This window comes from Rhinolophus sinicus, linkage group LG06 (genome assembly GCF_036562045.2).
Source record: "Rhinolophus sinicus isolate RSC01 linkage group LG06, ASM3656204v1, whole genome shotgun sequence".
NCBI lineage: Eukaryota > Metazoa > Chordata > Mammalia > Chiroptera > Rhinolophidae > Rhinolophus > Rhinolophus sinicus.
Genome location: NC_133756.1, coordinates 25,439,599 through 25,503,371, shown reverse-complemented (window position 1 = coordinate 25,503,371; position 63,773 = coordinate 25,439,599). Strand labels below are relative to the sequence as shown.

At 42.8% G+C, this 63,773-nt stretch overlaps 1 protein-coding gene across 1 annotated transcript; it reads right to left on the bottom strand.

Moving 5' to 3' along the window:
- Positions 1-6,735: 6,735 nt before the first annotated feature.
- On the bottom strand, positions 6,736-62,944 carry C8A (complement C8 alpha chain). The gene is made up of 11 exons (XM_019742534.2): positions 62,764-62,944; positions 53,115-53,217; positions 48,027-48,171; positions 46,884-47,031; positions 41,398-41,587; positions 38,886-39,086; positions 36,945-37,185; positions 16,662-16,793; positions 15,370-15,527; positions 11,073-11,295; positions 6,736-7,367 (listed from the first exon to the last, which is right to left on the bottom strand). Exons 1-11 carry the CDS (start codon positions 62,838-62,840, stop codon positions 7,216-7,218), a joined length of 1,770 nt encoding a protein of 589 aa, XP_019598093.2. The 5' UTR covers positions 62,841-62,944; the 3' UTR covers positions 6,736-7,215.
- Positions 62,945-63,773: the final 829 nt, after the last annotated feature.

The window sequence follows — 63,773 nt, the reverse complement described above, 5'->3', positions numbered from 1 at the left end:
GCAGCAAAATAGCTGATACCAGGTAAGGACTGATCGTCCTTGTTTAGAGGTGTTGGTGTTGGTGACTTCCCGGGGTTGGAGACTTCCTGGGGTTGGTGACTTATGCATCTGGGAAGCAGAGAAGTCTGCAATCATGGGTGGGGTAACCCTGAGAAGCACATTTACAGGTTAATGAAGAAACCAAGGCTCAACAGGGCTCACAGCCCTTCCCAATATGTAGCAGAGGCAGGAAATGAATAAGGAGTAACTTAAAAACAATCGCCGTCTAACATTCTGCCTCCTCGTTTTCTCCTTATAGATTTGTCGTAACCCTAGAATGCCCACATAAACCGTAACAGCGACCCGCTGCAATGGTATGCTTTAGGTCTTTGAGATTCCCTGTTTGTCGACAGCTGTTGTGAAATCGGAGTTTTCTATCTGGTATGTTCTTCTTTGAGTTGTCTTTCTTAAATGTTGGGCCAGATTCCAATACTAAAGGACTCAGGAATTCAAAGATGGGTTTATTGAGATGCCCCGTCGGGACAGCACGACCTCTTAGGCAGAACTGGAAACGCAGATGAAGAGGCCGAGCGGCAAAGTGCTTAGAAGTGTGTGCTCTGGTGCCAGATTGCCTGCATTTGTGACGTGGCCTGGCTCTGTGACTTACGAGCTTTGTGGTCTTATGCTAGTTACGTAGCCATCTGTGCCTCTGTTTCTTCATCTGTAATTTGGGAGTGGTGACAGGAGCCAACTCCTGGGGTTCCGAGAGCGCCTGGGACAAAGTCAGCCCTCCATAGTTAGTTATATCATGGACACCACTGTTTCTGGAGATTCTCAAAACAGCAACAAGAACTACGGTTTGTTTGTTTGTCTTTTTAAAAGTCATTTAAAACTGCTTTACAGACATTTCGGTGTGAAACCCACTACAACGCGTGAGAACAAGAAAGATGTAAAATAGCTTGGCACCTAGGAGATGTCTTAATAAAGGACCCGCAGAGCTTTTATATCCCAAGCTCTGGCTTATTAAGGGAAAATGGAACAGCATAATAACTAATATTTGCAGAGGGCATTACTAGTTACAAAGAACTTCCACATACTTAATCCAGCTTAATCCTCTCAATGCCTGCAAGAGGACGGATTTATTATCTGCCTCTGACAGGTGATGAGACAGAGCCTCGGAGAGACCGAGCAGTTTGCCCAAGACCACACAGCTTGAGAGTGGCAGGATGGCCTCAGTCTGTGGGCTGCTGCCACGGTGCTCCCTGTCTTCCCCCCGCAGATCCAGCTTCAGTGCCTGCCCACCTGCTTAGAAAACACAGAGAAAGGCCCCTGGTCTGGCATTTGGTAGCAGAGAAGCAGAGCCATTTGGAGGGCTTTGGGGCAGACAGGGGTGTGAGACCCGATGCCACCATTTCCTAGCTGAGTGACCTTGACAAGTCACTTATCCGCTCTGTGCCTCAGTTTCCTCATCAGATGGCGCAGAGACTCCAAATCACACAAGTGTAAGGATTGAATGACGTGACATATGCAGAGGGATTGCTGTCACCACGAAGTGCCTGGCACACAGTGGCTGCTCACCTGTCTTCCCATTCTCGGGTGCTCAACAAACCAATCCTGCCGAGTAGGTGCTTTTTTTTAAGCCTCTGTCTCTTTGAGCAGGTAGACTGCATGTTACAGAAAAGAAAAGGAGCAGGAACTGGGATTGTGTTTGCAGTGGGAATTCGTTGAGGGTTGTCAAAGGGAGTCAAGTGGCTGGTCTGACAGCACCTCTGTGCAGAAGGCTGCTCCGGAGCTGGGGCTCTGCCATTATCCGTGGCTGTGTCCACCAGTTATCTCGCGTCTACACCTTGCAACCCCAGGTGTTCCTTCATCCATCATTGACCGTGGTCTGGTATCCACTACTCTGTCCCCCACCATCTCCTGCCAGACGGGCCTCCTGGTTAATAAGCCAGTTTGTTCCTATCCTGAAAACTATCTGATTCTGGCCCCTTTTATCCCAAATGCCATCCATCCATCAACTGCTTGCTCCACATGCGTGGTTAGGAAAATGGGAATGGGGGAGGGAGGCAAATAATAGATAAAACTTCTTAGCTGCTATCTCTAAAGAAATAGAATGGATAAATAGATCCGTCAGACATGTATCATGCCACTGGAAAGCAAAGTCCATTTGTTAAAAATAGGTTAGGACGGGAGGATTTATCTCACATTTTAAGCTGTTAATATAGAAGGGAAACATATTTTCCTTTCTCTCTCCCAGGGGAGGGGGAACCCCAAGGCCCTGAATACAGAATTTGTAACTCAAGTTGATGGACTGTCCTTCACTAAGGTGGAAAAGGCGGGCTCTCTCCTAAATGGGTGCAGCCTATAGGAATGGTATATACAGGCTCTCCCCTCTGCACCAGGAAGGTTGCATGATTAGGAGTCCTGGGAAAACGTCTTCCATAGGGTTCTCTCTCACAAATTCCTACATGCTACATGCAAAGCCTATTTCAGAGCCCCTCCCTCTAGCCCAGAGGGATCAGAGAGAGAACAACATCTAACAGACTTTTGCTAGGAAGCTCCTATGTGCCAAGCACTATGCTACGTAGGTACTGGGGCTCCACAGGTAAATATCAGTGCCCATCTACCTTGCAAGAAGTCACTGGTTGTGGGTATAGACAAGTAGGTTACAGTGATGGAGTATGTAAAATGCTGGAACACAAAGGCCTATGAGGGAGTAGCGCCTGATGAACTGTGGGAGAATGGAAGGGGTCGGGGTTGGCTTTCTGGGTGAACAGAGACCTAATCTATACCCTGAAAAGCACTGGTGAAGAGATAGAAGATGGGAGCTAGCAGGTGGGGGTCCTTTGGGGTAGTATGTGCAAAGACCTGGAGGGGACAAGAAACACAACCTATTTAGGAAACTAAATTGAAAGTAGTTCATTCTTTTAACAAATATTTTTTCAACCTCTATTCAGGCCAAATACCATTCTAGGTACTGGGATCTAGCCATGAAAAGTTGCATATTAATGAGGGAGGTGTATAAAGGTGGGAAACAGAATAAACAAATCTATAATGTCAGGAAGTGATGAGTGCCATACAAGAAAAATAAATGAGGGTAAAGTCTTTGGAGGGGTAATTTTTGAGCAGAGACTTGACTGAAACTAGGGCGTGAATCTTGGATGAGCTCATTTAGGGGACGAGCATTCCAGGCAGACGGGACAGCCAGTGCAAAGGTCCTGGGGCATGAGAGAATTTGGCACGTGTGAGGAATAGCACAAGGCTTGAATGGTTGGAGCAGCATGACTGACGGAAGAGCGAATGGAAGGAAACAAGACAGAGAAAGAGCCCAGGGCTCGTCATTATAGGCCGTGGTATATCATCTTCAGGACAATAGATTTTTTAGTACAGTTGGTTCATAGTGAAAGGGGAGGTAAAGATTGGTACTTGGTGTCAGATCAGAAAGAATCTTGTGAATCCAGTTGAAAATGCTCGGGCTTTATAGCAGTGGTTGTGGGATGTTGAACCACCAGGAGCACGTGAGGTAAGAAAGGGAATGACTGGAAAGTGGCCATCTGTGCAAATCTCCCCAGAACCAAGGGTCTGCTGCCTCAAGAAAGGCCCAGTGACCAAACCCGAGGTCCAAACTGAGCTGTCCCCAGCTTGAGAATGGCCAGGGCTCATCGTACCCCTCGCCCACCCCACCTCATGCTTTCCACCTCTGTGACTTTGCACATGCTATTTCCTCTTGATTATTTTGCCCCTCCTCCACCTTTCTTTCTTGTCTGACTCCCACTCATTTTCTCATTTCCTTCTCTCCGCTGGCCACCCTCTCCTCCTACAGCCCCTACGCTTCCTGCTGGTCGAGGACCTGCTGCCATTGTCCCCAGGCTTCTCCGAGACCAAGCGTTCTTCCAGGGCCAAGATCCTTCCTGGTTCATTTCTGTACCGCCAGCACCCAGCACACAGCCTGGCACAAGAGCTCACCAGAGTGCTTTACCCATTTCCCGACTGAAGGCGTAGCAACCTCCATTGTCCCCTTTGCTCATCCGTTTCCCAGCCCCTTCCTCTCACGACTCCTGATGGCTTCACTCTGCCATCTCTCATTTCTGCAGTGTGGTTTTGGAAGCCTTCCCTTCCTCTCGGTCCATTTTCTTAACCCTAAAGGCATATCGTTCAGCAAAGATTCATTGAGTGCTGAACTCTTTAGATCTTCCTCTATCTCAAAGAAAAAAGGGGAAAATCATCTCCTTACTGCTTTTCATTCTGTCATTAATTTACTTTTCAAAAGACGCCTTGTCAAGCCGAAGATTATATCTTTAAACCATGTTTTTCCATCCTCTATCTATAAAACCTTAGATTATAGATCTCCTGAAAGGACCTGAGGGAGAATACATTTGACAAGCTTTATGCCTTTTGCTTGGTGAGAGCTGGGCGTTCTTTAACAGGGAAAGGTGCAGACCCAGTGAAGGGTGTCTGCTTCTGAAACTGCCACTGCTGCTGCGTTTTCATTTCTAAAGCTGCTGTGAATGCAGCGTCCACAGAGGAGGGGGACAGACACTGGCCTTGGTTCTGTGACTCAGATGACAGGAAGATGGCTTTGCTCAGCGGGTGGTTTGGGCTCACAGGGGATTGAGGCAATTGGTTAATCGCAACGTTCTTGTCTCCACCTAGATTACTACACTTACTTCCTAAGCGGTTTCCTTGCCTTTGGTTTCTTCGCTCTCCCCTGCATCCCCACACCACCCTACAAGTCCCTCCACTGGTAGACAGGAGCAGGCAAAGGTGGGAAAGTGTGTGCCTGATGTATGGCATTCAAACCCTGGCTGGCCTGCCAGTTCTGTGACCCATGAGGCTCAGCCTCGCCAAGACGTGGTTTCCTTAGCTGTGCAAGGGGTCTCATGAAACAAATCTCAAGAGGTCCTTGATAAGACTAGATAAAATAACACAGATAAACCTTACTGTGGCTGCCCTTTCCTTTTGTTGCTCACCCCTTTCCCCTGAACATATAATGACTCCTCAGTTCTCAAAGGTTCTCAACCTTGGCTGCACTGGAATTGCTTGGGGAACTTTTAAAACTACAGATGTCTGGCTCCCACTTCCAAAGATTCAGATTTAATTGGTCTGGGGTGCAGCCTCTGGGCAGCAGGGTTTTTAAAACTCCCCAGGTAATTCTGATGTGCAGCCAAGATTGAGCACCACCACTTTTAGATCAAGTGTGAATGTCCTCCATAAAATGTGCACTTGGCCTGGCCACTCCGGTGTCCCATCACTTTGTAGCATGTAACTACCACTCCCCAGTAAGTAATGAATTGAAATTAATCATTAATGTAAATTAACATAAACGGTAAATTAATGACAGGATGAGAAGCAAGAAGGGAGTTTTTTTTTTGTTCTTTCAGGTAGATCTAAAGAATTCAGAAATAAATTTTTAAACTATGTTTTAATTAATAATAGTAACAATAATTGGAAGGGTGATGCTAATAATTTTGTACGTGGCATACATGGTGCTAAGTGTTTTATGTAACTTATATTGTTAACACGCACCAACTCGTCTCTCCCCATTCTCAACACAAACACCTACACACACACCTAACCTGGTCACATGCTGAATTTCTATCTTAAAGGTGTCCTCCCTCTTTGCCTACTTCAAAAATCCCTCAAAGTCTAGGTCAAGCTCCATTCTATATATAAAACACAGACAAGGAAAGATCACGTTCTCTCCCACCTGACCTCCCTTGGCACTTATTTTGTGTGTCACATATTTTGGCATTAACTTAGCAATTCATTTCCTATGTCTTCAAAACCCCTTCTAATTGTGTCATGTCTGCATAAATCTTATTACCCTAAAAAGATTGAGGTTTCTGGGATGATAGGAAGCATCTATAGACAGTGATACCTCGGTTTTTGAACATCTCCGTTGACAAACATTTCGGTTTACGAACGCCATAAATTTTATGGATCTATGGTATCATTAGATAATAAAATGCACGCTAAATTTTCAGTTTTAGGGGTTGATTTTAAAGGTCTGGAATGGATTAATCTATTTTGCATTACCTTCTATGGGGAAACCATGCCTCAGTTTTCGAATGTTACTGAACTCGAACGGTCTTCTGGAACAGATTACGTTCGAAAACCAAGGTACCACTATATGTATATATGTGTCAGTCAACAGAGGTTTCTTATAGCAACTAGGAATGCAAATTCTACCTTTAAGGAGCTCGCGGTCTATAGGAGAAACATATAGGCAAACAGAAAAGTCAGTGCGATACGACACGTTCTCTCTTCGAGGCATCGCTGGAATGCTCTGGAGATAACCGAGGCAGGCGGTGCGATGGGCTCTCCCTCAGGTACCTGGGTCAGGGAGGGTGCACTGATCGTCACCGGTTGGCCCCTCCAATCCACGCTCCACTCTGGGAGGCTGGCCACTGTGGACCCCGTCTTTGAACTGTCTCTTGAGTTCAGTCCCTCACTTCATCCACAAAGGCTTGGTAGGTCCCTCCCAACTCAAGGCACAGCCCTGGCTTCTGGGGACACAGTGCTGAACCAAACAAAACTGATCCCTGCCTTCAAGATGGGGGAACAGGTCACAAATAGTCACAGGAGATATGGGAGCCAATATACAATTACTAAGTGTGAAAAACGCAACGAAGGAAAAGCACAGTGTGCTGTGAGAAAATAATTGGGAGAAATGTGATACGTGTGGTAAGAACTTAAGCAAACGAGAGATTAACGGAAGGAATACAAGGAAATATTGAACCCACATGAAGAAACATGGAAGGAACTCAAGTTAATCTTTAATTTTTTTTCTCATTATTCCAGTGTGTCTGCTTATCCTATCAACTAATAATCATTCTATAAATGAACAAATATAATTATCAAAGAAGTGAGATAATTTCCGTCGTACTTTGTTGTATTGCCCATTGATTGTTTCAGGAGTCTAACTGTTAATATCCTATAAGTTCCTCTAAGACATGGATTGAGATTTCTCCTTTTTTGTTGTTGTTGTTGTTGGGTGATCCAAAGTGCTGTGAGCAGGACCAAGATTCTAGTTAACACTCAACACCCAGTTGTTCAATGACAGAGTTTTGCGGGTACGAGAACAGTTGGTTGTAGATGACACAGCCTGGTCTTAGGACTGGGAGAGGTCAGGACAAAGAAAAAGTCCATGGCGATTGGCACTTTTTCTCAGCTGCAAGAAGTCTTCATCCAGTGGTCCATGCAGGGAGAGATGTCGCTGCGTGTGCCCAGAGGCCCTCAGCAAGACTGGGTCTGCACTGTCCGCCCTGAACACGAGGCGCCTCCGTTCTCGGGAGGAGGGTTATTGCACTCTCTCCTCCTTTCCTGAGTGCCCCCTGTGCAAGCAGACCAGGGGGTCCAGCAGCTCCAGCTACCATCTGCCTTGGTTCCTGCACAGACAGTTTCCCAGGGAAGGAGGAGGTTAGCATACAAGGAGCAGCTGGACAGTGTGGAGGGAGGAACACCCGTTGCCCGAGAATGGCGTGCAATCCCCTCTTTGGGGAAATGCCTTGGAGTAGCCAACCAAGACCTCTGTGTTTGCCACCTCACACTTAACTTGAAACTCTGGATGGAGTGAGAAGAGGCCCCTGGAAGCCCATCTCCTGAAACTGAAGTCTGCAGTCCCATGGAAGATGGATAGCAGAGTCAGGCAGGGCGGCTTACTTCTATAGAAGAAGGACACAGAGCCACTGGAGAGTGTGAGGAGCAGTGAGCACAGACAAAGGCCAGCCAGACACCCCTATGGAGAGCTGGGCTTTTGAATGAGGGCTTACAAATCAAACCCCTTCAGACTCTGACAATGGGGTGGGTGGGGGGTGGGACAGATTCTCTGCACAGAGCATCAGAATGCACACCCTGACCAGGTGGCTCTGGAAATCCAGCTCATACAATCCGCCCAGCCCTGGGCTGCTGCATCCTGACGGCTCTGTGCCTTTGGGCAAGCTCGTCTTCCCTCAGTCTGAGATTGCACCTCTGTAAGATGAGAAGGATGGACTACTCTGCTGGGGTTACGCCATGGCTACTTTTTTCATTACTGGTTGTTTTTGGGGTTTTTTTGTCAATGAAATCTGACATGGGCCCCGACATGGAAGTCAGATGAAAGTAGAGCTGTTCTGTTTGAAGCTGGGGTGTCTATTAGGTTCACCATGCTCCCCTGGGGCAGCCCCTAAGACCCCAAGTTTCCTCAGATCCCAGTGTGAATATCATTGGATTAGATTATCTTCAAGTCCCTTCCAGCTCTGTAATTATACTCCCCGGTGGGGCAGCCATAGCAGGGTTCTCTGTCTCTATTTCTCCCACCTCTGCGACTCAGTCCCCACAGGCGAAGGTGTGCTGGGAAAATCCCTAGGGACCTGCATCAGGGGGTTTCCATGGTGGCTGACTCCCTAGTCTTAGATTCTTCTTGCCAGATGGATCTGGCAAGTTCCATCTGAGATCGGAAAGTTCAGTCTGAGCCCCAAGGCCACCTGATGTCCACACCCTGCTTAGAACAAGGTTGATGGAACACCATGAGCTGCTTGCAATTGACTGAATATAATCATGCAGGAGGAATGGGCCTGTGAGGAAGAGGACACAGTGCCCTGCCACCCCCCCCCCCAGATCATTGGCATCTTGTCCCCCTTCAATGACCATCATGTGTATATATAACTCAGCGTGCGCCAGCACTGAGCCCTGCATTGGACCATTGGAAAGACATGTCTACGTAGTTCACACTCCCTGATCTTCTGTCTTATGCTGTGTGGACAGGGATCTGAGTAAGTCACTGGTTCTCAGGACCCTTGACATGCTGTAACGATAATTACCCAGGCAGGTTCCCATGTTTGTCCCTTTAACCCAGGTCAGGCCGGTAACTAAACTGGGAAAGACCCTCAGATTCTCTGCCCTCATTCCCCAAATTTCCTGACTCTTAAGATGTAAATCAGTAGAATGTAACAGTTGAGAGCTTGGGTCTTAACATCTGACTTCTTGGGTCCAAATCCTGGCTCTGACACTGCCCAGCTAGAGCAAGTTATCTCACCTTCCTTCTGCCCCAGTTTCCTCATCTGTAAAACAGGGCCAATCATACTATTTATCTCATAACATTCTTGGGGAAATAAAAAAGTTCACGCACATGAAGTGTTGTGATAGTGTCTGGCCCAGAATAAGGGTTAGTTATTCTTTCTATTCATTGACCTTTGTTCCCTCTGGGAAAGCTGCCTGGTCTGTGGGGCCAATGGGGGCTGACACCCAATCCGCACTCTGCTTGAAAATTCAAAATATCCCTGGGCCCTGGAGTTCGGCAGTATAAGTCCCATGTGGTTTTCTTTGTTTCTTCCAATTTCTCTACCTATCAGGTAGTACCTTTTTCCAATTCACATGAGGAAACTGTAACAAGTTTGGCCCTGGTAATTGGTGTGCTTGTTTTTTTTCTCCCTCTTCATCCTCCTTCGTAAGGACTCTGGAACTCACTCGCCATCTTGGCTTACCCCTCTCAGGATCCCTCCTATAGGATAGCAGGCAGCGTGTTGGGCCCCGATTTGTGCTCTTCTAGCCAGCACAGGAGGAGTTTAGACAAGGCCCTGAGCCAGGACAGATTGTCTAGCAATGGACTTATGTCTTCCTCTTAGTCATCATAGAGCCTGCCACGTGTGGTAGCTACTTTCATCCTCAACACAACCTGTGACAAAGGTGCTGATGCCATCCCCACTATTCAAGGGATGCCCAGATGAAAACTGACAGCACTGGGTTGCTAAGATCTATGTGACACCAGAGCTACGCTGCCCTGCTTCCCATTTAGAACTACTCTCCCAGTGAGGAAGTTATAACCCACCATCCTCTCATTTAAAACCAGGCTCTGTCCCATCTACCTTGTGCTTCAACAGTTGGTTTTATGGACCCAAGAGGCATACCTTAGATATACCCATCCAGACCTTTTCTTTTTCCTTTTTTTTTTTCACCTTTTTATCATTGCAGTTGCCAATCGAGATTGATTTATACACCGATGTGGTAGGCCACGTTTTGCCATTATTCCATGTACCATATAAGCAGTTTTGTGTGCATGGAAAAACAGGCGGTTCAGGGATCGGGGTACGCAGAGGGATTCTTGGAACTCAGAAAAAATTTAAATGAGAAAAATGAGCCCCAGAAAAAAAAGAAGTAATTAACCAGTGTCTCACAGTAAGTGAGTGAAATAGTTGGGAGTCACATCAGGTCTCCAGACATCTTCATCAGTTAAGGGGTGCGAATTTCTAACCCTTTTCTAAGAACCTTCTTCCATGGTATCAGCCAGTTCATGCTGCAGATATATATGTTTCAACCTTACTTGCCTCACCTTGGTTTTAGTTATAACTCCGTGCACTGTATTTGCAACTACTTAAACCTTATAGTGGGTTGAATTGTGTCCACACCACCACCACCCCTCCCCGCAAAGATATGTTCAAGTCCAAACTCCCATTACCTGCAAATGCAACTTCCTTTGGAAGTAAGGTCTTTGCAGATTAAATCAAGTTAAAATGAGGTACTGCTAGATTAGTGTAGGTCCTAAGCTAATGACTAGTGTTCCTATAAGAAGGGAAAACTGAGACAAGGAATGGAGAAGCCATATGATGATAGGCAGATATTGGAATGATGTCTCTACAAGCCAAGAAATGCTTGGGCTGCGGAAAAGCAGCAGAAGCTAGGAGAGAGGCATGGAATAGACTCTCCCTCGTAGCCTCCAGAAACCAACCTGGACGATAGACCTGAATTTTGGGCTTCCAGTCCCAGAAGTGTAAGACAGTAATTTTCTGTTGCTCTAAGCCACCTAGCTTGTGGTAATTTGTTATGACAGCCCTAGGAAACTAATGTATCCCTCCAAAATTGAATGGTGTTGTCCATATACACCTAGGTAAAAAAAAAACAGTCCTCATCTGAGAGAGGGTCTTAATGGCAGGGGAAAGCATAGGAACCATGAAGTGTGGGGGTCAGCCATAAAGTTCAGAGTGTGGGGTCCTAGGATAGTGGGCGAGAGGGCACAGAAAGGAGAGACTGGGACCCCACAGGCCATTTCTGCGCTTGCCTCTCTGAGCTGGGCCAGGCTTGAACATGAGTGAAGAAGATTCATGGGCCTTACTTACCCTTTTTCTCTGTTTTCTCACAGGCAAAACCCTGGCGACCCAGGGGACACTGACACTTGCAGCTGGTGCCCTCAAGAATGGGCACCCCGTTGTTGAAGCAGGGTCCGCAGCGGCAGGCGCTGAATTCCATCAGGTACTGGTCCAAGGCCCGGCGCAGGTTCAGGCGTTTGGCCTCCAGGGGCCCTAGGTTTGTGTGCCGCAGCATCTCGTGGATGGGCTGCATCTGCGGGCACACAAAGAACAGAGGACCCCTCCCCGGGCTCTGTCCAGTTTCCCGGAGCCCAAGAATACGCCAGGCACAGAGCCAGACACTCAGCTTTATCCCACTGCCTGGAATCCTCGCAGCCACTCTGTGAAGCTAAACTCCCCAGCAGATAGATAACGACGTGGATGCTCAGGAGTGTTTGCGTGACCAGCTTAAGAGCATGCAATGAAGTGCAAGAGTCACTCCAAATAGGGACCTACTTAACTCTGAAACCTGTGGTCCCCCAATCTCAGAGGAAGAGGGGAGCTCAGACGCCATTTGTGCCAACTCATCTGCCCTCTCCCGTACTTTTAGGAATCAGGAAGAGTGTAAAGTGTGTGTGTGGTATGTGTGTGTGTGTGTGTGTGTGTGTGTGTGTGTGTGTGTGTGTGTGTGTTGACTGTCATCCTTCAGTGTAGGAATTAACAAAGTCCTTGATAGCTAGTTATGCTGTCATTGCTGAGCACCTCTCCTGATGCTACAAGGGTGATGGTTATGTGTATGGGGACGGGTGGGCGACGTTTACATTTGCGGCCACCCATTCCAGGCCTGACTGTAGTCCAGGGTTTCTCAATTTTGGCACTGTTGAATTTCTAGCCGGATAATTCTTTGTTGAAATTCCTGTGCATTGTAGGATGTTTATTTTAGCAGCATCTCTAGCCTTCACCCACTAGATGCCAGTAGTACCTTCTAGTTGTGAAAACCAAAACTGTCTCCTGACATTGCCAAATGTCCCCTGGGGGACAAAAATCAACCCCTGGGTGAAAATATTGTGGTAGATGTAGTGGAGAGCATGGAAGCTGGAGACAGGAAATCGCTTCAAATCCCAGCCCTACTGCTTCCAGCTGTTTGACCTCGGCCACGTGACACATGGAGCTTCCCGTCCTCGTCTGTAAAGTGAGAACAGTAGTCCTACCTTCCAGGTGTATTGTGAGGATGAAAGTTGATGGATGGGGAAGACCTATCACATAGTAAAAGCTAAATAAATGCTGCTCACCTCCTAGCTTTGTGGCCTAGAACTCTTAACCGCCACTCTCTAAACCTGAGCCTCATTATCTATAAAATGGGAATAAGTACCTATTTTTTAGGTACCTCATAATTCTTATGAGGATCTAAAGGAGCAATGAACGTGAGATACTAGTGCAAAAGGGAAGAACAATATAAAATAAAGCACCATTTTTATAAACGTGATGATAGTTAAAAAGAAAGCCTATATTTTTCAGATTTCATGTGCATATGGTTACCTTCAGCACGCTTATAATGCTACATATTTTAACAGACAATCATAAAACGAAAGCTCTTTTCCAGCTCTTTCATTTTACAGGACAGTAATCTGAGGCCCTGAGAGGGGAGTCATTTGCCAAGGGCAGTGGGCAATTCAGAGAGAAAAGTCAGCCACACTGGAACAATCTGACTTCTCTAGAATCAGAGTCCACAGAGGGCATCGCAGTAGCCTCGAATGGATTCCTGGAAATGTGTACAGAAAGACCTGCGGCAAACAGACCTTGGCCTGTGCTCCGGGGCTGTGGCTGAGGTCACCAGGTTGGGCATGTCGGGACTGGCTGGGCCTCCACCCAAGGGAAGAAGACCACTTACTGGAAGTTCAGGGAATTTGGCCCCATGGTTAGGAAGTCAGGGCAGAATGGGTTACCCTGTGGCCTTTGTTAAAGGTGACCTTTAGTTCCACAGAAAGCCCAGGACCATTGGGCAACTTCCCTTTGACCTTCCAGCGAAATTCAGCACTCAGTCCCACATCTGTCACTTCCGCCTCCCAGAATCCTCAGTGAGAGGGAAGGGAGCACTCCTTAGGGAAGACTGGTGGGGACTTAAAGGAGGAAAGGGTGGTGGCAAAACAGAATTTTAGAATGTCAGAGCTTGAGAAGATATTGGCAATGATCTTGTTCCCATTTTACAGATGAGAAAATAGATACAGAGAAGGCAAGAGGTGTGATATAGCAGCACAACATAATAATATACAACATAACACAGCATCATAACATTACATTATATAACGTGATTCCTAAGTACCTGCCATAACTAAGTACCACTAAGCTCTGGGGTTATGCAAATGAATCCGATACTGTTTCCACTCTGGTCATCAGGTTCCAAATAACCCCCTAACCCGCCCCCCTGTCCATAGTCTCTCTCTTTCTCTCTCCTTTGATTCATCCTTCATACCTCTGTGAGCATTCTCCTTTTAAAAGCACAGCTTTAGCTTCCCTGCTCGATAACCTGCCAGCAGCGTAATGCATCGAATCCAAACTATTCAGGGGGTAACATGGGTTCTGAGTGTGGTGTTCGAGTTAGTCAAACATAGCTCAAGTTGCACTCTGCCATTTACCAGGCATGAGACTTGGCCAGCTCACTTAACCTCCATAAACATGTCTCCTCAGCTGGCATCTACTAAGCACCCACTTCCCTCTCCCTAACATTTTATCATCCTCACGTTATAGAGCAGGAAAATGGGGCTCAGAAAATGAAGTAGCTTGTCCAAGGTCACACAACACAAAGGTTGCTGAGCCATACACCAAACTCTATCTTTCTCACCCCAAACCCGGGTTCTCTTTCCCTAAAGATAGCATTCGGGCTTCTCCAAATCATGAAAACTTTCCCTCAGAAGTTTTGCTCAAGGCAAACACAAAATTCACCTCTTGCCCATGAAAGTTTATATATTACTCCTGAAATCAATTTTACAGTTTTTGACCAAATCTAATAGCTTGATGATAGCATTTTTTCCAGACCCTATGTGAATTACAGGTGTGTGAAAATGCTCCCTTACTTATTGAAGATGAAATGAAATCAGGGTTAATTCATCTGACCTCTTTCTTCAAAGAGAGCAGGGTGTTATAATAGACTTTTATGTTTAACTGTTGGTATACATTTTAAAAAGAGGAATGTATCCATACCTGGAATTTGAATTATATGTAGACAATGGGCAAGGGTCAGAAGAAAATAGGCAAGAAAACAATAATATTTTATTTAAAACCCCAAAATATAACTCTTTTTTTTAATGGATTGCCCTTATATATAAATAGAAGTAGTTTGACAACTGGTAGAACCATTACTTATTTGCAGTTAAAATACAATTTTACTCTCTTTGTGAGGTTAGGGATTTAAGGCAAGGTTTCTCAACTTTGGTACTATTGCTGTCTCAGGCTAGATAGTTCCTTGTTGTGGAGGCTGGCCTTTGCATTATGGGATGTTTAGCACTATTCCTGGCCTCTGTCCTCTGGATGTCAATAGTACCTTCCCAGTTGTGACAATCAAAAATGTCTCCAGACAGTACCAAATTTCAATGTGGAGGCAAAATTGCCCCCCAGTGGTTGATGACCATGGCTTTAAGGAAGGTACTAGAATAGAGGGAAATGAGAACTGGATAAGACTTCCAAAGGTCTGAGATCCAGGTCCTGCCACCTATGAGCTCTGCGACCTTAGATCATTTGAGTGCTTGGAGCCTCAGTTTCCTCATCTTTTCAATGGGGAGAATCATGTCCCTGTTCATTGTGGTGAGGAGATGCAACTATTTAAAGCAAGGGGAGCAAACTACAGTTACAGCTTGGAACCACACTCAATCCACAGATTGTTTTTATATGGCCTTTAAGCTGTGAATGGTTTTTATATGTTCAAAAGATTGTTCACAAAGAAGAAGAACTTTTATAGCAGAAACTGTGTGTGGGACACAAAGTATCCAATATTTACTATCCACTCCTTTAGAGAAAAAGTTTGCCAACCCCCAATTTAACAGATGTGATTTTTAAAACTCTTTTATGTATAAATGCAAATTATTATTATTATTTCTAATGTTGCCCAATCCTGAAGATATTCTGGGACCACTAGTGTAAAACTAGGCACTGATGAGGTATTCATGCTCCTGATCCCAGCTGTCCTGCAGCCTGGACAGAATCAGGTATGGGGAGGGCCACCAGTTCAGCGTGCTGTTAACATTCAATCTTGTTCTTTGATGGGCTCATAATAAGAAATATGAAATGATCTGGTCTGTTTCACTTTCATTCTTTGTGGATGAAGAGCTTCTTCAACTGCAAAAAGACTTACCTCCAAATCAATAACAGCAGGATTATACTTTAATGATCTCCCCCAGAAACGATATGTGATGATGCTCTTGTTGTGTGCCAAGCCACCACCCCAGCCAGAACTGCCACCTCGCACCCGAGAAATGATGTCTTCCACAGCCATGGCCTTATGGTCAAAATCTATCAAGAGGATAACTGCATTAGCTCATTTCCCCAAAAGCCAAAGGACAGGTTAGCAAATGCCAGTAAGAAGATGGGGGACAAAGTGTACGTGCTGTCTTTAGAGCTGTCTCCCACTCTTTTACCTTGCTGACAAGACAAAGCAGAAGAGAAGGACCAACTATCAGAAATAGACCCATCCTCTAGATTAGAGCAGAAAATGGGGAGACAGCCAGCCCAACATGGAGGAGTGAGAGGATGGAAAAATGGATGACAATTCATTCATTTATTCATTCATATGTCAGATGCTTACTTGGTGTCTTCTATATGCTAAATAGTTTCAATTAAACAGTGAATTGTCCCTGTGGGGCTCAGTAGGGGGTGTAGAGAAAAACATGGTCAGACCTACAGTAGGGTGGGGGACTGGTCAGGAGGAAAAGTGAATTTTCTAGAAAAGGGAATGAATCTTTGCAGGTAAATGGAGAGAGGAGGGAAGGTCAGTGGAGAAAAGAAGCACTTTGACTTACAGCCCTGAGGCAGGAGTAGCCTAAAGCAATGGGAGTAACTTGAACCTGTCTTGTATCTACCTCATCCACTACTCTAAACTGTTTTATCATTCCTGCATCCTCTGTCTCCTACCAAAACACAAACAAAACAACTCAATACATGTTTGATGAATGAATGAATGAATGAATGAATGCTCATATTGACTTGTTCAGGAAATGCCATAAAATATTCCTGCACAATCTTTCTCTAATAATTATTCTTTGAGTTTGAACTTGACAACCATATTCTCCTCTCTCAGGAACTTCTTTCCTCCCTTTGGAATGCATGTTGATGGGCCTTTATCTCAACAGTCTATTTTCCAGGTTCTGTCTACACATTCCTTTCATCCCAGGACTTAGATCTTTGTCTAGTGCTTAAAACCTAGGAGCATGCACCATACAAAGTCAGATATTTCTAAGGTGATCTCAGCCCATGAGAATTCAAAATACAGCCACCGCAGGTCATGGGTTTGGCGTATTTAGCAGCTCTGCAGTTTGACCATTGACTGACATGAAATCCATTAGGAGGAACAATAGTTTTGTGCCTTGATTCTGTGCCCAAGGGAAAGTCTGGCTTTTCTTCCTGGGAGACCTGTTACTAAATACTTACCTCTTTTGCCACCTCCATGTTTTGTACAGCGTTCTCCTGATAAACTTCCTCCAATAGTTACAGTAGCCGAATAGTCATAATTAAGGCCCACAGACCCTCCAAAGCATGTCCCGATATCTTCACTGGTGATACCTGCCACAGAGACACAGAGAAACGCAACACACTGAGATGCTAAAAGACTGTTCTTATGGTACAACCAGCTGACAGTAGTAAAGGCTAGCTTTGGTTTTGGAGTCTATGAGATCTGGGTTGAAATCCCAGTTCTTTAACCCAATTTCAGTATTCTCTCCTGTGTGGTTCCAGCCCAAATAATTCTTGAAATGAGAAGGAATATGTGTTGCGTGGATTAGTGTTATTCCTCTTTCCTTTGCCCCTTCCCCACTGAGCCTCCTACAGGCAGTGATTCTCATCCATCTCCACGTACCCCTGTGCCTGGCCCAGGTCCTGGCCCATTTTCACTCTGCAGTTTTGCACATGTTGCCCCTTCTTCTGTCCCTTTTCACATCTTTCCAAAGTCTACTCAAGCCCCAATTCAAATGTCATTTACTCCACGAAGCATTTTTGGATCAGAATACTTCTTTTTTTCTCCAGAGCTGCCAGTGTGCTTTGTTTGCACCTGAATGATCATAGTTGTCACAATTCTTTTTGCCCAGGTTCTCTTTGCACCTCAGAGAGGCTGGAGTGCTGTTAGAAGATGCCGCGATCTCCATAGGGAGTCTGCCTGCCTCCTTATCTTAGGAGAACTGTGAGTCCCACACTAGCTGTCTCTGTATTTGTCCCATTGAGAAGCCTGCATTTTGCAGATGAGGAACATAATTCTCAAAGCAGTAAGGCCATTTTGCCTTGACCCCACAGCCTGTAAATGAACAGAGCTGGGTTTCCATCCCTTGGTTGGCCTGGTAAGCGAAGGCTAGAAAAGCAGACTGCAGCAAGAAGATACTGACCATTGCTGCAGAGCCCAACTTTATCTGCAGCTAAAGTCTTCTGAAGGTTGTGGACGGGAGTTTGTATTTTTGAAATATCCTTACTTTTAACTGAAACTATATAATAATTATTACCAGTCATTATATTACTCTAGCAACCACAAAGGAAAATAATAGGACTGTAATTCAACTGAGCTAAGGATTAGATTGAATATCCTCAAGGGAATGTTCAGCAACAGAGTTTACTTGCCGGCCTCCCCATGAAACTGCAAACTCCATGCAGTCAAGGACTTGTATCTTATTGACTCTTTTGTCAACATAGCAGCACTAGATCTGCCATGGAGGAATCATGATTGATGAATGAATACATTGAGCGAATAAATGAACACACGCCATGAATGCTTTGGTAAGGGCTTGTGATGGAAAGAATCTTAGAAGTCAGGAATCCTGAATTTACATCCTAGTCACTCAGATGAATGGATAAAGAAATTGTGATTAGATAGGTAGGTAGATAGATAGATAGATAGATAGATAGATAGATAGATAGATAGATAGAATTAAATACACACACACGTATATATTTGAATATCATTCAGCTTTAAATAATATACAGACCCTGCCATTTACAGCACCATGGGTGAACCTGGAAGACATTATGCTAAGTGAAATAAGCCAGACACAAAAAGGAAAAGACCACATGATCTAACTTATATGTGGAATCTAAGAAAGTCAATATATAGAAGCGGAGAGTAGAACAGTGGTTCCCAGGGACCAGGAGTGGGGGAGATGGGGACATGCTGGTCCAAGGGAACAAAGCCACAGTTCTGCAGGATGAGGAAGTACAGACTGATGACGATAGTTAATAATAATTGTACTGAGTAGTGGAAATTTGCAGAGAGTAGACGTCAGGGGCTCTCGTCATGCACACACAGAAAAGGTCACTGTGTGAGAAGATATATACATCAGTCTGTAGTAATCATTTCCCTTTGTTATCTGTATATCAAATCATCATGTTGTATACCTTAAATATATACAAGTTTTCTTTTTATAGAAAACTGAAAAACAAAACCCCAGTGACTGACAGCCTGTGTGAACTTAGAAAGTGCCTGTGATCTCACTGGGCCTCAGTTTCCCATTTATGGAGGGAGGTGATTGAACTGGCTCATCTCCAAGGCCGTTTCCAGCCACAGCCCTACGGGACTCCATGCACATCAGTTTCTGAATAACGAACTCCCGAGCTGAAAGTGCCTGGGAGAAGTGCTGTTCTCAGCACCGTCACTCAGCACCGGGCAGAGGGCTTCTCCTACCATTTCCGTTCAAGCACTTTTCATTTTTAATGCATTACTAATTGGGGAAGATTTAGCGTATTTAATTGTTTTGATTAAAAAATGCTTCAACAGTGATAAACAAAAGTGGATGAAAGGAGTTCATGGGCAGAAGCCAGAGTAATTACCTAGGTGCGTGGTGGAGTGCTGCCGAATTAAAGTGACAGGACTGGCTGATTAATGGGGGCTGGAGGATGCCTGTGGAGTGATTTTGCTCATGAGGGGCTGCCGACAGTCTGCCACGTGCTGCTGGGAGAAGAGAATTCCAGCTTGTTTGATTTGAAAAGCACAACTCAAATTACTGCAAAAGAATTACCTTCCGAGGACCCCAAAGTAGGGTACCAGCCAGCAAGGGCAGGTCTGTGACTGAATCGTACAGTGTGAGAGCTAAAAGGGTCCTTAGGCACCTAGCCCACGCTTCTCATTTTTAGTTGTGATGCCCTACGTTCATAAAGGTTAATTAACTTGCCTAAGGCCATACAGCTAAAAAAAATGGTGGAACTGAGATTCAGACTCAAGTCTGTCTTAGAAGCCTGTGGTTTTTTTCACTAATTCCAATTATTGCATCAGACTAAAGAATTCAGAAAATTTAGTGAGCACCTACTATGTTCCAACCCCAGCAATTGCGTATTGGGGAATGTAGACACAATGAGAATAAAACTAATAAGAATATGATGCAGATGTGAATACGTGAGATTCTAGCCTTGGGAAGCCAGCAGGTTTGGACAATATATTAAATGAGGAGTAATTCGTATCTGAGAGTTGCTTGTTTCAGTACACCGGGGATAGAAGAGGCGTCTCTCCAAAAGCCGTGAGGGAGACCAAACCAAAGGTGTCTACAGAGTACCCACGGGAAACCGAGATCAGAGAGCTGGGGTGGGGGCAGAGGGTCAAACATGGTTCCAAAATCCAAGACTTGAATTTGATATTGGAGGCCAAGACACGGAACCAGAAAGAGGGAAGCTAAGAGCAGAGGAGACAGAGGGGAGATGGAGCAGAAAAAGGTCTGGAGCAATTGTGTAGCCCTTGCCCAGATGGGTGCGTAGCACAGGTGGGGAGGTGAGGACGGACTATATTTATAGAACCAGGTAATGCTCTGTCTCAGCTCTGCCCTCGTCTCATCAGGTTGGACACCTTAGATGTCAGCTTTGGACCAGATCACACTGGCATTTGTTTTGGCTTCTAAACTCAGTGAACTCTGGAGTTCACTAAACCTCGCTACATATGGAGATCACCTGATTGCTATTAAAAATGCAGGTTCTTGGGCCCCACCTGGATTGATTCTGATTCTGTATTTCTGCATAATCAGCGCTCTGTATTTTAAACAAGGTCATTTATTCCAGGTGACTCCTCTGAAGTGCGTCTAGACCCAGATTTTGAGGACCACGGTCCTCCGAAGAACCTCGGGTGGCCCGCTGCAGAGCACTGGCTTCTGTCCTGTCTCAGGCCTTTGTCAGTGCCCTGGATAAGGACTCAGCAGCCAGCCTTAGCGGATCTTACCCAAAAGAAGAACTAGGAAAAGCCAAGGATACTTCAGATTAAGAATCAGTATCCACAAAGCCCTCAGACACCTGGATGGAGAGTCAGACCAAGCATAGCAAAATGCGGCTCAGTTGGGAATGCTGTAATGTCCTACCCTGGGGACAAAATACCAAATGCACGAGCTCAGTAAGGAATGCACACTGTTTAGCAGAAGAACAGGAGAAAAGGCCATAGAGAGATAACTCTGCCGCAGTGGGGGGTAATGAAGCCAGGTGAAAATGATAATCAGTAAAGTAAAGGAAGGGATACTCTCATTCTCTGCACAGGTTAGAACAACTCAGAGCCTGCTGCAAAGTTCTGGGAGCCACACTTTAAAAAGGAAATAAGAAAAAGGACATTTGTTGGACATTATTCAGCGTTAAAAAGGAAAGAAATCCTGCCATATGCAACAACCTGGATGAACCTTGAGGACATCAAGCTCAGCGAGATAAGCCAGTCACAGAAGGACAAATACTCCATGATTCCACTTATATGAGGTGTGTAAAAGAATCACTCATAGAATCAGAGAGTAGAAATGGGGTTGCCAGGGGTTGAGGGGAGAGGGAAATGAGGGGTTGCTAATCAACCAGCATAAAGTTTAAATTCTGCAAGATGAGTAAGTTCTAGAGATCTGTGCAGCATTGTCCCTGTAATTAACAATAATGTAGTTAGTGCACATTTAAAATTTTGCTAGAAGAGTAGATTTCATGGTAAGTGGTCTTACCCACAATAAAATAAAACTTAAAACAAAAGTAGAGAATGACTGGAGAAGAATAGGCGTGAGGATAATGAGGGTAAAGAAATTCAAAGCCATTTCCTTTGGGGAATGTTTGAGGGGAAGAGGGATGTTTGCCTGAAAAGGGAGGAAAGATCCCTGTTTAAGAGAGATTAATAGACCTGGATTCACCTCTCCAGAGGGTTGTTTTAAAGAAGAGGAGTTAGAGTTGTTTGTGTGGCCACAAGGGAAAGAACAAGGACCAACAGGGCAGAAGCTACAAGGAGATGGGTTTAGGCTCAATATGAGGTAAACTGTCATGAGGGTCAGAGGCCAGGAAGATGAGTTATTTCCTAAGGCAGTGAGCTCCCCACCCCTGGAGGGTACCAAGCAGAGGCTGGCTCCTTGCCTTTGAGAGGCACAGTAGAAGGGCTTAAAGAATTGAGCAGTGGTCTTTTAAGGTTTGCTCCAAAGCCAAGACTCTGAAACTTGAACACTTGCAGAACCTTTGAGACAACTTTGATAAGTACATTACTTAATGGTTTCTTACTGTGTGCCAAGCACCTGGGAAATAGAGGATTAAGGAGAGCGTTCGTTCTCAGTGAGCTTACAGTCCACGGTGGAGAAGTGGACAAGTAAACAGACAATGATTGTACTATGTGACAAGAACTTTGAAAGAAGGCAGCCGGGTCAGGAAAGGATTCCTTGTGGGTCAGAAGAAAGAGACCAGAGGCAAGTCTGAAATGATGACTAGGGATTAGCCAAAGTAAGGAGGACACTGAGAGCAGAGGGAGACCATGTGTAGGCCTTGTGTCCCCAGTAGCAAGGTTCTGCTCAGCCAACATGACCTAAACTCAAGAGTGAAAAGAAGGAGTAGTAAATCAGTCAAGGACGGATTGGGAGACCCCTGGGTCATTTCCCACTCTCGTATGGCCCCAAGAGGAGCTGTTATACCCGCCTGGCAGGCTAGGAGCCCAGAACCCATGTCTCTGGTCACCATATTTACTGCTTGTTTCCCACCCGGTCTTGGCTATGGTGCAGGTATGAGGGCTGTGCTCACGCCTCTGTGGAGATGCTGCACCAGCATGGCTGGCTCAGAGGCAGAACCAGGCAATTGACTTCTGAGGTGGCAGAACACAGCAAGTCTCTGTCATTCTTCAGATTAAAAGCATCAGGTGGAAAACAGCAGGTGTAATGCATTATTTATCTCTGTGCAACAAACAAATGCCGTTCAGGATACTGTGATTTATCAGCTATGTTGCTTTGCTACATTGGTTGAGCCCAAAGACAGCCTCAGAAGGGAAAGAAAGAATCGTATGGTCTATTTCACGTTATAACCTTGGGGAAAATGATTGTTTAGTCTGTGGCTGGATGACCTGGAAAGTGTTGGCTAGTTTACCTGCCCCCCTGTGCTTCTGTGCATCCATTAAAACTCATGCTGCTTCTCGACCACCTGGGAATAATAGTACAAGTACCTCTGTGTCTTTGCATGCGTTGCTCCCTCTGACTGCAGTGTCTCCTACCTCTTTCAGTGAGTTTCTCCACTCAGCCCTAGAAAACCTTCCCTCACTCCCAACGGCCCTATCTGTATCCCTCAGTATCCCTTTGTGTCTCCCAGGGTATCTCAAGCTTCTCTCCAGCAGAGTATTTAGCATACCTTAGTAATTGTCAAATTCTTGGTCGGTTCTTCCAATTATACTGCAAATTTGTAAAGTCTTCTCTTGAGTTTACAAGGCTCAGCACAGAGCCTGGCATGTGACAAACCCCCAGGAGTGATTCCAAGCTATCCAGGCAATACCTCTAACATGTTTTGGGAGTCACAGGGCTTCCTTCGGTTGGTAGTATAAATCACATCTTTGTAATATCTCACACTTGATTGAGAGTTGACATTTTGTAAAGCACTTTCATTTGTATTATCTCATTGGGGGCTCACAAACAATCTTCTGGGGCCGGAAGGATTTCCCCATCTTACAGGCTCACAGATTGGAAAAGACAGTCATTATGGGGGTTAAGAGTATGAACTACCATTCACTCATAGTATGGCTCTGGGTAACTTACTGAAGCTCTCGGGGCCTCATCCTCCCCATTTGTAAGACGGGGTGATGATAATTTCCACACAAGTCCCTAGAAACAGTGTCTGGCGCAATGAAGTGTCAACAAATCTTAGCTATCGTTGTTAGGTAAATTGACTAACAAGTTAACCCAACAAACGTGAGAGTTGGGGTTTGACATCATAGGCTACCCCCACACTCAGTGCACGCTCCATGACCTCACACCAGCGTTGCTGCAGACAAATCGTAACGGGGCATGAGTGGCCATGGCCTTACCCAGCCCCTCATTCTATGACCACCTCCTTCTACAAAACAGATCAGAGAAAGGAACCCATGCTCCCAATTGGCAATGTTGGGGCTGCAATCTCAGGTTTCCCTGCTGCCTGATAAAGGGCTATCTTCAAGGACTCTGGCCCTTCTAGATGATTTTGGTAATGACAAGAGGCAGTATAGCTGAGGGCCAGACTCTGAAATAGAGATGACCTGAGCTGGCAGTGGCTGTGCCCAGTTACTCTCTGGGTAAATTGTTTCACCTCTGTGCCACAGTTCTCTAATCTGTAAGATGGGGATTTTAATACTGTCTACCTCAGAGTGTTGTTGTGGGGGTTAAATGAGGTAAGCCATGCCACATGCAGTACTGGGGAGAGTGCCTGGCTCAGAACTAGCAATCATGGTCAAGTATTACTATTATGGCTGTTGCCAGAAATGCATGCATAGATTGGGCTCTTCATTCCTGGTTGTGAATCTGGAAAATTAGAGAATAAAGGAGGCTGAGGAGTTTGTGAAAACAAATTTTCTTAATCAACGTTTCTACAGTATAAGCTCTTCAGCCATGAGTGAGTGAAGAAGATCCAGGGAACACCCACATTGGAGAAGTATCATTAGGTGCTAAATCTCATTATGTTAATAGTCACACATCACTCCACAACAGGTACTATTATTCCCATTTTAGAGATGAGTAAATAGAGGCTTAGAGAGTTTAAGTCACTTGCCCAAAATTATACAGGAAGTAAATAGTAGAACTGGGATTGAACCAAGGTCTATGTCCAAAGCCCATTTTCTCCATGCCACATTACAGTGCCTGTGGGAGGCTCTGGGCGTAATGCTGACATCATCACACCTTTTCTCCTTTAAGACTGAGGCTGTTTTCGATGCTAGAGGTGGAAATTCAAAATCGAGACAAAATCGGGAGGATGGTGCTGAGATTCTCTGAGTTCCATGTATATGCAAATGACTTAAGGGCAATGGGGACAGAGCCAAGACACCAGGAATCTGTCAGTCAATCAATACCATCCATCACCATGAAGCCTGGTTGTCATGGTAACTAGGGATAAAGGCTGGAGCCTGTTAGAATCTAGTGCTTGTCTGTTCCGGGCAACTGGTTGGTTAGCAGGCACAGCAAAGACTACTTAGCCATGAATATAAGACCCTTCACAATCAGGTTCCTGCTTACCCCACATTGTCCAATCCAGCTCAGACTCTTTATGACTCCACCCCTGACTCTGCAGAGTATGAGGAGAGCTCCTGAGGATGCACAACATATACGGGCTTGGATTCTGAACCACCCCTGCTAGGAACACACAGAGCATCCACTGTGGGTCAGCTTCAGCCTATGGGCAAGACTCTGGGGACACACCTTAACAAGATGTGTGATGGAAGCAGACAGTCGGCATAGTGTGATACACAGAGCTGAATCCGAGTGCACGGAAGCACCTCAGACAGGACTGGGGAGACAGAAAGAACTGCCTGGAAAAGTCCTATCTATAGAGACCAAGGAAGACTTAGCCAGGAGAAAAAGATAGGGGAAGAGATTTCAGGTAGAAGGAACAGCACGTTCCTTCTCGTCGTGCCCCAAGGAGAAAGTGAGCGCGGTGCCAGGAGCTCAGTGCAGCCCAGCCCAGTGGTGAGCAATGGGGTTGCAGGGCCAAGCAGGCCAGAGGGTGCTCACTTTGGCCACTGGCTGTCTCGCCCAGTGGCACGGACCCTTCTGCTCTCTCTCCTTTTGTTTTTTTTTGTTGTTGTTGTTCCGTTTCAGGTGTACAAAACAATGTAATAGGTAGACATTTATACCCTCACAAAGGGACCCTCCTACTCTTAATGTTCACCTTTGCATGGCCCCAGCAGCGAGCCATTCTGCAACTCGTCATCCTCTCTGTGGCTCCCTGGAGGCCAACGCTGACTCCATTTCCGGGTTACTGATACCATCACTCTCCCTGCCGTAACCTAGCCACAGCACTGCTCTCACTTATGCGCTGGCCTCAGGGGCACGCCCTCCACAACAGGCTGTGACCTGGGGGTGAACCTGGACACTCATGTCCCACTCTCACTCTCACCGACTTGCTGCCTCAGCCACTCTCAGGAAACTCCCTCTGCTTAGGAAGCTCCAGCTCCCTTCTCCACCAGGTAAGCTCCGACTCCTACTAATTTTGGAAGATCAGGTTTGAATGTCTTTGGAGTCTAGAAAATGGGAAGAGAAACAAGGTGGTTGATCCCGCCTTGTGCTTCCACTGTGTTTATTTCTATTCTAGCATATATCACATTGTGTTATTCTTAGCCCTCAACACTCTGCACATGTCTCCAGGGCAGGGATCTGTGTGTTTCATCCCTGTGTCTCTTTAAATCTTGAATTCTCAGTGGGTATTTATGGGATGAGTGGATGGATGGATGGATGGATGGATGGATGGATGGATGGATGGAGATTAGATTCGGAGAAGGGTTTTCCTCAGAGATTGATATTTTCTTCCTCTTACTTTGGGTAACAAATGAACCTTCCTGAAAGGGAATTATAAGCAAGCAATGGCAATAATATATAAATATGATAGAAAGTATGAGAAATTTGAGGGATTTAAATTATACATCTGTCCCACCCCAATTACTCTCCATACACAGCTTAATCATGGGCTGCCTTTGACTCATTTTCGTAAAGGAATAGGAAACACACAGCCCAGAGGTCTTCATTCCCCAATCTCCTACCCCTGACAGACATCACTAATTGATCATAGCACTTTCTGGCTGAGCCCCTATCTGGTGTCATAATTCTCAACTCAGCAGTCCCAGCAGCATTTGCTATTAAAACCACCTGCCGTCACTGGCTTAGACACTGTTTCTGGCCTACAGGTCTCTGAGTTTCACCTCTTGGAATGCCACCTCATGCTTCTTCTGGCTCTGTGACTGTTACCTAGGTTTCAAAACAATCACTAGCTGGTCCGTTTAACCTTTAACAATTCTCCCAATTACAATTCCCAATCAATGGGTCCAACTGACCCCAAACTGCATTTAGGAATGAATATTGAGCATAATGCTCCCTTAATTATTTTAAAATGTGGTCTAACCCCTTTGAAAGCTATCGCAAGCAGCTTAATGTTTTTTGTTTGTTTGTTTTTCAAGAGGATAAGTGAAATAAAATATCTAGATGTACCACAAGAAGCATTGAATTGGTAATTAGAAACCCTCATTTCTAACTTCACTCTGCCTCTAACCAGTGGTGTCACCTTGGACCTGTCATTTTATCTCTTAGTGCCTGCTTCGCCTCATTCATGAGATGGGGACAGCTGTATAACACATCTCAAAGCACTGCCAAGAGGCTCAAATAAGATTATACGCATGTAAAGACTCAGCATCTGCCTGCCACAGAGTTAGAACTCAGTGGATGCTTATTCTTTCATTTCAATTTGGATAAACTTTCATTACATGAGACTCCACACCTGTCCTGACAGTTATTACTTATATCTGCCTCTAGCTTTCCCCTTTGTCTACCTTCCTGTGATGCTTAATTTTATATATCAATTTGACTGGGCCATGGTTGTGTCCAGATATGGTCAAACATTAACCTTGGTGTCTCTGTGAGGTGTTTGGGGATGGGATCAACACTTAGACCGTAGACTGAGTAAAGCAGGTTGCCCTCCCTGGCGTAGGTGTTCCTTGTCCAGCCAGGTGAAGACCTAAACAGAACAAAAAGGCCGACATTCCCCTGAGTAAGAGAGGATTCTTCCTGCCCAACTGCCTTCAAACTGGGACTTTGGCTTTTCTCCTTCCTTAGGACCCACACTGACACATCAACTCTTCCTGTGTCTCAAGCCTGCACACCTTAGGACTGGAACTAAACCATCAGCTCGCCTGGGTGTCCAGCGTGCTGACTACAGATCTTGGGACTTGTCAGACTTCATAACTGTAGTAAATCATATATGTCTCCTATTGGTTCTCTGAAACTGATTAGTTAGAATCTCAACTCATACACTTCCTAATGCGTTTCTTATGGCTATTGATGATTCTTCCTTTATTTAAAGTGGTTAAACACATGTCTGTCATCAGTGGATCACACTGGGTTAAGACAGTGTTTTTAAAACTTTTTTGACTGCCCCCAAAATAATCAATACATTTTACACACATCCAGTTAAAATAAGTTTCAGTACTTAAACATACTTGGTGTTACACACTCTGATATTTTCCATCCTATTGTATCCTGTTTCACTTTGTTAAATGCTGTCATGATGCACTAAATGTCTCTTACAATCTACTTATGGGCTGTGGCGTGCTGTTTGCAAAATCCTCGGTAAACATCTCTGAGACACTATAGTATGTTGGTTAAGATCATAGGTTCTCAGGCTTGACCTCTGGCTCTACCAATTAATAGCAGTGTGACCTTGGGCAAGTTACTGAACATTGCTGGACTTCAGTTCTTCACTTGTAAATTGGGACTTCTAGTCTCCTCTTCACAGTTCTTTCCTGAGGATTAAATGAGATAGTACATTTAAAGTGCTGAATCTAGTGCCTATCAGATAGCAAAATGCCCAGTAAATGTTGGCTGTCTTACCACCACTGCTACAGCCTAAGCCTCTGGTATATAGTATCAGAATGAATGGTGTAATGTGTGGGCTGATAAATACTTGGACAATCGACAGACATTACGTCAGAAGACCTTGATTCAATGCTAACTGAATCATGCTGAGCCATTTACTTAGGCTCTTTGGACTTCGGCTAGCTCTCTACAAAATTGGGGTAAATAATACAATTCCTCATAAGCTAGTATGAAGATCATCTTGAATACCAGATGTGAAAGTCATAGTTTACCAATGTTAGGAGTTATTATGTATAAATATATTTTATTAAAACAAAATATTTCTGGGAACTCTACAATGAATAACAAATTAATTGTTAACTCATTTTAGGTGGTAACCAATTTGTCTGTCCACGTAATAAATCATCCTTGACTATAATCAGATGATTATGACAAAGAGATACCCCATTACCTTCTATAAACCCTCAATGAGAGGAATGATGTTGGTATCTTGACCGTGCTTACCATGTTGTGCATGTTTCAGAAACGTTTGTTGCATGAAAAGCTAAAGGAAGGAAAGAAGGGAAGGAGGGAGAAAGGGAATGTAAAACTATAATTGACATCAAATTTAGTGAGGCTTTGTGTCCCTGTGGCTTTTTCTACCCTGTGTGCTAGTGGTAGACCAGCTGGTCCAAGGACCCTAGCTGGAAGATAACGATTTAATGGCAGACTGAATATACTGTGCCCTCACTGGAAGGGTCTTTCCCAGGGTCACTGTTATCTGGCATCCATCAAGGGGAGGAATGATGGAATGCAGGCACAGATTTGGGCAGAGTTGTTAACACTTTGAAAGATAGTGATGAGAATTCAAAGTGACCTTGATAAATGGGAGGAGCAGTCCCTCCAAAACTGGATGATGCTCTAGAGACAGAAATGAATGACCTTGATCAAAAAAATGGGCAGGGTGGGGAGGAGGCATGATTGCTGATGCTCCAAGTCTATAGCAGAAGCATTGGCCACGGCAGGCTGGACATAATGATAATGCTTTCCCTTCCATTTGAACAATGTCTCAGAGCTGACCAATTACAGAGCCCTGTGAGATAAGTCATCTTATTATCCCCACTCTAAAGATTAGAGTGGGACCGTTAACAGTATAGAGTCAATAACTGGAAAGCTGGGAATAAACAATAATAACACCAACATATAGCACAGCAATAAGAGTTAACATTTTTGAACTCTTATATGCCAGGCACGGGGCCACATGCTCACATAGATTGATTCATTTCATAGTCACAACAGTCCTATGAAGTATGTACTGTCATTGTCTCATTTAGAAGAACAGGAAGCTGAGGTATGGAGAGGTTAACTAATTTGTCTGAGGGTCACACGGCTGATGAATGGAGATAAGATTGGAATCCAGGCAATCTGATTCAGAACCTTTTTCTGCAATTGATATTTATTGAGTGCATATTAGAGTCTGAGCACTGCACTAAATATTTTCTGTGGATAAGTTCACTTACTTCTTACAACTACTCTGCAAGGCAAATGTCATTCATACCTCCAGCTTAACAGGTGAGGAAATTGACACTTCAAATGATTAAATAACTTGCCCATGATCACATGGCTAGTACTAAGTGACAGAACCCATGTTTTCAACCACTATTGTTAGACTCTTATCCTGCATTAAAGGGAAAAAAATATCTATTTAAACACTTATGCAAGATGAACTTGGAATTATTCTCAAACAAACCCTTGCTGTCATTCCTATTGAGTCTTAAAGAAGCTGAAGTTCTGAGAAAGGTCAAGGTCATAATCAAGGTCATGCAGCTACTAAATGGTAGAACCAAGGTCCCCCACCCAGCTGTGTCTGACTACAAAGTTTTGATGCCTTGTTACCACATCACCATCATATTTCTTCATTCCACAGACCCTGCTCAACTGACTTTATTACCTACTGACCCCACCTAAAACTGTGATCTTCAATAGTAACTACTATTTAGTGTTTTACTTAGCACAGTGCTTTTTAAAAATATCATCTTGGTTAATACTCATAATAGGCTTTTGAATAAATTTATTACCCGTACATTAGTTATGGGAAAACTGAGACTCAGAGATATGAAGTATTAGCTTTTAAACGGCCGAGCCTACATGAAAAGCGAAGACATCTCAGTTAAAAGAAGTTCTTTTCCCTATCGTACTCTCTGGTGGCTTTTATAGGGTCACTGAATGCTACTGGTTTTCTTCACAAGCAAAGCATCAATAGAAGTCATTTTCTGTAAGGTCTTTGCACAACCCTTTTAATATTGCCAAAAACCATAGGATGAGCCTGTAGAGTCCTGAGTCTATTTAGTTTACTTTCTATATCAGGCATGGTTTCCATTACAGCATTCCTGCTAGAGGCATCCTATCAGACTTACTTAGATTCTTTAACTGACAGGAAACTCTATTTTATATTGCATTTTGAGAGATGAAGGCACAGAAGCTGAAACAAATGTGTCAGGACCTATCTGCATTAGCAAAAAGCAAGTGGGGGGGGGGGGTTTGGAGCAGACCGTTTCCGATCTTTATCCCAAAGGTATTTACAGAATATCTATCTAACCCCTGATCCTTTTCTCATTTTGCACGTCTGCTTGGCTGGAGGAAACCTGCAGAGAGAACATGACAGAGCATAGTGAACAGTAGTTGTGGGAATGGAGAGGAAAGCACAGATTATAAACACTGAGGAGGTGACTAATGAGATGTGTGGGGAGAGAGAAGGAAGAAGCCAAAATTATTCCCAGGTTGGGAGTCCTGACAAAGGCAGGTGGGATAAAAAGGAAAGAAGCCTGGACCATAACTCAGACTATCTCATGTATTTTTCACTTACTAATAATAGGACTTTTCAGCCTTGGTTCCTTCATCTATAGAAGTAAGGAAACCTCTCCTCTCACACAAAATCATAGGAAGATTAAGTGAGAAGATATACAAGTGGCCAAACAGGTATATGAAAAGGTGCTCAACATCACTAATCATCAGGGAAATGCAAATTAAAACCACAATGAGGTATCACGTCACACCTGTTAGAATAGCTATTATCAAAAAGATAAGTGACCTCAAATGTTGCTGAGGGTGGGGGAAAAAAGGGAACACTTGTGTATTGGTGGGAATATAAACTGGTACAACCACTATGGAACACAGTATGGAGGTACCTCAAGAAATTAAAAATGGAAAACTATCATATAATCCAGCAATCCCACTTCTGGGTATTTATTCAAGGGAAACAAAACCATTGTCTCAAAAAGATATCTGTACTTCCATGTTCTTAGCAGCACTATTCACAATAGCTAAGGTATAGTAACAACCTAAGTTGATAGATGAATGGATAAAGAAAATGCGGCATAGATACACAGTGGAATATTAGTCAGCTTTTAAAAATAAGGAAATCCTGTCATTTGCGGTAACATGGATGAAACTGGAGGGCATTACGCTAAGTGCAATAAGGCAGACAGAGAAAGACAAATAGTGCCTGGTATCACTTATATGTGGAATCTTAAAAAAAAAAAAAAAATCAAACTCAGAAACAGAGAGTAGAAAAGTGGTTGCCAGGAGCTGGGGCGGGGTGGGGAGGTCGGGTAGGGGAAAAACAGGGAGAGGCTGGTAGAAGAGGACAAACATTCAGCTGAAAGATGAATATGGTCCAAGGATCTAATGTATAATATGGTGACTATAGTTAAATAACACTATATTGTATAATTGAAATTAGCTAAAAGAATAGAATTATAATGTTCTCACCAAAAAAAAAAAAAGGTAAATACGTATATGTGAAGTGATAGATGTATTAATTACTCAATAAGGGGAATCCTTTCACCATATATACATATATCAAATCATCATGTTATACACTTTAAATATCTTATATATTTGTCAAAAAAAAGTTACAAAAAAAGATTGAGAAGGCTTGTGTGAAGCACTTAGCACATAGTAGCCAGTCAATTATTTTTCCACCTCTCTCTTCTAGTAAACCAGGAGGTTGGTGGTGTCTCTGACAAAGAATTCAGCAAGAGGAACACAAAGTGGGGTGCGGCGAAGATATTCTGAGATGGCCTGGAGGTGCCAGCTTCCTAGCAGAGATGCGCTCAGGCGTTTGGAATCATGGGCCGGGGTGTGGATGGAAATGTGGGGTCACTCACAGGAAGGGGAGAGTGTGAGGAGTGGAAGAAGCAAGGACAACGGCATAGCAGGGAATGAGTGCTGAGAACACTTCCTAGGGCCATGCCCACAGGTAAGGATCAAGTAGAGGAGGAGAAAACAGTAAACATGATGGAGAATTAGGAAGAAGTAGGACAAGTTCAGATCAGCTCAACACGCATTCACAACGTACCCACTATGGGCCCAGCCGGTGGGTACAAAAATACCCCAGGGAGAAGAGGCATAGAACTTGTACATAAAAGTTCATTGTCTAGTAAAAGAGATCAGTATGTAATTATAATTGGCATAATGTATGCCTTTTAAAAACATACATTCTGGAGTCTTCTCTTGGCTCTAGAATCTCTGCCGTATTTCCAAATGCCTGCAGGACATCTCCGTCAGGAAGCTTGGCACTCCCAGGCAAACTCATCATGTTCTTACCCCAATATGTGTGTGGATCTGTATGCATGCCTGCACATGCGTGTTTGTGTGTATGTGTATACGGTGGAAATATAATTGAGAGGAAGCAGTAATTTACACCTCACAATCCACACCCAAGCCATCTATAAACTATCTTAATTCTCCTTTCAAAGTATATCCCGCAATTGTCATATTCTTTCTTCTCCGTTGCTAATTCCTTACCTGGCCATCAGCAAGAACCCTCTCACGCTTCTCCCTGAGGCCACTCTCACCCCCTCTCCGCTGCTCTACACAGCAGCGGCACAATCTGCTGGTACGTACGTGGCGCCAAGCTCTGCCCTGCTGATAACTGCAGTGGCCTCCATTTCACAGCAGATTTCATCCAGACTTCTTACCATGGCTGGCAAGACCCTGTGAGGCCTGTCTAGGCTTCTTCCAGCCTCAGCTGCTGGCATTCTCTCCTTATCCACAAGGCGTTAGCCACACATTCCTTCTACTCTGCCCAGGACACCTTCTTTCTTGTCTTTGGAATCTCTTTCTTTTCCTTTGGACCTCATCTCAGTCTGGATTTCACCTCCTCAGGGAGACTTTTCCAGATCATCCTAAGCTATGTAAGTGTCTCCTCCATCTCCCCCTGCAGTTATTCTCTGTTTCTACAACCTGTTCGTTTCCTATATGGCTCTTATGACAGTTTGCAATTGTATAGTGATTCCTTCACTCAGCAAAAGTTTTCGAGGCCCTCATATGTGCCAGGTACTGTTATAGGAGATGAATATAGAGCAATGACCAAAAGAGAGAAGGTCTTGGCGCCATGGAACATGCATTCTAGAAAGAGGGGTTTGACATTAAACAGCTAAGTACATGAACATGGTAACTACAGAACAAAGAGTGATTTTCTGAGAATTTAAATAGGGCGCTGTAGCAAAGAGGGGCTTGACTACCTGGTCAGGAAAGGCCTCTCTGAAGCGGTGGTCTCCAAGTTGATATCTGAATAATTAGAACGCATCAGAGGGAAAGGTAATCCAGAAAGAGAAGATAACTAATTCCTAGACTGCAGGCTAAAAGAAGCTTGGTGTGATAGTGTCCTAAAGGAGCAAGGATGATAACAACAAAGGAAGGAAGGGAGCGAGGGCAGTTTATTCAATTTCCTGCACTAGATCATGAGCTTGGCCATGACAGGGACCATACTGGTTTTGTTCACCTGGTACATGATACAAATTCAGGAAACATGGTGAAATAAATGAATGCATGAAGAAACAGCATTATGGGAGAAGGGGTGGAGGGGTGTCAGGGTAGGTTTCGCAGAGGTGGAGATACCCATACCAGATTCAGAAGGATGAGTTCAATCTGTCAGGTTGGCAAGACAGGGAAGAGCACTGGTGACAGCACAGCCTATGCAAAGGAGGCAGGGAACATACATGAACAGAGCAGTGTCACTGAAGTACTGGACCTGCCCAAAGTAAATTATCACCTCTACGACTGGGCCAGACTGGTGAATGCACTCTTCTCTTTGCCGTACCTTGCTACAAAGACAAGTAGTAAGATCTCCAAAGAAGGGATGAAGGAGGAAAAAAAGAAAAAAAACTAAATCCAGCAATTTGAGCCCAAAGCCATCCTGATCCCTGCAGAAGGCAGAAAGCTGTCAGCCACAGCCCTTGAGAAAGGTCTAGGGTCCCATGGAAGTCTAACATCACTTCCCCAACATCCGAGACTTCACTTGATTTTTGATGCACGGTTTCATGCTGTCTTTGGGGTAGAAGCATTTTATCTAAAGAATATGTTAGAGCAAACAGCCTTGTGTATCCTCTGGGAATTACCCTGACAGGATCTAAGGCAAACCCAAGGACAAAAGATTCCCCCAGAGCAAACCAGCCAGTGTGTTCACTTAAATGTTTCCACACCAAGCTGAGCGATTTGAGGACATGAATGTATATACCACACGGGGTGTTTCTTAGAAATAAGCACTTAATCGAATACAAATATTATTAGAGTCATATAGATTCAAGATACACAGAGAGAAAAAGACAGTGACAAAGAGGAACGACAAAGAAATGGGTTGAGAGAGAAAGAGAGGCAGAGAGAGGCACCTCGTAAGAAAGGAAGTGAGAGAAGGGATGAGGAAAGAGACAAAGAGAAAACTAGACAAGCGTCAAACATGAACAGAGGATGTACATGGTTCTACTCGTCAAAGGGAAAGAAGGTAAATGTTTTTGTTCTTTGTAGGTTAATATGTAAATGGCATTCTGATTTATTAGCGGTCTCCAGCAGATGAGGTGATGATTAGCACATTTCCATATTTATAGAAAAGCAACACTGACTTTCCAGATTTATAGAAAATCAGCTCTTCACAAATAGCAAATTGTGCTATTATCGACATATGGTTTTCTATAAACAGAGCGGAGGTAATTATCCCTGGGACAATTTGTTGGTGGGCTCCTTTTGAATATTAACTGCATAGGAAGCCTGTTTCTGCCTCACGTATTTTAAAGAGAAGGGGCTAAGAGATACCCTAGGCAGTTAATTAGTAATTCAATACCAAAGACGAGAGCTGAAATGGAAGGCTCTACCATGACCACATGGTGAAAGGACCATGGGTCTAGGGCTCTGATGCCAGCTTCCTGCAGACCTGGGCGAAGTAATTAACTAACCTCCAAGTGTTGTAAAGAAAATTAAATAAGAATATACAGAAAAGAACCTGGAACCTAGGAGGTACTCAACAAGTATTAGCTCTTTTGCCTTCCTCACAATTTTTAAATGATTCTAAGAAGACACACTTGAATTTTTTCAAATTCTTTTTTTTGCATTGATCCATACTAAACTATTTATTTTGTATCACGACCTATACACATATACATGTCTATATTTAACAGGAAAAGTTTCTTGAAGCAATAACTCAGCTTTGCTGCCTGCAAACCACTGATATTTTCTATTCTATCCTTTGTTGTTGTTGTTCAAAAATGTCGTTTGTGATCCATACATTGATTTAAAGACCTACTACTGGTTCCACCCTGCAGTTTGAAGAGTACTATGCTACAAGAAGGTAGGGACCATATTTAGATTTGCTCACCATTGTATCCCTAGCACAAACACATAATAGATATTCAATAGACATGTGAATTATGAAAGAATAAATACATGGATATATGGCTGAATTAATGAATGACTCTAGCCAAGAATCTAAAGGAACGCCCCTTTCAAATTCCATGTCTTCTTTTGCACACTCACTACATACTAACCCCTGTGTTGTATGTTAAAGAGACAAAAGAGTATCAGACAGGGTACTTGCTTATAAAGATCTTTCAATGTAGATGAGGAAAAAATGAACATTTGGAAAATCGCTCTTTTAAAGGCTAAACAGTGTAGAATTTACATAAATGTGTTGAAGAGAAGAACTGGCCAGCCTGCGCTGGGGCAGTCAGGAAAACTTCTTAAACCTGGGAATCTGAAATCTGGATAGATCTCTCACCCGTCTACCCATTCGTTGATTATGTTGGTAGTTCTCAAAGTGTAATGAGCATCAGAATCAGCTAGAGGGCTTGTCATCACATAGACTGCTGGGCCACTCCCAGAGTTTCTGGTTTGAGATGGGAGCCTGAGAATTTGCATTTCTAACAGGTTTGCAGGTGAGGCAGATGCTGCCAGTTGGAGTCCACACATTGAGAACCATCATTCTAGCAGTTTGGAGTGAGACCACGAAGATTGCTGCTGTCATGCTAAGAAGTTTAGACTGTTCTTCACCATTCAGGGTATTAGGCAAGAAAGTGATATCATCAGGTTGTTGAAGTAGAAAGATCCTTCTAGTGACAGTTGTTGAGAATGGACTCAAAGGGGTGAGCCTTCCCCCTAGAGATAATTTGGAGCTGACGCAGTAATAAGGGAAAGATGAGAACCCAGCCGACCACTGTAGGAGTGGCTGTGGGGAAGAGAGGATGGATGAGCGCTGTTCAGGAGAGAGAACTGAAGGGTCTTAGAGATCTGCACGGGTGAAGGAGAGGGAGGACTCTGGGATGGCTGCAGTTTTCTGGCATCACCAACTCATTGGCCAGTTCCATTAGGCAAGAATCTACATTTAAAATGTGTTTTAACTTTTTTAATAACAAAATCCCAGATTCTCTATTTTTAAAGAGGTAACCATTGTGAAATAGAAAACACGTAGTTTGAGGGAGCCAGACACATGTGAGTGAAAATCCTGTTAGTGTAGTGCTTATTAGCAACTCATTTCGCTCTCTGGACCTCAATTCCCTATAAATAATACTAACGATACCGTATAGCTGTCATGAGGACAAAATGAGATTATGCATGGCTCGTAGTCCGTGCTCAGAAAACTGCAAACCGTGTTGTGGTACCAGCACTGACCACTGTGTGCATAAAGCTTCTTACTTACTCAGTGATTGCATTTTTTCTGTGTCAAGCACCAGGATGTACTCATAAATGCCACCCATTGATCCAGACGTTATGTAATGGGTGCCGTAGTCATTGATGAACTTGGCGTACATGCCGTAATTGTACTGCTCCGGAAGCTCCATTAACGACTGCAGCATTCCTTCATCCAGCATAATGTTGTCCCTCCTCATCCTAAAATGAGCTGTCTGCACCTTTGTGAAAATTCTCATGAAGTGATATTTCTGCCAACAGCAACAACCGCCATGGAATGAGGGAAAAGAACAAAGAGAGTATACATTTTACCATAGGAGATAATGCAAAAGGTCAGCATTTAGTAGCAGTAGGAAACGTACATATTTACATGTAAATATATAAGTATAAATACGTACAACAGAGTCTTAGTCTATTTTTCAAGCATTAGACACCCCTGTGTGCCTGGCTTCTTCTCACATGACTTCATCCCTGTCCCCACTGCCCTGTCCAGGTGCACGTTCTCATCCGTGCTCACCTGGGTTAGTTAGTACAATGTGCTTCACTGTGCTTGTCACCTCTGTGCTTCCCCCAGTCCATTCCCACCTCCACATCTCTCCCTGCTCTAATTAAAGCATTGCGTGAATGCAACCTCCTACACAAGTACTAGGTATTCATAAAACTTATGCTTAGGATTGTTTTTGATGACATGGTGAAATGCCAATGTTATTTATTTATGTAATTTATTGAACAAATATCTAAAAATGCCTACACTTAACATGCATTCTGCTAGGCGCAGTGGACATAACCTTGAATGAGATAGGCCCCTGCCCTCATGGAGCTTCCATTCTTGTGGTAATGTTGTACTTTAAATAATAAAGAAAAGCAGGATCCTGACATAATACTTAAAAAAAAAAAACATGGACCAGAATAAGGTTGAATTGGTTTAAGAGGAGGAAGGTCATGTATGGGCATTACTTCCAGGTAATATAAATCTTGATCCAACGTGACAGTGAAACTTTGAATGGGTCACATGCTTTTAGAAAAGTCCAAATTAATATGTGATAGCCAGATAATGGAACAATACTTTCAGATCAATAGCTAATTTGTAGCAAAGCTCCAGGATGTGATTTATATTTGTTAAGTAAGTTCATTTTTATAACTGTATTTTCATCATCCAAAATACCTTTTTGAGTACCAGCTAAATCCACAGTTGCAATGTCAATGTTATTGAAGTTTTTTTGTTAAAATCTAATGAATTCAATAGATTGGCTATCTCTGGCTCCTGGGTACTTCTCCATCCTCATTACTCCCTATTTTTCCTTCCTACCCTGTACTTCAGTTGGCTGAAGTACTTTCAATCCTAAATTTTTGAGGCATTCTCTGATATCCAGGCCTTTGTACATGCTGTTTCCCAGGCCTAGAATACGCTTCTGTTAATTGCTGCTTCCCTTCATCTGGAGAACTTGTACTAGTCGCTAGTTGCTCTCAGTTTAGGCAGATGTTCTTTCCTCAAGGAAGCATTGTCTGACCCCTCAGGAGAATAGACAGGTAATAGTGAATGTTTGATAAATAAATGAAAGACTGGTTCAGCATGCCAGCCCTCTGATTTATTTGGAACAGTGAGGCTTGCGTTAGAATTCTTCCAAGTCTAGTTTAGAGGGCCTGGCTGTTTCTCTTTAAGACATTACCATTCTAAGTATTTCCCTATATGCTCCAGGTCACCATGAAAAAAGGATGGGGTGAAGTGATAAGGGTGCTAGTCTCATAGTTCAATTTTATTCCCTTTGTGATGATTCGGTCTGCAAAAGCATAATAAGAAAAACAAACGTGATTACCACTGATGAGACATTTCCAATTACACAAGCAAATGAAGGTTCAATTACTACTGTACTTTTTAATGCAATTAAAGTAATACGTTTTCAGTATAGATTATGGAATACCATGCGACACAGGCATTATGTTTTAATACCTTGTCTTGATACTTGCTTAACTCTTTCAAGATCGAAGAGGCATATGATCCGGACACACCCACATCCACTGTCACGGGGCTGCCGGCAGGGCCTACACCAACGGTCACCCCACCTGACACAGACAGGTCATTTTTTAGTTTAGAAAGAAGTTCGTTTGCATCATGATACAGCTCTGAGGAGAGACTAGTATCTGCCCGGGCCTGAAAAGAAACAAATGGATATTAGCTTTGTGCACTTCAAGGTATATTCCATTTCATACTTAATATTTCAATCTTCGCTTTGTAAAATATCTAAAGTTTCACATTATTATAAATCAGTCTCTTAAAAGACTAATCCAGTCATCAGACTGATAATCACTAAGATACAGAAAACAGAGCAATGTTAGTTTGAGTCTTATGGTACAGCTAAAATATATAAACACACACACACCGATGATTCTGATAAAATGCTATATTGTTCTGAGCATGGATTTCTTTCCAATTGGCTCATTTTTCCTGTAGAGGTTGCTTGGCTCTGCACTAGACAGATCCAGAAAGCCACATCTGGGTGTGCACCAGGGAGGAAAGGGGCAAAGGAAGCCCTGCAGACGATGGTAATTCTAGGCAAAGGGATACTTTAGTGCTGCCCACCAATGTGTGGTTATTGCATTCCAGGCATATGCTAGGGTTGCATTTCTCTGTCAACCTGAACTGAGCCATGGTCTTGTGTCTAACTTGAGCCAAGGAAGCAAGTGTTAAGAGCCCATGAGTGGGTCACTGTACAATCACAAGGGCATGTGTTGAGATAGAATGCCCATTAGTTTGGGTACAGCGTGTCTGTGATACAGGGAATATCCACCTTAGGATGGGCAAGTAGTGTAAGTCGGGCACCGCTGCTTCAAAGAACTGAGATTTCGGAAACCTTTGTTGCCACAGCACAGCCTCGTCTGTCTTGCCTGACACACAGGCCCTAGGTCATCCTCAAGGTTAGGAAAATGGCTTTGTCCCTGTCTTCCAGCTTGGATTATTATAGGCCTGATGACAGCAATGGAAGTGGGGTGGGCGGAGCCAACTCCTTAAAAAGAGACTTCATAAGCCTGGCCTTATCTTCTGTCAATATTTTTCTCTTCAGAAATTTAGAGGAGGGGGATGTGACTAGATAATTATTTAGAGTCCTGGGGTCTTACCATCTCTCTATATAGTTAGTGTATAGATATAATATGTATAATCCATCCTCCCTTCTAAATGACATAAAGTCAGGCTTAGCTCTGGGTTTGACCCGTTTCTGCCACCTACTGCAGTACAGCTTTGGGCCTGACACTTTATCCCTCTAAGTCTCTGGGGATTTTTTAACATCTAAAATGGCACAATGGTAACATCTATCCCATTGTGTTGTGACAAGAGCTAAATGGGAGAATTTGTATAGAAGATTTGACACCTACGCAGTGAGCATCCAGGGAAGTTTTCTGTGTGGATGTCTCACCCGGAAGGTGAGGGTTGAAGAAATGCATGGTCAGGAGCAGGCTCTGGAGCTGATCGTGAGCTACGTGCTGCTCAAGTGACCAGGAGGCCACTGAATTTTAGAGGTGGAGAGAACCTTAGGGATCATCAGCCATTTGCAAGACCTTGCAACAGCAGAACACTTTCTTCAAACAAAATCAATGCAGAAAATCAAGGTGTGAAAGTGATCAGGGGAGAGCTACTCTTGGCAAAGCCAGGGCATAGGTCTCAGAACCCTGTCTCTCAACTCCTGTCCTGCCTCCCATTTCGCAGCTTAGGAAACTGGGCCCTGGGGAAAGGCAGTGAGCTGCTTAAGGTATTATGTACAGTCGTCTCTCATTCCTCAGTATCTGTGGGGGCTGGTTCCAGGACACCCCACAGTTACCAAAATCCACAACTGCTCAAGTCCCTTGCATAATGGCATAGTATTTGCATATAACCTATTCACATTCTCCCGTATATTTTAAATTATCTGTAAATTATTTATAATACCTAATACAATGTAAGTGGCATGTAAATAGTTATTATACCATATTGTTTAGGGAATAGTGACAAGGCTAAAAAAGTCTGTACATGTTCCGTACAGACGCAACCATCATTGGCCTAACTACATAGGACACATCAGCAACAACATAACATTTACTTTTTTTTTAATATTTTTGATCTGTGTTTGGTTGAATACATAGATGTGGAACCTGCAGATACAGAGAGCTGACTGTTCTTATAGTTTAACAGATCCGCAACTTGGAAATAGGTCTTCTCACTAGCAGCCCAGAGAATAGGGCCCCAAATCTATTTTATTGATTTTGCAATGGAGCCAAGATCTAGCCGATGAGTCACATTTAACTTATGCCTCTCTCTGGCCCAGCCCTGGCCTCTCAGTGCCCTTCAGCACTGAACATGTGTGGGGCAGCCACCAGCACGCTCTACAGGAAATACAGTCTTCTGAAGCAAGGCATCTGTCTCTCCCAACAGCACTGTCTCTCCTGCCCCCACCCTACGGGGACCTGGGATCGCCCCTGTTGAGACTTACCTCAAAGTGGTATGACAGGATGTTGTAAGGCTTCCGGAAGTACTTCTCATCCTCTCCATAGTAGAGACGCTCACAGGCGGGGTCATAACGTAGTTCCCTCCATTCCCCATTGTATACTGTCTCACACTGGCCCCCGTAATACTTTGCATCGTACACGCTCTGAGTTTCTTTCTGGGTCAGGATGTTATACCTAAACGGAAAAGGCAGGCAGCTTCTGGGAGAGAGCACTGGAAAGGCAAAGAGAGCATAAAATATCCTCTGCAGAATGCTCTACCTGGAAGCCTGAGCCATGGTTTCTCACACTGTGTTCTGTGGAGCTCAAGGGTTCCTTCAAGTGCCTGTAAGGCCACTTTGGGTAACAATGGGAGACTGAGTGAACTAAGCTGGGCCTTCAGGTTCTCTTTAACCAGAGCAGCCAGACGTCTCCATTCAGCTTCTAGAACAGTGCTCCCAGATTGGAGGCACCCCTAAATATTTGTTGAATAAGTGAGAGACAAATATGCACAATTGTCAGGAGTCCTAGCACAGGCACCCATCTAGCTGCTGCATCTTGCTGTGTGACCTTGGGCAAATCATTTCATCTGCGCCTCAGTTTAGTCATTTGTAAAAAGCAGTGAATACCACTGTCTTCAGAGAGTTAAACAGGAGCTAACATGTAAAGGAATCATAATAGTACTCAGCATATATTTATGTACTAAATAAATGTTGCTGCTGTTAGTATTATTTCAGAAAAGGGCTCCGCTGCTAAAACACAGGGTTGTAATATTAGGTGTCAGTCATAGTGCTAAGCTGAGAATCTAATCCTTAGAAAGGCCCTCGTCTTCCAGGCGGTGTGGAATGTCAGAGGGGATACCGTTTGAAAGTCAGGGAGACTGATGTTTAATGGCCAACTCTGTCGTTTACTAGCTGTGTGACTTTGGACACATTCTAGAAGGCTTTTGAAGCTTCTTTTTCTCATTTGAAGAGCGGACATCATAAAACTATGTCTCATGGCTTTTGTGAAGTCCAAATAAAGGAAAACAGAAGTAAAGTTGATAGTACATATTAAGCACTTAACAATTATACTTCCTTTCCCCTAGCCCAATACCCTTCCAGAAATATTTTCATATATTTCTCTCTCTGGAGTATTTCAAATCTATCTGCCCAAGTTGTGTATTTTAGGCTATGGATGGTTTAACCATATTTAGGTAAAAATAATGTGAAACAGGTGAAATATCGCTTTAATTTTCTAAAAAGAGAAAGTTAACTAAACAAAAACATGTAGAGTTGGCTAAGAGTTCCAAGGATTGGAACAATCAAAGCTTCTTTTGTTATAGATAATAAACTAATTGCTTGTCTCTGCCTCTCAAACTCCTATTCAGCATTTAAGTCCCTCTCAAATGTTTCCTCCTCTATATGGCCTTGATTATCCTGGACAGACAGTTGTCCCTCCTCTGTGGTCCCATGGCATTCAGTGATTACCTTGTTGTGTTTCTTTGTGGCCTCTGTGGAAAGATACAAAGGCAGTAGGATGAGCAGGATAAAAACTGAATAAAACCTGCTTCAAAGGAAGAAGTGGACAATTACAGAGCACCTGGCATACAGTAGAAATTAAATGTCAGTTAACTTCCTTCTTCTTCTTCCTTTCTCCATCTCTTTCTTCATATTAGTGGAAGTGATGTACTATTAGCTGTGATGAATTGAATGCACACTCTACCAGACATTTAGCATACATTAGCTTTCAACCTCACGACTATTTTACAAATGCAGAAACTGAAGTGCAGAAAAATTAAGTAACTTGCCTATAATCACAGCTGGATTTTTTTTCCTAGATTTTTTTGACACAAATATGGATTCTTTCCCTTTACACCACCCTGCGGTTTCTATTTTCCCCCTATTGAACGTGTGTCTTCCTGTAGCTTATAAATACAAGCTCTCTAACAAGTCAAACTAAAACTCAAAGGAATAATAAGCCCTAAGATTGTACTATAGCATCTAAGCCTATGTAAAGCCTACACATACTTGGAATATCTGGTTGCAAAAGCCCCAGTAAAAAGGAAAAGATGTAGTTGAGAAATTCCACATTTTGGAAATCTGCAGGAATAATCACACACATATACAAAAATACGTGTACAAGGATGTTCATTGTTGTATTTGTTTATAAGCAAAAAAGGGGGAATGATCTAATTATCTTTCAATAGGAAGTAGTTATATACTTATTATCATAATAACAAATTATCATATAATTATACCACAGAAGAATCGGCACATAGTAGAAGGGCCAGATAGTAAATATTTTCGGCTGTAAGTCTCTGTTGCAACTACTCAACTCTGCCATTGTAGGGCAGAATCTGTGTTTCCATAAGACAGTTTTTTGTTGTTGTTGTTGTTTTACAGAAATAGACAGCAGGTTGAATTTGGCCTTCAGGCCATAGTTTGCTGACCTCTGTTATAGAACACTATGTTGCTTAGAAAGAGACAATAGAAAATACGGGAGGAAGTCTCCAAAATATATTACTAAAGTGAAAAAAGTAAGTAACAGCCACTGTGTGGTATGCTCATATTTATGTGAACTGAGAATCTAATCCTCAGAAAAGCCTATCTATCTGTAATGCACAACAGGTATTATAGGCATATTTCCAAACAACGTATATTGCCAATGCATTCTTACATGGTCTGGAAGTACCTATGCCAAACTGGTGATGAGTGTCAGCTCTAGCGAGGACAATGAGAGAGGGTGATGGGGTGGGGTGCAGGTCGGGGAGGGTGAAGGAAGACTTTCAGTTTATACCTCAAACACGTGTGACTTCTGTAGCAATAAATAAAGAGGAAACACTAGGAAATGCTTAAATTACAAAAAAAAGAAACAGATATCAGGAAAGCCTTGTTAGATCTTGAGATGAATAGAAGAGCCACCAAAATGGCAGCTGTTTGGAGTGAAGGAGAAGCTATTCTATTGGTTTCAGTGTCTAGTGGGGGCAAACAAAGTATATTTGAAAGGCTCCTGATTGAATCACATGAGAGCAGCTTGTGGTCTGTGATCTTTTTGCCATTAAGAAGGTAATTATTTTTTAAGCCCATACCCCAATATTTTATGCTTCTCCTATGTTCACCCCACAGTCACTTTCAAAATCTATAATAATCACCTTTTATTGGTGTAAGGAATCGCATCCCCCTGACATTCATGTGTTGAAATCCTGACCCCCAAAACCTCAGTGTTTTGGTGACAGGATCTTTACAGAGGTAATTAAGTTAAAATGAGGTCATTAGCAATGGCCCTAAGCCAACCTGAGTGGTGTCCTTCTAAAAAGAGACAAGTTGGACCCAGACACATCCAGTGGGAAGACCCTGTGAAGGCACAGAGAGAAGATGGCCATCTACAAGCCAAGGAGAGAGGCCTCAAGGCAGCCAACATGGCTGATACATGAGCTCAGATTTTTAGCCTCCAGAACTATGAGAAAATAAATTTCTATTGCTTAAGCCACTCAGTTTGTGGCACTTTGATGGCAGCCCAAGAAAACTAGTACTTTCGGTGCGAAAGAAAACAGAATTTGATCATTTTTCCTAAGTGTGCACCTACATGGACTTACCGGATTCTATCCTATCTGGTAGGTGGGCTGTGACTAAGCCCTCATGAATGACAGCTGACCCTGAGTGGGCTGCAACATGGCCAGGTCACTGTGCGATGATGGCTACATCTCCCTGTTTCCTCATCTGTAAAGATCTAATTGATCATATTGATTTGTTCCAATTCAACCAGTGCTCCATGAGAGGCGATTATAGGAAGTGCTCCGACATCAGGGCTCAGCTGATGAAAAAGATGAGTCAAAAGCAGTTTCTACCTTCAAAGAGTTTATAGTCAAGTTAAGAGACAAGACTCAAGGCAAAGACAAAGTACCAGGGAACTAACAATACCGAGTGTCACTATGAGCTTGGCCCTGTGGTCGGTGCTGGAGAAGAAGAGATGATAAAGCGTTCTTAACTGGGGCAGAAGGACATTGCAACAGATGTCCTAGCCCTGTTGGATACGTGCTGGAAGGGTGGGACACACAAGGGACTCTGGGAATAACGTGTATGTAACTTCAAGAAGAGGGGAGGGTATGTCAAGAAGAGTATGCGGAGGAGGTTATGCCTAAGTGTCTTAGTCAGCTCAGGCTGTCGTAACAAAATACCACAGAATGGGTGAATCAAACAATAGATATTTGTTTTCTCACAGTTCTGGAGGTTAGATGTCCAGACCCAGGTGCCATCCAGGTTGGTTGCTGGTGGGCCTCTTCATGGGTTGCAGAAGCCTGTGTCTTCACAGGCCTCTTCTCTGCATGTGGTGCAAGAGATTTCTGGGATCTCTTCCGCTTCTTACTAGGACTGGAGTCTTGGATTAGGGCCCCACCCTATGACCTCATTTAGCTTTAGTTACCTCCTTAAAGACCGTGTCTCCAAATACAATCCCACTGAGGTTAGGGCTTCAACATACGAGTTTTAGGGGGACAAAATTCAGTTCATGATGCTATGTAAGAAGTTAGGTTAGGAATATGGGGAAGGACATTCCAGAAAGAAAGAATTAAGTCTCAGAACAAACCAGTGTGATGCGTTCAAGGAACTGAAATTGACCATAGCATGTGTGATGAAGAAAGTTAGAATCAAGACTGATTGAATCACAACAGATAAAGAAACTGTGGCCTGGGAGGTGTGAGTAAGCACGGGTAACGTGGAGAGGCAAGCCCTCGCCATGTTACCCCAAATCCATTTTCTTTGCACTGCATTATACTGTTAGCCCTGGTTACACCAGCAAGTACAGTCTAAGGCCGAATGTGAACAGGGCTATTGGAAAGTGCACTTGGGTCAGACAAACGCTGTCCTCTGGGGAATCAGGCAAGTCTTCACAGAAGATGTGGCTTCTTAAACGGGCCTTGGAAATGGAATGGAGGTGAGAGGAGTGATCAGTAGAAGGGGAAGGGATGAAAGGAGAGCAGGACTCTCAGAGACACAGAGGAGAAAACGTAAGTTCTGTCACGTAGCCAGGACTGGGCAAGACCCTGTTATGGGCTGAATGTTTGTGACCCCCCAAGTTTCATGTGTGAAAATCCTACCCACTAATGTGATAATATCAGGAGGTAAGGATCCTCGGGAGGTGCTTAGATCATGAGGGGGGAACCCTCGTGAATGGTATCAGTGCTGTCATAAAGGAGACCCCACAGAGCACCCTAGACCCTTCTACTGTATGAGGGTACAAGGAGACCTGAAAGGCAGCCCTCACCTGACTATTGGACTTCCATCCCCCAGACTTGTGAGAAATACTTTCTGTTATGTATAAGCCACCCAGTGTGCAGGATTTTCTTATAGCAACCTGATCTAAGATGCCACCGTAGGGGGACAGTGACAGCTGCCTTGTAGGAAGCCCTCCAGAGGAACCCTCCAAAAAGACCCTCTTCTGTCTCCAAAACGAATATTCATGATTGAAGAGAAATCATCGCCTGCCCACAGATGGCCAGCAGGCAGTGACTCACCCAGCGGCTGCCCTCTCTGACCCTGGAATTGGGTCGTACTGGCTGCAGGCATCTTCTATGGCCCTGACGTCTTCACATTCGTCCTCATCAGAGCCATCAAGACAGTCGTTGTCTCCATTACACAAGAGGTGGCGTTTCAGGCAACGACCTGCGAGAGGAGAGGCTGTGGCTGCTTCTAGAGCCTCCCGGACGCCCTCTCCCTGAGGACCCGCGTGCATAGTCACCATGTCTGTTCCACCTTTGAAATGGCCCCTCAGTCCTCTCCATCCTGTTTCATCCTCTTTTCATCCTCATTGCCTCTGCCCTCTTTCTAGCCTTGCTGTTTCCCACCTACAGCCCCCGAACTCCAACCCTGCCCCAGGTTCCCCTCCAAAACCTAACCTCCGCATTGCAGCCCCAGTGATCTTTCTAAAATGCCAGTCTTGGCCTGTCATCACCCTGCTTTGCATCCTCCAGTGGCTTCCCATTCCTCTTCTTCTAGATGCTACAGTCTGGCCCCCAGTTACATACCAGGCTCGTTCCCTTCTTCTCTTCCCGAAGCTCAAACCCACAATTATTCTGGACTGATTGCAAGTCCCTAAATGCCCATGCTTTTACACATTCTTTTTCCTAGAAACTTTTTTCTTTTCTAAATCTCAGCCCAAGTACCGTGTTGAAGCCTGCTGGGACTGCCCAAAGCAGAGTTAGGCACCCCTTGCGAACAAGTCCCATTGGGCCATGTACTAATGCCCATTACACTGGCTGTCACGCGATATTGTCATCGACTCCTTATGAGTCTCTCTCCCAAAGAGACTAGGAGTACCTTGAGGTCAGGCACGTTACTTTTTCATCTCTATATCACCAGCAGGTAGCATACTGCCAGGCACATAGTATGTGCCGAATCAATATTTATTCAATGAACAGATGAATTAGTGAATTATATCTTTTCTAAATGAATCAACGTTGTTCTACAAACTTGCATCAGAGTCACTTGGGCTGTTGGCTTGGCTTAAAATGCAGATTCCTGGGCCCCATCCCAAACCTACAGATGACAACTTCTAGGGGAAAAGCTCAGGAGGGTGCCTTTTAACACGCTCCCCAGGGAAGTGTTTTGCATGCTACATTTGACAAGCACAGCTGTTATCCCGCTGGAATGCTACTCACCTGTCTCCTTACACTGGAAATCCTGTCCACACTGTGCTTGCCTTGCACATGCCGAGGGACTGTGACAACTGACTTCATCCCAGATGTCACCACTGCAGATGGTTCCCCCAAATTTGTTTGGCTGCAGGAGGCTCCGGTATCGGTACTAAATCAGATTTTGAACCAGACACATTCATTGTGTATCAATCAATCAAGATTTTGTGCAGGCAGGTCTCAGCTCAACATAAGGAATAGCTGTCTAATGATTGAGAGCTGCCTAAAAGGCTGTCATTTGAAGGGATGAGTGTGATGTTTAAGCAGGGGTGGCCCAATCACCAGCTACAATATTGAATAATATTGAATAAGGCCTGCAAGCTTAAAGGGAAGGCTTGAACAGGTGTTTTTAAGGTCTTTCTACTTGCTAGAAAGAACCCTCATCTCCCCTTCCTCAACCAGTTAGTTCCTATTCCTCCTTCAAGATTTGTGGTTCACCTTCTCTGAAAGCCTTTCCGAATTAAGAAACGTATTCTATAGTTCCCCGCACATCCCTCTCTTCCTAGAACTTGTCCTCTAAGGTTGTGATGGGCTGTCTGCTCATTTGTATACCTTTGTCATTCGTTTAGGAACAATTTGCACATGGGGCTAGGGGTGGTGAAGGAAGGACTGTGTTTCGTTTGGGTTCCTACACTTGACCCGTGATCTATAGTCAGGTACACTGCAGGCACTTTCAGAAAAAGTTTGTTGCTTTTCTTTTGCAGCATGTCTTCTGGGCCGGCATCCTCTCTTTCCTTGGGACATATTTCATATGGTTCAATGCGGATGTGCTCACTTCCTCCGTCACAGGGATGTGTGGGTGTAAACCATGCTGGGCAACCAGAGCACCAGGTCTGCCAAGGTGCAGTGATTGTTTCAGGGATTGGTTCATGGCTCCGCCTTAGGGCAGAGTTCTCTCTGAGGATTTTCTTTCAGAACTATTGGGAAAGACAGTTTCTTTGTACTAAAGTTGCTGGCAACTGTGGGCATGAAGTGGTCATCTTACCTAATATGTAGAAAGAGCCCATCCAAGAGATAGGGAAACAAAGAGAGCTCTGAAGACATCATCTGAGGTCCGGGGTCTAACTTTGACAGCAGATGAATCAATACTTCTTGAATAACAGAAAGAATAAAACTGCATACCATTCTTGGAGCTCTGTGGTCTCATGATACTGTAGAAAGAGGAAGCTAAACACTAGGCTATCCAGAGGTATTGAATTCCCATCCCTGCCTTCAAGAATCTAAGAGTCTAGTTGAGGAGAAAAAATATATAACAATACAAAACATGCTATATGGAGAGCTCCAAACAAAATGTCCAATAAGGCAATGTGTAGTCCCAGATTTTCAGCTTCTTCTGACCTTGGATCAGCCTTCTGGCTCTTCCTTCAAGAATGTTACAAAATATGCACGGCAAGAGATATGAGTTCCTGACCTGAATCTATTCTTACATGCTGTGTAAAGTACCAGTGTTTGGTACTCAGTGCCTCAGTATCCAAATCTGTAGACTGTGGTGGTTGACCTAGCTGACCTCACTAAATACAATTATTAAATATTGTTTCACTTGTGTCCTACATTTGAAAAGAGCATGAGCATGAGAATTAGACTGACACGGGTTCAGATCCCAGGTTCACTTACCAACTGTCCACGAGCAAGTTACTTACCTTTTCTGAGCTTCTGTTCTCTAATACGTAAAATGGATGTAAAGGGTTTTATGAGAACTAAGTGAGAGAATGTCTGAGGAAGCCCTTGGCCCTGGGCCTGGCATATCATTGGTGCTCAGTGAACAGAAGTGGTTTCACACCATTATTAATGTGGTCTCTTCCAGATGATTCAGTGGGTGAGAGGGGCAGTGCAGCCGCCCCCTCTCTGGCCTACTTAACTACTCATTAGCTTAGAGGCTTAGGTAGCAAAAAGGCAAAGATCAAACCTGTCAATTTGCCTTCCCTGCCTTTCAGTTAATAGCAACAGTAAGTGATTAGGAAACTCTGGGGGAAGAGGTTATAATTAATGATCAGTTTGGGAATATGAGGAGGATATTTTAATTTTCTACCCACATCTTACCCCCAAAATATAGTAAATAAAGGAGTGCTCGGCGTATCAAAATGAAGCCAATTCTCTTTCTTACGTCTTTACAAAGTTCATCAGAGTTTTGAGACCTGCCTTTACCAATGCATGATAATGGTGATGGAAGCTGTCATTTACTGAGAGCTGACTGTCATCCAATCACTTCACAGTCTTCATCTCTTTTAATCCTTAGGAGTTTGGGAGTTTAGGTACTATTATGAATCCTGTTTTAAACTGGGTTGGAATTCCAGTTCTTCCACTTACAATATACTATGTGTCACTGGGTAAATTACGTAACAGCTCTGACCCTCAGTATTCTCATCTATAAAATGAGAGCTATCTGAGAGTATTGTGAAGGTTAGTGTTAACACATGTAAAGAAATTGGCACTTTGCCTGATTGTTGGCATGTAACCAACAATCATAGTTACCAATATCATCATCGTTCTTGCAGTCAGCTCTTAGGCTACTCCAGAAGGATTTATGACAGAGTAGGAATTGGACTAGGTGGTCTCTAATATCCTTAGTATTCTCCATATAATTCAGGGAGAGGGCATAGAGTGAAGTGTTCAGGCACACGCACATTTTGGAATCACACTGACCAAGTTTGAAATCTAGGCTCTGCCACTTTCTTAATGGGTGACCCAAGCAAAGGGAATGATATCTGTCACTTACAGTTGGCTGGGAAAGTCAAATAAGACAATTTATTTAAAGCATAAGCACAGTGCCTGATATGTAGAAATCATTTAATAAATGGTAACCGTCGATGCCATTATCATCCTTCCTGTGGTTCTTACACTTGGAATGATGGCGCAAACATGAGGTTTGTTCCCACCGGTTTCCTATTTTCTAGGTTGTGATCAAATAATGAAGACACTGTCTGGCAGAAAGGTTAGTGCAGACATTCCCTTAGGGACTTCTCCGTGCTATCACCTGTGGTTGGTATCATTAAGACGTAATTTTCTTTTTTAGCTAGTAGATAATGTTTCTTTCCCAAAATGCACATCTTTGTGTGATTTTGAGAGGAAGAAACATATTAACAAAAAGAAACTAGAGTGTCTTTCACTTACATGACAGGATTTAATTAGTTTAAGTATTACTTTAAAGACACATATATCTTTTTGAGTCATTAAGAAAGTTATTCAATTCTGATTTAAACTGTGAGTCACTCACCTGTGCTATCTGCTATCTAAGCTCTAACACGTACAACGAATGTTCTTGCGGATATAAATAGGCTGAATAATGGCCATGCAAAGAAATCGAGTCCTAAGCCTGGAAAGTTGTAAATGTTACTTTATTTGGAAAAAGGATCTTTGCAGACATTATTAAGGCTTTTGAGATGAGATTACCCTGGATTAGCAGGGTAGGCCATTAACGTCATTACAGTGTCCTTATAAGAGGAAGGCAGAGGGAGATGTCACACAGACACAGAGGAGGCACGCAGAGGGGGAAGAGGCAATGTGGGCACAGAGGCAGAGATTGGAGTGACGCAGCCGCACGGTAAGGTTTGTCGACAGCCACCGTGTGGCCCTGGGCATTGGAAGAGGCAAAGAACAGATTCTTCTCTAGAGCCTCCAGAGGGAGAGTGGCCCTGCTGACACCTTAATTTCAGACATCTGACCTCCAGAACTGGAAAGAATAAATTCTGTTGTTTTAAGCCACTCATTTTGTGGCAATTTATTACAGCAGACTCAGAAAACTAATACCGGATGTCAAAGCACAATGATCATTTGAGGGCCAGATTTAGAACAGGGGCAGTCCAGGATTCTTTGGTGTATCTCAGAGATAGGAGAGGCAGAATAATGAATTTCAGGCTTTGAAGTTGAAGAAACTAGATACAACTTGTGTTTCCACCACTCTGTGGTTTTGAACAGCTCCTCAAACATTCACAGGTCACTTGCACATCTAACTGAAGAATGAGTCTGGAGTTAGAAGGACCATCAGCCAACTCTGCAAAAGCTCAGGTGAGAGAAGAGCAAGGCTTGATTCAAAGCATCGGAGAGGAGGGCACAGATAATAATTATAAAAACAGCTAACATCTGCCAGATGTCATGAAAAACGCTTTGCGCGCATTACTCATTTAACGCTTACAATAACTCTATGATGTAAGCACTGTTACTATTCCCATTTATAGATAAGGAATTGAACACACAAAGAGGATTAAAAAAAATATGCTCAAAGTAACAGCAAATAGGATGCAAAGCCAGAATCTAAACCGCAGAATCAGAGCTTAAACATTTAAACTTGACGGTAAGGTGCCAATAGGCAAGGTTCAGGCAGTGGTGTAGTTATGGGAGGTGGGAGCCTGGATCCCTCCCACCCTGGGTGCGTCCAGTGTGTTGTCTAGACAGAGTTTTAAACTAATAAAACAGAATAGAAGTTAGTCTGCTTTTTCTTATCACCATGAGCCAGTGATTCTGAACAAAGTCAGAAATGTAATATTCCTCCCTGCCAGAACAGTCCTGAGGAATGCTGCCAACCTCCCCCTTCCTTTGGTATACCACTGAGCTTAGCCACCATTTTGGATCACTCAAAACCACTTAGATGTGCAAGACAGACAGACAGACATTTGTTCATTAGGTGTATCCACCTTTTTAATCCATGAATATAGAATCCTCAGGAACCCCCTCTATGGCATGCTCTCAATTATCTCAGCTTTCTATAGGTCATGGGCAGCTAGGAATTTTGTTACTAAGTCATTAACCCCTCCAGATGACCTTCATTAGAAGACAGAGGGCCAGGACCCAGAGAGGCCATCAGGGATCAGTGTGCCCCTGCCCAAATGGCCATAACACACACTTCCTTTGCAGTCTCACCCCATAATGCCCTACAACAAAATCAAGGGAGGCAGAAAGGTTCCTCCATCCATGCGTCCATGGCTTCTGGGTACCTATTTCTAGATCCAGTTTCTCCCCAGACCTCCAGATTGATACAACTGGCTGCTTATCTCCATTTGAATGCCGAGTATACGATTCAAATATTAAATTCCCCCAAACTGGTCATAAATGTCTTACCTTTTTGTCCTGGCATGGAAAGCAATCTGTCCACTCGGACCAGTTGCTCAGCCGGCAGGTAAGTGCTGTGGGGGTGAAACTCTCAGCAGCCCGACTTATTCTCCTAAAGAGAAGACAGACTCCTGTTTCAAATTTAAAATTTTTTATTATGATGATTTTTATTTTTGCTATTAAAAATTCAGAAAGGTCTTTTAACATGAAGGTATCTTAATATGAAAACAGCTGCTGAATTTTTCCCAGGTTTATTGAGATGTGACTGACAAAAAATTATATATATTTAAAGGATACAATGTAATGGTTTGATATACATTGTGAAATGTTTACCATAATCAAGCTAATTAACATATCCATTACTTCACCTAGTTACCCTTTTTGAGGGAGTGAGAACACTTACAATCAACTCTTTTAGTAAATTTCAAGTACACGATACAGTATTATTAACCATTGTCACCTCACTGTGCATTACATCTCCAGAACTCATTCATCATATAACCCACAATTTGTACTCCACCCTCTCCCCATGTTCCCCACTTCTCAGCCCCGTGGAACCACCTACTCTCTGGTTCTATGACTTCAACTTTTTTAGATTCCACATATGAGAGAGATCATGCAGTATTGTTTTCTCTGTCTGGCTTATTTCACTTTGCATAATGTCCTCCAGTTTCATCCACGTTGTCACAATTGGCAGGATTTCCTTCTTTTTTTCACGGCTGAACAGAAGCTGAATTTTCTAATTTGTAAACTTTGCCCATTGATTTGGGCATCTGGGTACCTGTAGCAGCAGAACTCAAGGTAATATCATAAGATATTCCCTTAGTCTTCAAGTTATCTGGAGGTGGGAGTGGAGATAGAGCAGGGAATGCACAATTATTCTTACTTGGAAGGCTCGGCTGTAGGGATACTTCCAACACTTGAATGGCTTTGCCTTCGTTCTTAAGAATTGCATGTGCTGTTTTTAAAACAAACAATATATGGCCTAGTGCCCTTTCTTTTTTTCCAATTTCTTTTATTGTGGTAAAATACAGATAATATAAAATGTAGTGCCTTAGCTATTTTTAAGTGCACAGTTCAGTGGCATTAAGTACATTCACATTGTTGTACAACCACCACTACCATCCATGTCCAGAACTCTTTCCCTGCATCAATTATGATATACAAAATGTAAATAAAGAAAACAGCTATGCACATACATGTTTCTTTCAGTTAATCATGGTTTTAGGAAATAAAGAATGAAAATGTATTGTGTTCTTACTGTACGCAGGTACGATGCTAGAGGACTGATATAAAAATCTCTCTTTTAAACCTATATGAATATTACATTGATCAAATTATTCTAGTTTTAGAGAAACAAGGACTGAGGAGGGCTAACATTTTTTGAAGAGCCAGAGTAACAGAAAGCCCAGTGGTTAAGAACACAGGGTCTGGGGTGAGAAGCTTGAGTTTGAATCTTAGCCGTGTGCTAACTTTGAAAATTTAAGCAAAGTACTTAACATCTCTGGGCTACAGTATTTCCCATCTGTAAAACTCTGTTAAAAATAACATTACCTAGCATTATTGAAAGCACGTTAAAATGCTTATGCAGTATTTATGAAAGGTTGGCTTTTATTATTACACTCTAAGGCATTACATGGATGATCTCATTTAATCTCTATAATGATCCTAGGAGGTAAATGTTACCAGCCCAATTTTATATATAAGAAAGTTAAAACTCCTTAAAGCTTAGTAACCCCTGAAGCCTTAGCTCAGGGGTGACAGAGGCAGAATTTGAACTAGTTGGTTTGATGACAAAGCCTATTTCCTGTTCCTCATCATGCTGGCCTGGCTCCAAACCTGAGCCTCTTCCCACAGCATCGCTGCTACTGCTGCAGTTTCAAAGCCTGGTCAGCCCACTGGGCAAAGTAGGAAGGTTATCTGTTACCACCAGAACTGCCACAACCCATGATAGCCAGGGAGCTTCTGCTGTGACGAATGGCACAATTCTCTCCCTAGTGTGTGGGGGGGTAAATGCTTTAAATTTCATGCTACTTATGTCATGCGCTGCTATTCGCAATGAACGATGACATCTAAGCAGAAAGCCTAGACAAGGAGTCCTGAGATAGGAAAGTGATGGTCATCCTTAGCACTGGTTCTCAAACTTGGGTCCCAGGACCTTTTTACACTCACACATTATTGAGGGCTTCAGAGAGGTTTTGTTTAAGTGGGCTAAGTCTATCAATATTCACAGAATTCGAAATCGAAACTGAGAAAAATTTAAAATACATATCTATTTAAAATTACAGTAACAAATCTATTACATGTTACCATATATAACATAATTTTTAGAAAAAATACCTTTCTAAGAATAATAATTAGTGGAAGGAGTATCATTGTTCTGTATTTTTTAAAATACCTTTAATGTCTGGTTTAGTAGAAAGCAGTGACATTCTCATTTCTGCTTCTTCATTCAATCTGTTGCTTTGGTTGACCTCTATGCAGAAAATCCTGCCTGATACACTTATGTAGTTGAAAAAGTTGTATAGTTGAATATTTTAATAGTCTTTTCAGTTAACTGTGATCATGTTTCTTCGATACTACACCAAAACTTGACAAATGGTCATTTCTTAAATATTAGTTCCAATGTGGAACCTGAAAGCATATCAGTGAAATTTTTGTTCCTTGTGACATTAAATCTATTGGTACACTTTGAATAGCTCTGATACCCATACATGATTTTTGTAACATCAGTCGTTAGAAATTTGGAAAATAATGTTTCACTGAGTATATATGTCTTAATAATATTGACACATTTTTATATAATATAAAAAGACAAATTTATTAAAATCCCCAATTAGCTCATCAAGGTCATGGTATTGGATGTTTTCCAAAATTTTAATTTTTGCTTTAAAATTCTAATTGTATCATTGGTAACAAATAACGTTATTTCGTTTCCTTGTGAAGTGATAGGCTTTCTGTTCAATTTTGAGACAATGTCTGGGAAATATCTAAGCCTGAATAACTGTAGTGTGGCAGTTACCCTGTTGAATAAAAATGATGTTCCCAGAAAAAAGTGGCTGCTTTGACTTACAACTCAAATGATTGCTTTTTCTCAAGATAGTCATCATACGTCAGTGCAGCAGACGTTCTTTATGCATTCTTCCCATTTTGACACAGAAGATTCAAATAACGTGTATTCAAAGATTGAGGTTTAATAAAATTAATAATTCTTACTGTTTCAGAAAGGACTTTCTTAAGTAAGCTTAATTTCTTTCCTGCGAGTTTAGTGTCACTACCCTAATTTATACCAAGGCCACAGTAGTTTTACCTGCCATTCCTTTTGCACCATCAGTGCAAATATAAACAGTAAATAGAGCAAATGTTTTAGTATCACTGTGATATTGTTTTGAACTCACAGGACACCCCCCCCAAAAAAAAAAAAAAGATCTTAGGGACTCCCTGGAATCTATAGATCATACTTTGAGAAACTCTGATCCATAAAATGATGCTAATAAAAACACTACCCTTACTATCCCTTTAAATAAAACTTCTGTGCTCCGCTCACAATATTCCTCTCTATCCCAATTCCTTTCATTGCTTTGGAAGACCTCATCATCTCTATAAATGAGCCATCCAACACTCTGTGCTCTCAGTTGCTCCTTTTCCTCATTTCTGATGACCTGTTTCTTCATTCTACTGCCTTCCATGGTCACATCCCAGAACTTCACACTTTCTGAATCAGCTCCTCCTCCAAATCACTAATTCATGAGTCACCTGTGAAGAGTTATTTGGGGCTCCACAACCTCTTCTCATCTTTCTTATATGCTCAAGGATTCCCTTCTGTTTGGGTCTTACTGGGCCCTTCATTCTCTTGACACCTAAGCTTTCTCTCTATCAATAAGACTCCCTCCTATTTTTCATTTCTCTTTATAAGTAGTTTTGATTCCATGATCCATAATTTAAAAATCTAAACTATATCCTAAATTTTTGGACCCCACTATTCCCTTGATGACACCTACCTATAAAACCCAATCCTGAATTAATCCAACTATCTCCCTCTTTACCTAGTTAACTCATAAATATCTTTCAATTTCATTGTATATTTCAGTTCCAGGGAAACATTATTCAATACCGAGACGGCTTCCATACCTTCCTTCATATTATATGATTTGGTTAAGCTCTGCACACCTTCTTCTCAATACTTAATTATCACACTTGTCCTATATGCATAATTTCTGTTTTCTCCAGCAAATTGTAATGTTTTCTATGAAAGCAGGTACTATCTGTACATTTGCTACTGAAGTCATCGTGCCAGACCCAAGGACGCTGCTCAGTGAATGTTTAGGAAAGGAAAAATATAAGGAAGGGAGGGAAGAAGAGAGCACAGGAGGGAGGGAGGGAGGCAGGGAGGGAAGCAAGAAAGAGGAAGAAAGGAAGGAGACAGAATGATACCAATTTATGGAAATAGTGTGACATTGTTTCGAGATTTATTTGAACCTAATTTTCAATTAGAATCTAAATAATCCTGGTATCTAGATATTAAAGTGGCTTAAGGATTGGTCCATATGTCATTTTGCCAATAGCTTATCCTAATAATAAAAGATTGAAGCATAGGAACATGAAGAAAGACAAGGGTTCTAATTATCAAAAAGTGGGAGAGAAGATACAAGACAAAGGTTTTGGAGCAAAAAATGACTCCAGCATTAGTTCTGCGTCTCACTGTGGAATTGTCAAGATAATGTCATTGGAAACCCACAGAGACTGCATTATTATGTCAAAATGGAAGGAAACAGTATTAATGGATGGAAGCAAAAGCTTACACAGAGCAGTGCTGTATTGTTGCAGTTTTAAAAGCTTTGTGACATGATGTCTAGACAGAAGCATACATAGTAATGCTATCACTGAAGCAAGAGTACAGAAGGTACACGAGGACCATTCATTAACTCATTACAAGGCTCCAACCTTCTACCAGTATCAATATGACCAGCATTTTCTCTTCTCATCCCAATGAATTTTTTAATGTAGTTTATTTTTTGTGGATTATAAAAGTAATACATTCTCATTAAAGAGAACATAGAAAAGATTATAAAAGAAAAAGATTGCTCCAAGTCCTGCCACCATTAATATTTTGTTTTATTTCCTTTCACTTTTTATTTTAATAACATACGAGGTCATACTGGCTATTGCATTTTATATCCTGATTTTCCACTCGATATTGTAGCAGAAATGTAAACTATTGATGATGGCTATACATTGTACCACTTCCCTAACATCAAACCATTAGATTATTGAGCACCCAGCTTTTCTGTATTCTGAGTTATTTACTGAAGATTTATTCTGTAGAGTGAGATGGCTGACTTAAAGGACACAAATGAGATTTTTAAAGCTTAGGACACATATGGCCAAATAGCTTTTCCAAAATAATTGTATGTGTTTTTGTGTTTTTTTTTCAATTACTTAAGGAACCATGAATAAATTTGTGGCCTAGGAAATCTTGGCAAACAGTTTTAAAGCATCTCCCAGCTACTGAAAACCTACTCAAGCAATAAGACATTTAATAAAGAGAACTGGGGTTCGGGAGTCTTTGATTCTAGTCTTCAGTTGGCATGTGCCTTTCTGGGCTACTATTCAATTTTATTTAACTATCTGGCTTTCAGTTTTTTTCCTCTGCAGAATCACGCACGTTAATATAGTTCTATTGTAGGGTTTCTCAAAGTGTGCTCTGTGGAGCACCACTTCCTGAGATATGCACCTGAGACGGAGGAAGAAAACAAAAGTCACATAGTCAAATACATTTAGATAAGTTGCATACAACATACTACTTTTGGATATTTTAAATGCCCAACAACATATTAAAGGCTCTGAGAAGTTCTGCATCTTATTTAACTTAACCCAGCATTCACCCAGTTTTTTTAACACAGGTTGTTTCTTTTTTCATGTACTATCTGTAAGACTATGTAATCCAGTAAAGAAATACTGATGTAGCAGAAAAGGGTTTAGAGTCCACCAAACATGTATTTAAATCCAGTTTTTGCTACTTACTAAATTTCAAGTTTCTTATAGCTAAAAAACAGGGATAAGAACTTGTGTTGACTATGGAGTGAGATCATGTATGGAAAGCCCCCAGCACAAGCCTAACATACATGTTAGTTTCTTATCTCTAACTTTCTCAACCCCATACATGCTCATCAAATCTCTCCATTGTTGTCAAAAATGTATTGAATGCCTACTCTTTATAGATCTGTGGACTAGTGTGATGCTTCCCATCTGCCTATTTAAATAGGGTGGCATATTGCCCAAAGGGCATAAAACCTTGAGTTGAACATACAACTTCGAAGTCAAATGCTTGACCCCAGTATGTGGCCCCCACAGCGATTTCAATCACAAAATAATTAATTAGCTACCAATCTTAAACCAGAAGGTCAGAAGCCCCAATCCCAATTATTGCCAGGGGGCCACCTAATAAATTGGCTGAGCTTATATTCAAAGCTGATTGTCACTAATTATATAATCTTGAGCCAACCCCATTCAGTTCCATGGAAATGACATCATGAAACTGAAGTCTTTGAAAGTGCTGAGTCTCCAGGGACCTCCATGTTGCTAAATCCAGTGGAATGTATTCTGCCTTGGTCTTCGGTGCCCTCCTTCAACCATTACTTCCTTCTTGAAATCTTTCCTCTCTTGGCCTTCTTCATCACCACACTTCCTTGCTCCCTTCCTACCTCAATGGCCAGTTCTCTTTGACTTCTCTGAACACTGGAATTCCTCAGGGTACAGCTGTGCCTTTCTTCTTTTGCTGCTTTTTCTCACTTTAAAGAAAGTGAGATCCATTTCCTGGGCTCCACGTATCATCTGTATTAATGCCTCCTAAATGTAGATCTTCAACCTAAACCATTCCTCTGAAATCCTGTTTTGTTTATCCTGCTGCCCATTTTATATCTCCATTAGGTGCTGGCTTCTCAGGCATGGCAAACTTAATGGCTCCAAACCCAAACTCTTGATTTTCTCCTTCGTACCAGCTCCTCTCAGTTTTACCCACATCAGTAAGTGGAACTAGCAAAACATGCAATTGCTGACGCCAGATCCATAGCAGTCTTTAATTCCTTCCTTTCCCTCGCCTCCCCCCTCCCCCTAACATCCAGTCTTTGAGAAACTTCTGTCAATTTTACCTTCAAAATGTATCTCAAATATCTTCTCTTCTGCCTATTTCTACTGCCCCTGTCCTAATTGAAGGCACTGTTATCTCTCACCCAGATCATTGCTGTGACCTCCAATGGGCCAAGATTTCCCACTTTACCTTCCTCCACTCCCTTCTTGGCACAGCCACCAGGATGACTTTTTAAAATTAGAAATCAGCTAATATCCATTCTCGAGTTCCATTTGTTGGGCTTCGCATGCCATTTATATTAAAGCCTCCAACCTAGTGTTTGACCACCCTCCCATGTTTCCTTTGGGTTTCTTTGTGTTTTTATGACACATAGACTAAAATCCAAATTCTTCATCATGGTGTCTTTGGTCATCTGTGATCCGGGCCCTGGCCACCTTTCTGACATTCTCTCCTGGCACAATCCCTTGCTTTTACGCTTCTCCCATCCTTCAGGTCCGCCAGTGGGAAGAGCCATTTCCCACGGAGGACTCAAAAACATGCTGGTCTCTCCTCTGCTCATCCTGTGGTTTCTCCTTACCCTCCTTAATATCTCAGCTTAAACCCCACCCCCACAGAGAAATGCCCCCCCCCCGCCAGCCAGCCTATTTCAGATTGCTCTGATATCCTCTATCAAAGAGCCCTCTTTGTTTCCTTCCTAATATTTATTACAATTTTTGCTAAAATATTTTGTTTACATGCTTATTGACTGACCCTATCAATGCACCATAAATGCCATGAGGGCAGGGTCATTATCTGTTTAGTTCACCACCTAGGACCCAGCATACCTGAAACATTTAATAAAATCTTACAGGAACCCTAACATTGAAAACATATAACTTCTGCATTTTAATGGTAAGCTTTTATTTTTTATAAGCTCATGTTTACCGTCTGCTTATTATAAAGTCTTAATAGAAAAATGGAGTTGTCTGAGAAAAACATTTTAACACAATGGTGATGATATAAGATTTTATTTGGGGGGGAAAAGAGGAGTGCCATTGTTAAAATTTTTTTAAAGTTTGAAATCACTGACCAATCTAGAAGATCCATGACAATTGGCACATTAAAAATTTGTTCTAATTTTTGTCAACCATCAGAGAGAATGGAGATACCCCCAAAATGACAATAACAATCATGCAATACCATTGCCAACAGCTTTCACTGAATGCTTACTAAGGACGAGGCATTATTCTAAGTACTTTTCATGCATTTAATTCTTTCTCTTATTTTCCTCCCATTTTATAGCTAAGAAAACGTAAATAACTTGCCTGAGATCACACAAATAGTAAATGCCAGTGCTAGAATGTGAACCCAGTCAAGTTACTTCACCGTGTAGTTTCCCATTTTCAAAGCCAGGGTCAGACATGCCGGCATTAGACTCGAAGACCTCATGATTTCCTCCTTCAGCACTTTAGAAAAGTATTTAATTAGCTCTCTTTTGCCTTGACTTCAAATTTGCCTCTTCACTGGTCTGTCTTATTTGATAAGTTCATCAAACATCAAGACTCTTTGTTCATTTTCAAAAAGGATTACAATGATAAGCTTTTATAATTAAGAGCATCTCAGCAGAGATGTCCTTTACCACAGTTCTCTTGCCTTTATCTTCTGATTATTAGAGATACAGTTTCTGATTTTTTTTTCTAAATTGTATTTGCTTTAAATACGAGTTGCAAATTCACTACTTATGAACACGTCTTCCCCCGTTCTGAACTGTTACTTAAAGAAAATGTCATCTCTCTTGCTGTACCATTTAAAAACAATAATGATTCAAAATTGAATCATCCAACACGAATTTGAATAAAATAATTCTAATTACAATCTTCAATGTTTGGGAGTAGGGACTGCATTAAAACTGTCCCAAAGGTGAAATAAAGGGCTGTTTAAGCACCAGGAAATACTTAATGTTGAGTATAAAAAATCATGAGGCCAGGTTAGAAAATCAAGGGAATGGAATGGGCAAAATGCAATTTCCATAGGAAAATACCACTTCCATTCATTACCTCACACCAAAAGGTTTCTATGAAATGATGAGCATCTCTGCACTCTCCTGCCTTTCCCAAGATGGTTTTATGTAACTTATCTAATTTTATCTTCCCCCAACACTATGAGATAGATACTCTTATGATTCACAAACAGATAAAAAGAGGTTAACTGTCCAACATTACTCAAGAGAACTATTATTTATTAAGCTGAGTATATTTTATATCCAGGATTGTATTTCATGTTCATTAACTCTTACAGACGAGACATTATTATTCTCATTTTACAGATAGGGAAACCGAAGTCAAATAAATTGATTTCCTCCAGTTTACTACCCAGCTCCTGAACACTGGAGCTGTGATCTGCACACAGGCCCCTAAGACTCCAAGTGCACGCTCTTTTCACTGTCTGCTAGTGTGTCACTGGATTAATAATAGCGTGAAAAGAAATCCCATTCCAACCTCAACAGCCTGTTGCAAACATGAAGGCATCTTAGTTCCCCACCAGATGATTTCTATGTGCAAATTTTGCAGAGACATATGGCTGACTCACCAGTTCACCTTCTCCTCTATGGTTCCCCCAGGCTGACAAGTCATCAAAGACAAGATGAAGAAAGCAACAGCAAACATCTCATCAAGAAGCCACCACCTTATATTACCTAGAAGCAATAAAACAATCTATTCAGGGAGTTGGGGTCAAAGATGTCTACAGCTGGGGCACATAAGAGCTAATGTTTGAAACTAATAAAACTTACTCAATTCTCATTCGGATGTGGTTAATTAGTTACTAAGTTATTGATTAGCCAAACACCCTAAAATCCCAGACACCAAAGGCCGCTGTCCTTCAGACCTTTTGCAAAACACTATCCATATGATTGAGAAAGGGGAGCTATTTCTTTAACCAATACCAGCTTAGCAAAGGGATCATATATTCAGAATGAGGCATAAGCCAAACCAAGATACAGTTCCAGAATTCATGGCCTTTTTGAGGGGCTCTTGGAACTTCTGAGGTCAGATCAATTTGTTTTGCAAGACTGAAACAAGGCTAATACTGGTATATCAGCTCAGCCATAGACAACCAACAAAACATAGGAAATACTGTTATATGGAGGTTCTACAATATACTACCAAACATCTGACCTGAGAAGTATGGGTAATTGAAAGGACTTTCCACTTTTCATCCAGACGTTGGATATCATTAAGAGCTAGCATATTTGTGGCTTGAGGGGACCAAATGCCTTAAATGGATATCTCCAGAAGCATTCCTAGGATGACAGTAACAGCTACACATCTGGACTGATGATACCAGGCACATATTCACTCTTTTACTCTTTCAGTCGTGATGGGCATTTCATAATGTTTTTACTGAAGATGTCGGTGTTACCAGAGGTGTTACACCTGGACACCCTTGAGGCAGCTCAGCATGGCACATCTGAAACCCTCTTTTTTTCCACCAACTCCCTAGCCTTCTCCCTCCCTCCCTTCCTATCCCATCCAGAGTTCAAGTTCCTGACACAGGTCCAAAGACTCTCCTGGGGAGTATAGCTCAGGTTTTCCTCCACC

Coding starts and splice junctions, on each gene's coding strand:
- C8A (XM_019742534.2), bottom strand. CDS start 62,840: ATGTTTGCTGTTGCTTTCTTCATCTTGTCTTTGATGACTTGTCAGCCT. Junction 48,172..53,114: donor TTCCATGCCAGGACAAAAAG/GTAAGACATTTA, acceptor AATCTGATTTAG/TACCGATACCGGAGCCTCCT. Junction 11,296..15,369: donor CTGCTGTTATTGATTTGGAG/GTAAGTCTTTTT, acceptor GTGTGCCCGCAG/ATGCAGCCCATCCACGAGAT.